The sequence below is a fragment of the Diabrotica virgifera genome, chromosome 9 (assembly GCF_917563875.1).
Source record: "Diabrotica virgifera virgifera chromosome 9, PGI_DIABVI_V3a".
Taxonomy (NCBI): domain Eukaryota; kingdom Metazoa; phylum Arthropoda; class Insecta; order Coleoptera; family Chrysomelidae; genus Diabrotica; species Diabrotica virgifera.
Window position 1 is genome coordinate 127,111,860 of NC_065451.1, and position 72,089 is coordinate 127,183,948.

Sequence of the window (72,089 nt, forward strand, 5' to 3'; positions counted from 1 at the left end):
TCACATCTACTAGTTTTTGGGAGAGTTTCTATATTATCAAAATTAGATGTTATAGTAACACACTTATTTTTGTTCAATTTTACAAGAATTATTTCTCTGTTTACGTCAGACCGAAAATCATATGTACCATGAGCTTCCTTAGTAATGGTCTTTGTATCGTGTATAGGACACTTCGATAATCGTGCTCCCCCAAGATTCTTGTTGCTCGGTATACATTTTTGTAAATGAATTAACAAATCTATTTAGCAATTTTTTGCTAGCATAAGGTCCAGTTCTCATGATAAGCGCTTAATGCGCTATTAGAGCTACATACATTTTACTTGAGACTGTTCACATGCCAATGCACGTATAATGCCCGGTTGCACCAACAGATCTTAAGCTTAAGTCGAGAATATCATAAGAATTAATATAAAATAATTATAATATATTACAATAAGAATACCATAATATAATAATAGATATAATTGATAATAAGGTAAGAATCTAAAATTATTGTTCAACGTAAGTGATACTCAAGGAGGCCCTATCTATAAGTAGAGCTTAGCTAAGCTAGAGCTTAAGATCTGTTGGTGCAACCAGGCATTAATGACTTAAAACATGTGTCAGCATGTGAACGGTCTCACGTAAAATGTTATGTAGTTGTAATTGCACGTTATCAAAACGCGAGATAAGCGCCTGTCATGTGAACGGGCTCTAAAAGTCAAAATTATAACAATATCCTCTACTTTCCACATATCAATTGCTTTAATGACTTATGTCCATAATATTTCACAATCATTTCATCAATCAACAATAGGGCTTTTTAATGCTTCTGATTTGTTTCGGGAACTTGTTATTATGTTCTATAATATTAATATAAGTGTGGCATATTGTGACATCGCTAAGCACCAGTGTCCTATTATTTATTGGACAGTAAAATAAAAGTTATACTGATCATTCAATATTGGTTATAATAAACCTTACTCAATAATAGCAACTTATTAAAAGATTTAAAAAATGCAAATATGAAACTTATCATTACCTGTATAAATCTAGACAAGGTCAAAAAATTTGTCCAATGTTTATATTTTTTATTGAATGGGTGTTAGTAATATAACCAAAGTTTATAATTCAGTTTACTACTGCCTAAAATATACAGGGTAAATTTTATTTAAATTTAAACACATTTTTGTGTTCTTTAAATAGGTTGCTGGCATATAATGAGTTAAATTATGTTAAAAAATTATTTAATTATAATAAAAATTTTTGTTGACATATATATTACATTTAGATATATTTTTTAGATGCCGAATATTTCGAGCAGTATTATCAGGAGCATCACAATTCGATAGAAACTGTATCTCTAGTTGATGCTGTTGATGCTCCTGATGAAAATTCTCCATTTTCGTGGACCAGTAGAGCGACGCAGCTATTGCTTTCCTCATACCAAGATCTAAAAGCATCATTCCGCAACCCCAAAATTAAAAAAAAATGTATGGAAGGAAATGGAGGAGCTGTTCCACTCGTATGTGTACAATGTGGATGAAGGCATATTGGATAAAAAATTTCGAAACCTCAAAGCTCATTACAGTACAATAAAAGACAACCGCAAGACGACTAAAACAGGACACGGTACTGTTAGTTGGGAGTATTTCGAAGATATGGAGGCCATATTTGTAGATGACAACACCATAAATACGGATGAGGTTTTATCATCTGTGAATATGGACATGCCAAAGGAAATTCAGGAGTTAGGCGAACTTCTTAATGCTCCCAACATGATAAATCCTTTAGAGCCTCAAGCCAGTACTAGTGGGGGTGGGGTACTAGTTCAGGCAAAATCGCCCCTCGATAAAAAAAGGGGGGAAGGGTGCAATCCCTCTACCAATACCGACAAAATATGAAGGAACTGAAAGAACCCCAAAATTAAAAAAAAAATGGAACGAAATGGCGGAGCTGTTCCACTCGTATGGGTACAATGTGGATGAAGGCATATTGGATAAAAAATTTCGAAACCTCAAAGCTCATTACAGCACAATAAAAACAATCGCAAAAAGACTAAAACAGGAAAAAGAACTGTTAGTTGCGAGTATTTCGAAGATATGGAGGCCATATTTGTAGATGACAACACCATAAATACGGATGAGGTTTTATCATCTGTGAATGTAAACATGCCAAAGGAAATTCAGCAGTTAAGCGAACTTCTGAATGCTCCCAACATGATAAATCCTTTAGAGCCTCAAGCCAGTACTAGTGGGGGTGGGGTACTAGTTCAGGCAAAATCGCCCCTCGATAAAAAAAAGGTGGAAAGGTGCAATATCTCTACCAATACCGACAAAATATGAAGGAACTGGAAGAACCCCAAAATTAAAAAAAATGTATGGAAGGAAATGGCGGAGCTGTTCCACTCGTATGGGTACAATGTAGATGAAGGCATATTGGATAAAAAAATTCGAAACCTCAAAGCTCATTACAGCAAAATAAAAGACAATCGCAAAAAGACTAAAACAGGACAAGGTACTGTTAGTTGGGAGTATTTTGAAGATATGGAGGCCATATTTGTAGATGACAACACCATAAATACGGTTGAGGTTTTATCATCTGTGAATATGGACATGCCAAAGGAAATTCAGGAGTTAGGCGAACTTCTTAATGCTCCCAACATGTATCGTCGCCATTTGGAATGCCCGCCATTTTTGTAAAAGGTAAAATCTGAGATGACGTCATATCTAATTTTGAACCTATATATGTGTAGTATATGTGGTCCAAATTATATGCTTCTATCATCAAATGCACAATTCTTATAATATTTGCACGAATCTGCCGCACTAATACAACAGATAAGTATTTCACAGAAAAAAACAAGTAACACTACGGAAACTTTTCACCCGTGTTGAGCTGCCCCCCCCCCACTTGCAAAAATTAAAAAACAAATAGCCCTGATTTATGAGCTATTTATGAGCTCTCATATTCCGCAAACTAAAAATTTTGAGCTCGTTCCACTGAGCAGGAATTTAATACCCTAGTGGGGGGGGCTGAGTCAGCCCCCCCCACTAGTTAAAAATAGGAACATTGAATCGGTTTTTGCGGCAGAATTACGAGCTATTTATGAGCTCTTGAAATTATATAGTTTAGATTTTTGAGCTCATCCCCTTCACCCCCAAACAACCCTTTAATTGATTTAACTTAAGAGAAAGATGCTGAGAAAACTTAAAATATATCGTATTGCGAATATAATTCCTATAGCTTATATACTCTAAGAATAAACTATTAAATCAAGAGCATTTCGATTATTGAGCTACAACCCCTTCGCCAGAAAACCACCCTATCTTCCCGGCTTAAGAGAAAGTTGTATTTAAAATGCGTTAAACTAATTATTTGGCGACTACATATCATTTAATAATTTATAAGCTTCCAAATTACGCGCATTTAGATCAGTAAATTGCAATTTATTTTGTATAGTGCAGTCACTGAAGGTAAAAATCAACGATTACCTTCAATTTCGGTGAACCTTCATCGATTTTCACGAAAATTGGTCAGTGGTTAGAGGATACGTCAAGAAACAAAGGTGACATGGTACCACCTTGCGCCTTTACCCTGAGGGTGGATACCGCCCCTTCTCGGGGGTGAAAATTATTTTATAAAAAATAAATGCACAAATCAATAAAAGAACAAATTAAAAGCAAAATTTATTATATAAAGCTAATAAAATAAGTCAATACTTTTTAAGTTATTAAAGATCAAAGATTTTAATTATTTGTGAAAAAAATGCATGTTTTGAAAAGGTTTTTTGTAAATCACTGAAAAACTTTAAGTTTTGACAAAAAAGTTAATAGTAGTTTAATTCGTATAGCTTATATTCTAAGAATAAACTCTTAAATCACGCGTCTTTCGATTATAGAGCTACAACCCCTTCGCAAGAAAACGACCCCATATTCCCGGCTTAAGAGAGAGTTGTTCTTAAAATAATTTAAATTAATTATTTGGCGACTACATATCGTTTAATAATTTATGAGCTTGCAAAATATACGCATCTCAATTATTGAATTGCCATTTTCTTTCTATAGTGCAGTCACTGAAGGTAAAAATCAACTAGTACCTTCCATTTCGGTAAATCTCCATTCATTTTCACGAAAATTGGTGAGCGGATTTTGATACTATCAACTTTTTCTGCATCTTATTTTTCATAGGTATTTCTAAGTACTTTGACAAGTATTTAGTACCTAAGTGTTATAAAATGCATCTCTTTCCCGTTATTTAAGCTTGAACCCTTAGATTTTAACAGTCGCGGAAAAAATATACATTTAATTACCAATAACTTACTTTAAATTAACATTAAAGGGTTTTTCAAGTAAGCAATTTATTATATTTTTTATTAGCTTCAATTTTAGTGATGAAAACTTTTTTGTAAAAATTTACAGTTTTTGAGTCATTTATGAAAAATCGCTCTAAAGCATGCATTTTCTTTCCAAAAATTAAAATATTTGATCTTTAATAACTCAAAAAGTATTGATTTATTTTAATCACATTATATAACAAATTTTGCTTACAATTTGTCCCTCTCTCGATTTGTGGGGTTATTTTTAATAAAGTAATTTTCACTCCCGAGAAGGGGTGACATATACCCCAGGCTAAAACCCCAAGTTGTTATTGTCAATTCGTGAAAATAAATTGAGATTTACCGAAATCGAAGGTACTATTTGATTTTTACCTTCAGTGACTGCACTATAGAAAGAAAATGGCAATTCAATAATTGAGATGCGTATATTTTGCAAGCTCATAAATTATTAAACGATATGTAGTCGCCAAATAATTAATTTAAATTATTTTAAGAACAACTCTCTCTTAAGCCGGGAATATGGGGTCGTTTTCTTGCGAAGGGGTTGTAGCTCTATAATCGAAAGACGCGTGATTTAAGAGTTTATTCTTAGAATATAAGCTATACGAATTAAACTACTATTAACTTTTTTGTAAAAACTTTAAGTTTTTCAGTGATTTACAAAAAACCTTTTCAAAACATGCATTTTTTTCACAAATAATTAAAATCTTTGATCTTTAATAACTTAAAAAGTATTGACTTATTTTATTAACTTTATATAATAAATTTTGCTTTTAATTTGTTCTTTTATTGATTTGTGCATTTATTTTTTATAAAATAATTTTCACCCCCGAGAAGGGGCGGTATCCACCCTCAGGGTAAAGGCGCAAGGTGGTACCATGTCACCTTTGTTTCTTGACGTATCCTCTAACTACTGACCAATTTTCGTGAAAATCGATGAAGGTTCACCGAAATTGAAGGTAATCGTTGATTTTTACCTTCAGTGACTGCACTATACAAAATAAATTGCAATCTACTGATCTAAATGCGCGTAATTTGGAAGCTTATAAATTATTAAATGATATGTAGTCGCCAAATAATTAGTTTAATGCATTTTAAATACAACTTTCTATTAAGCCGGGAAGATAGGGTGGTTTTCTTGCAAAGGGGTTGTAGCTCAATAATCGAAATGCTCTTGATTTAATAGGTTATTCTTAGAGTATATAAGCTATATGAATTATATCCGCAATACGATATATTTTAAGTTTTCTCAGCATCTTTCTCTTAAGTTAAATCAATTAAAGGGTTGTTTGGGGGTGAAGGGGATGAGCTCAAAAATCGAAACTATATAATTTCAAGAGCTCATAAATAGCTCGTAATTCTGCCGCAAAAACCGATTCAATATTCCTATTTTTAAGTAGTGGGGGAAGGGGCTGACTCAGCCCCCCCCCCCCCATTAGGGTATTAAATTCCTGCTCAGTGGAACGAGCTCAAAATTTTTAGTTTGCGGAATATGAGAGCTCATAAATAGCTCATAAATCAGGGCTATTTGTTTTTTAATTTTTGCAAGTGGGGGGCCAGCTCAACACGGGTAAACTTTTCTGTCAAATTATGTCAATCTTTGATACTGCTTGGCATTTGAAATATATTGTTTTCATCTCTTATTCACATGAAAAGTGCTTTAGATTTACTTATAGAATCTTTTTATCGATACATTCCAATTTCTAATTTTATAATATTCATAAATTTACTTTTTTCCGGTCGCTATGGCCGAGACGGCAAGCAACGTGTTAGAAAAGTGGAACGACGCCCGATGATAAGTATTTCGCAGAGATCAGAAAAAAAACCTCATTGAATAGCATAAACTATCCATTTTTCTGACCGATGTTTCTCTAGTTTAGACATCATTTCACTTTATTTGTCATTATTAAATGTTGATACGTCCACAATAAATTAGAAAAAATCATTTAGGCAAACATCAAAAATTCGTAGGATAAGTATTATATAATTACAATTAGCGTCTCTTCGCAAAGACAATAACGTCGACTTTGCTAAGTAACAAAACTCAACATACACAATACACATTACACTATAATCTGATTGCGACTGGCTGAATAATTAATATCTATGTGATAAAAAAAATCGGAGATCCAAAAATTTTTGTCCAAGTGATTTGACATGGAATGTACCGTATACATCTATTAATATGTTGTGCGCGCTAATAATTTCTAATAATCAATAACTTTTTAGGCATGAAAACAAACAATCGAAATTAAATCTGGTGGACTTGGCCGGGAGTGAGCGGCCAAGCAAGATCGGTGGCGCCACATCTAAAACTTTTATGTAAGGCGCAAACATCAATAAATCCCTTCTAGCACTCGGAAATGTAATAAGTAACCTGAAGGAGGGAAAATCACAGCATGCCCCTTATAGGGATAGTAAATTGACGAGGCTATTAAAGGGTATTTGTGTTTATCTTTCATTTATAAACCTTTAGCCCAGTAAATGAACGGGAAATACGGCGATACCGTGTAATTTTCAGGGGCAACTCCGAATTGCATGAAAATTTGGATATAGGTTCTACTTACCCTCCACTTCAAAGTTGAAATTGTGCCGTTGGTTGCTTTTACTTGGGGGGTGACAGTCACCCCTTCTCGGGGGTGAAAAAACATATATTCAAGATAAGACCGGAAATGGATAAATTGACTGATTTTAAGCAACTTTTGTTCTATAGAGTTGTTTATGTAAGTCAATACTTTTCGAGATATTTTCGATTGAAAATGTTTATTTTTCGACAAAAAAACTACGTTTTCAGACGGTTTTTCGCAAATAACTCAAAAAGTGAATACTTGATCGAAAAAAATATCCTTATCAAAAGTGTAGCTTATAAAAAACTGAACAAAAATGTGTATCAGTAAAGTCTATCAATCGAGTAAAAACAAAGTTGTAGCTCATGAAAAATACGTTCTTGTGCGTCTAATTCCAAATCGAATATTTCAAGGTGAAATCACCGAAAAATTAAGCAATTTCGGGAAAATCTTATTTAAAATTTTTTAAAGTGTTTATAAAAAGCTTTATTAGAATTGTTCATAAAAGTTTCTAGCATTAAACATAAGCGAGTTACGCTCAAAATAAAGTTGGCCCTCTTTTTTTTTGTAAAAAAAATCATGCAAATCTCCCCGTGTTTAGCTCCTCAAATGATATTAATCGCTACCGCTTTACAAACAATATACTTACTTATCTATTTTTTATATGATCTGCCAGTCTCGCCGGTTTAAAGTGCTTATTTTTGAAAGCGTTATAGTTAAAAAAGCTTGAACGGGTCACTAATCACGAGTGTATGCAAATTTTGAACAGCCATATCTTAACCAATTTTTGTCTTGCGGAAAAACAAAATGAAACTAGCATATTTATAATAACAAAACCTATATTTTTTTACTCTTTAAGATTTTTCTTATCACTAATACTTTTAAGTTATTTTGAAAAAAGAAATTTTTCAAAAATTTTTAGAAAATTTTGTTTTACTATAAAACCAAATTTATTCAAAACTAAGCACTTCAAGCCAATCAAACTTACAGATCATATAAACAATATACAAACAGTTAAAATAAATGGTAAAGCGGTAACGATTAATTTTATTTAGGGTGCTAAATAGAGGGAGGTTTTCACAATTTTTTTTACCAAAAAAAGGGGCCAACTTTTTTTCAGTGTAACTCGCTTATTTTTGGTGCTAGAAACTTTTGTAAAAAACAAATATAAATCTTTTGTTAGGTACTTTAAAAATGTTAATAAGCTTTTTCCGAAAAGTGCTTAATTTTTCGGTGATTTCGCGTTGACTTATTCGATTTGGAATTAGACGAATAAGAACGTATTTTTCATGAGCTACAACTTTGCTTTTTCTCAATTTATATACTTTACTGATACAACATTTTTTTTTTGTTTTTTTATAAGCTACACTTTTGCTTAGAATATTTTTTTCCATAAAATATTTACTTTTTGAGTTATTTGCGAAAAACGGTCTGAAAACGTAGTTTTTTTGTCGAAAAATCAACATTGTCAATTGCGAATAACGCGAAAAGTATTGACTTACGTAAAAAACTTTATAGAACTAAAGTTGCTTATAATCGGTCAATTTATCCATTTCCGGGCTTGTTTTAAACAAGCGTTTTTCACCCCCTGAGAAGAGGTGACTGTCACCTCCCAAGTAAAAGCAACCAATGGGACAAATTCAACGTTGAAGTGGAGGGTAAGTAGAACCTAAATCCAAATTTTCATGCAATTCGAAGTTGCCCCTGAAAATTACACTCCAAAACGGTCATTTATTGGCCTACTTATGAACTTATGATGATTTATCTATACTTTATTTCACGGTAAGTTGGATAATTTGTAAAATCGCGGATAAGATGGATAATCATAGACAAAATTTTGAATTGAGACGCCAAGAATTATCGCCAATCCTGGAGTGAATATTCAATGCAGAGAGCTATAGCAGCAGTTCGAAAAAAGGAAATGGGTTGGTTACTGGTATCAAAAACATTTGGTGTTCCACAAGCAACTCTACGGAGGCACGTATTGTACAATAATAAAACTTTCGTCCAATTCGAAAGGTCTTGGATGCTGGAAACCAACCTTTTCTTGTGATGTAGAAAGACAATTAGTGCTGCACTTGAAATTCCTTGAACCTCGTTTGTTTGGGTTGACGCGCGCATTGGTCCAAGAACTAGCTTTTCAGTTTGCCGAGAAAAACAACTTTGCTCATAAATTTAACCCACAAAAACAAAAGGCTGGACAAGAATGGATGGAAGGATTTCTAAGACGAAATAAAGATATATCTTTACGGAAACCTAAACCTAATTCAGCAGCCCGGGCTCAGGCGTTTAATCGGCCTCAAGTCCAAAAGTTTTTTCAGTTATATGAAAAACTTCTGGAGTCTGTAGACTAGAAACCACATAGAATATATAATGCTGATGAATCGGGCCTTTCTACTGTTCAAAAACCACAGAAAATTTTGGCTACTACTGGTAGAAAACAGGTTGGCGTTATAACTAGCGCAGAGCGTGCAATAAACACCACTATTGTTTGTTGCGTTAATGCTATTGAATATATAAGAATAAAAGGCATATATCGAGCGAGCACCTAGTTTTATTAATTCTGGCATAAGTATACTTTCGCTAACTTAACATCATCAGGGGCATCTGAAATAAGCCAAAAAACGCCATTGTAGCAAGAAGTAGGTGGAAAAACGTTGACAAAAAATCGAAGTTGATGTTAAACAAAAAATTACAATAACGTAGACTTACTTCGTCAAATTAGGAAGATGTCCCAGCAAAATGCAACATTGGCAAGAAAGAAATTTTTAAAATTTGCAACTAATAAAAATCATACAACACACACTGGACAAACAGATCAAAATTAATTAAAATTATGCCGGGTGGTGCATCTTCAAGTAAAAATGTAAGAACAATAAATGACAGTAATGACAGTTCCTTATTTTGGCGGTAGTGTTCAAGTAAGTGATAAGTGACAAATGACAACTGATGTGACTTTGACAAATATTGTGTACAGTCACTACATAGTGGGCTGCATATTACAAGAATTTAATGTCAATTGAACACTGAACCCAAGTAGAACGAAACAGTAGCACAATGTAAGCCAGAGAATGAAATTAGGAGTGATTAAAAATATAAATTTAATGATGGTTAGATTGTGTAATCCAGTTCACAAATTCAAACTTGTCATAAAAATAAATTTAGTTGTTAATTGGTGACAAATAATGTAGTTGACATGGAATGGATGTGAGAACTGGATAGAAGACATGTTATATGGTTGGTTGTATACTCTCAATGATTCCTATTAAGTATCAAATGTATTATACATATAAAGAAGGACATTAATCTATGAATTTGAGTTAAAGAATACTTAAAAATTAAAATTAGAAATTACTGAAATATGACATATTGTTGTACCACTGCTTAGTCAAACCTAAATTCAATGAGCAAAAAAAATCAAAGTGTCAGGCGTTATCTAATATCAAATGACAAACAGCGAGGGCTACGAAAATATGTTGTGTGAGTGAAATATTTAAATTTCAAAGAGGATAATATGAAGTTTATGCCAGCAGTAAATAAGTTACATGGTGCCGAAAACCAAATCAGAAACCAAACCGAATACGTTAAGAAAAACATATAAAAAGTGTAATGGAATTCAAAGCAGCAATAAACGCAATGCAAATGTCAGGTAACTTGTATGAAAACTGGAAATTCTTCATACAAAGATTTAAAAACTATGTACAAGCAACATAATTATACCCTATTCCACGAACATACGACTATTGTGGATTATCTTGACAACGAATATTTTACTGTGAAAATTATGAAGAACGAAAGTAAATTGCAAAATACATTGTTGTTTATTGGAACAACTATTACAGCCATTTACTTTCGCACTTCTTATGTTGCACACTAACATATTCGTTGTCGCGATAATCCGAGACAGACGTATATTCGTGGAATAGCCCATAACAAAGAAACCTGAAATAACCCAATTCGCACAACTATTACAGTTAATATGGGACAAAGGGTTCAAAATCTATAACACGTTCAAGTTCTCAACAGAAGAAAAAGACAAGTTAGAACTATTAATCAAAAAATTTGAAGCACACTTCAAACCCAGAAGCAATGTATCAAACGTAAGGTATTGCCTGTTTACCAGAAAACAAGGTGAGTCAGTAGACAAATTTATAACAGATATTATATTATAAACAAGGCAAAAAATTGTGAGCTAGAGAATTTGGAGGACAGTCTGATTAAGACTTGCATAATTTGTGAGGTAACAGATGAAACGATGAGACAGACTGTTAGAAGAAGATGAGATGAGCTTGGAAAAATCAATCAAAAAAGTATAGTTCAGAGAAATAAGGAAAAAAATATCCTGATGGTGACACAACCCCCTCCAGGCCGAAACCAAATTTCTTTAATAGTTATGGACATCTATAATGGAACCTATATGTTTCCTGCAGCAGATTTTGATTATATACATAGTTATAAACAAATAAAGATCAAAAAACGGTAAATTTTCGCTTTTTTCGTCTATTGCCAAAAAGTTAAGCATTTTAAACAAATTTGAGAGTAAGAAACTCATAAATCGTATAAAAAACTTCAATATGGCGTTCTCTGAATATGTATATCCTTATTGGTTGCTTAGAAAATTACAAAATAATTCATAAATTTTGAGTTTTTATAAATATTCATAACTTATATGTAAAAATTAACTTAGAACCTTCTTATTAAACGGAATGCTGAGACTTTTGGTGCTTAAAGACGGGTCTCCACCAAAGGAAAATTGGCAACTTTCGTGTTGTCAACATGCGTTGGTGACAAAAGTTTCCGAAATATGTTCATGTTGCCAACAAAAATTGCAAACAAATGTTGAAAACCTTGTTTCTCTTTTTGGCGGTAACATCAAAGGAATGCGCGTGTTGTCGACATTTTAACGGCTTTGTGGGGACGGTCGCTCAGTTGGAAACATAAGTTGTAAACAGAAACATGTCTGTAGTAATAACGTGGACAAATGAACTTATTGATACCTTAATTGATTTATATCACACCCAAAGTGTACTATTGAATCCAAAATACGTAAATTATAAAAATAAAAATAAGAAAAAGGATGCCTGGAAAACCATCAGTGATGTGATGGGGCTACACGAACTTGAAATACAAAGGAAAATAAAAAATTTGACGGCACAGTTTTTAAGAGAGAAGAAGAAATTAAAAGAAGAAAATAAATCGGGTTCAGCTACTTCTGATACCACAAAGTGGTTTGCGTACCAACGACTTCTATTTTTATCAGACAAAAATGAACCTAAGTTATGCCTTGAAAAGGGATTAAATGAAAAACATGTAAGTATGCAACAATATTGTATTTATTTTACGATTTATAAGCTATGAATAACTACGATTGAAACGAGGATCATAACGTATCATATTCTAGTAATTTAGCAGTTAGTAGAAAGTTAGTTAACTTCTAACTTAAAAAAAATAAAATAACTTCATAAAATTAATATTATTAATGCATTAATTAATTTTCTTGCTGTTTGTTTCGTTACTTTATATAATTTGTTAATAGTCATTTTGCCAAGGAATGTTCCCTTGTTCGGTCATAAAAAACTCTGCAAATTCTTGTCTCGCATCTTTCGCAGCACTACTTGATTTCCGAGCTCTCTTATCGAAACTATGGAATGGCATATTGTTTTGCATCTCGTTCCTCCAAGCTCCAGAAATAATATTACCACTGTCTTTGTCTTCAGAATCGAAAGTTCCAGGTGGAGTGTAGGTGGTCCTTGATTTTTTTTTTCTTAAATAATTATGTAAACAAATACAAGCAGTCACAATTGTCTCCGCTTTCGTTGGTTCAAGTAACATTATTTTTCTGAAAACTCGAAATCGTGCAGATAATATTCCGAACACATTCTCTGATACCCTTCGCGCTCTTGATAGTCTATAATTAAATATTCTTCCCTGTGATCCTTTTTCTTGGGTACCTGGATAAGGTTTCATCAAATTTGGTGACAATGGAAAAGCATCGTCACCCAGAAAAACATAAGGAACAGCCATGGCTCTACCAGGAAGCATTTCATTATTAGGTAGATTAAGTTTACATTCGGACAACATTCTTTTGAACTGGGTATTTTCGTAAACACCACCATCCGATATGCGTCCCTGGCAGCCAACATTCATATACAACACTTCGTAATTTGCATTAGCAACAATAAAAAGCACAATGCTAAAAAACGATTTGTAATTAAAGTAATCGCTTCCACTGTGTTCTGGTGATTGAATCATAATATGTTTTCCGTCCATAACTCCTGTACATTGTGGAAAATTCCATAGATTATTAAACTGTGTTGCCACTACTTTCCACTCTTCAGCAGTTCCAGGCATCTATAAAAAAAATATATTTTTAGGATTCTGGGTCGGAAGAAGTTGAGGCAGAAATCTCCCAAAATCAAAATCTGTTACCAAATGAGGGAAATACAAGTAATACAATAGTCCCACCATCATCGGATTCAGAACCACCGAATTCACAACCAGGTCCGTCGACAGCGCCTTGTATTGGGAAAAAAACTAAATGTTCAAAAAGGAAGGTTTCAACTGGTGACCAAAGGCAAGAGGAAGCTTACAACGTATTGAAAGAACTTCAAGCTAAGAAAAATCGCCATAAATACAGTGCCTTTGGGGAGCATGTTGCAATGAAAATGGAAGCTTTAAAATCAAGTTATGCTCAAAATGTGGTGGAGCATGAAATATCAAATATTTTGTTTCAAGCAAGTATCGGAAAATATGACTATCCTGCTACTGGACATTCTGGACAAATGACTCCAATTTCAACACATTCATCAAGTTCCAGTTTTCCCATACATCCACCTCTTTCATCACCAGATGACACATCATCACTCACATCACACTACAATCAACTACTATCACCACAATATGTATCATCCCCTTCACCACAATACATACCACAAGTGACAGAATCTCAAACAGTACCTGAACTACGCTCGCCACAATATGCATTACCATCTTCATCACAATACATCCCACAACAAACACAGGATATACCACTCACAGATTCACAAACAGAACAGGAAACAAGTTTGGCTGCATCTAGTATTCTGCTGGAAGCTATAAATACTGCTAATATATTAGACTAATAATGTGTACCCCATGATGTTTCATATGATTTGCATTAAAATAGTTTCTTAAATAAAAACTTTCTAAATGCGTTTTCAGTTATTTTTGGAAACGAATCGAACCTGACCCCAGGGAACAAAAATTGAATATTTTACCAAACTTACTCTGCTAAAGAAACCGTCAAAAATATTTATAATAATAGAATACACTTACTTTTATTTGATCGCCAAGAACTTCACATATTGCTATACATACTTCTGGTACAATTTTTGAAATCGCTTGCTTTGAAATCCTAAATAAATGCATTAATGAAGTGTAGGAATTTCCGGTAGCCAAAAATCTTAAAGTAATTAGTAGGCGTTCGGTAGGTGTGATGGCTTTTCTAAAATTAGTGTCATTTTTTGTAATTTTTGGTCCAACAAGATTGAGCAACCACTCAAAATCGGAATCAGTCATACGGAGAAAGTTTCTTATTTGTCCGTCTTCAATACGTCCTGCTAACAAATCATCTTTTCTCAAAGCATTTATTAACTCAATTCCTCCATGTGTGTTTCTTCCTATGAGGCTTGGTCGTACCCAATATTTATGTTTTCGTTTCTTTTTTTTTTACTCAAAATAATAAATGATGCAGCTGCTAAGATAATATCGTCATCAATCGACCCCATTTTGTCAACACAATAGTCTTGATGGAGACTGCCAGTTGCCAACTAACATGTTTCCTAAATTATTGTTGACAACTTTATGTTTAGATGTGGACAACGATAAAAAACAAAAGTTGGTGACTTCGGAAGAGTTGCAAACACAAAAGTTGCCAACTTTTCAGTGGATACGCGCCTTAATACCCTAAATTTCAAAGCAATCGGTCAAATAGTTTAAAAGTTATTTAATTTGTTTATCCAAAATTAATTTTTTTTTTGCAACACTATAAATCAGAAAATCATGAAGTTACAGTAATACTTTAGATAGTTTAAGAAAGAAGATCTACACTATTAATTTAATTAAAAAACAAGGACAAGACATAATTATAAATATTGCAAAATTATTTTGCAAGAACATGTGAATTAAAAAAGGGGGCTAACTTCGTCCCTAATTGTCCTAGAACAATTGTTTTTCTTTCTAAATGTATATAAAGATTCAGTCTTTCTAAATATGAAAAAATAATGTTTCTAAATCGACATGTTTTTGCAAAATAATTTTACACAGTTTAAAATTACTTTTTGTCATTTTTTTTTAATTAGGTTAATAGTATAAATGTTCCTCTTTCATAAACTGTCACACCAAACATTATAGCACCAAAAGAACTGAAACAAGTGGGAAAAGTAACAAGTGCAGAACGAGGTACATTAGTAACAATGTGTATAGTGATTTGTGCCAAAGGAAATTGCTGTCCTTATTTTATATTTCCTCGTCAAAATTATAAATCCCACATGTTAGATGGAGCACCTGTTGGATCTCAAGGGGCTGCATTCAAAACTGGTTGGATGACGACCGATAATTTTCTTAAACATTTAGTGGACGTTACACGATGTAGTAAAGAAAAAAATATATTACTAATTATGGACAATCATGAAACCCACTGTGATTATAAAATTTTGAAATACTCCAAAGACAATGGTATAGTATTACTAACAATACCACCTCACTGCAGCCATAAACTTCAGCACCTTGACGTGGGATGTCTAGGTCCATTCAATACTTTTTATAACAAAGAGACTGATAATTGGATGATCAATCATCCAGGTGTTCCTGTCACTATTGATGATGTTGCTGGTATTGTGGGTAAAATACTATCAAAAGCTGTTACCCCTACTAATATTCTATCGTCATTTAGAAAAACTGGAATACCTGTAGATTCTGAAGTTTTCAAAGAGGAGGATGTTACTATGTTACCTATGTTACAGATAGACCATTTGAAGCTAATATACAGACCGATGACAATAATGAAAAGCCACAAAATTATTCAGAGCCAGAACCTTCCACTAGTAATCAAGGTGTAAATAAAACAGATGAATTTTTTCGCCAGAGCAGGTTAAACCTTATCCAAACGCAGAGCAGAGAAAAAATATCAGGAAGGGCCGGCCTAAACTTAAATCCACAGTTCTTACTAGTTCGCCTTTTATGGATGAGAAAAAGAGAAGTGAGGAGAGAATTCAGAAAGAAAAAGAAAAACAATTAGAACACCATGTATATTAATCAATGATTATACTAAACACAGGTTCCTCTTTCTAATGGTATATAGATGTTCTACAACTAGGAGGCAGTTTTTGCGTAATTTACAATTTTCTTAAACGGTACATCGATTTTAAAAATATTTATAGTCACTCTCGATTTTTAAACCCATCATCTTGGCATAGTTGTTATAGAGTGTATGTAGTTGTAAATAAATATGTAGGTATATTTTTATTTGCTGATTTGTAAAATAAATTTTTTCGTTATTGAAAATAACTAAATACATAACGAAACATATAGAATCTTAATAAAAAAAATACATAAATAATACAAAATGAACCACAACTTAGTATAAGTAAAAAAAATTATCAGTTATGTAATACATGTTCAAAATGTTTATACAACAAGCGATTTTAAATGATTTGTTTACATTATTTAACATAGCTGGTGTTATAGACGCAAAAGCATTCGAAATTCTTAATTTCATAAAAATATCATCTGAAGTAGTAGAGTAGGAAGTGTAGCATTTACAATATTTTTAATATAACCCCATTTAAAAAAATTCATCTTGGTCAATCCTGGTGACCTAGGTGGCCAAATATAGGTATGGACCGAATCTATCTATCCATTTATTTCTAAATTTTGGAACTCTGGAAGCTGGAACTCTGTCGTCCAATTGGAGCCACATGTTTGTTCGCACGCTAAGTGGAAGGTTTTAAGATGGATCCAAAAAACTTGTTTTAAGAAATTTAAAAAAGTTGCTCCATTCAGATTTTCGTCAAAAAAATATGGGTAGATAACGTATTCGCTCAGAATACTGCCCCAAACATTAACACTTCATCGATGTTGGCGATCAACGGTAAAATGTTTGTTTACTGTATCATAATAAAATGAAAGCTGTCTATTAAATAGACGATTATTATGAAAAGTAGGTAGATTCGTCTGTACACAATACATTCTTTAAAAAAATCAGGATCTTCTCCAAATTCTAAAGTCTATAAACGAAAAGTTAAACGTTCCTGTTCTGTCTAATGCTGGTGTAGTTGAGTTTTATACGGATGATAGTGGTTTTTCTTATGTATTCTACATACACTCGTTTGACTGATTTCCAATTGACTCAAAATTTTTCACGTACATACTAGTATTTGGGTTTTTCGTAACAGAAAGCAGGATATCAAGTTCGTTGACGTCATCAAAAATAAATGGTTTATTTTTATTTAACTTTTCGTGCCTATGCAACATTACCAGTAGCACGGAATCTATCGAGAAATCTATCAAAAACGTCCTTTTTGGGTGTCTTCTATCAGGATACTACTAAGAGATAATTTTAAAAATATTCCCCAATGCAAAGTAGCATGTCTACTCTTTCATAGATAGCGTGATTATTCATTTTTAGGAACAATTAAATTTGAATGTAAAAGTCATTTTTAAGTAAAAAAAATTGAATATCATACACGGATGTTTATAGTTTTGATAATTACCAGACCGTAATGTTATAAACTGACAATGTCATACAATGACATTAATTAACTATATCTTTTGTTTTAAAATCGATTTACAGATTAAGAATTTAAATAATTGTAAATTACGCAAAAACTATGACACCTAGGTATAGGACATCCATATACCATTCGAAAGAGGTAAATTTTAGTATAATTATTTATTAATATACATAGTGTTCTATTTAAAATAAGCATCATATGGCACATTGAATACTCCAAAAATGAAACTGTAAATTTTGAACACCCTGTAGACAAATGTGTAATAATTAATCATGGAATACATTCAACCAATATCCAACTATTTAAATGTAAAAGTAATGTTTTTATAATTTCTTAAATACCTTGAGAATAAGCCTTCTTTTAAAACTTTACATTTTAAGAAAAGTCAACATAACTCAGAACACTCTGTACATAGGTATAGGGAAGCCTTATGAAACTATACCTTATTTTTTGCGGACAATTAAAAATGCAATAAAATACGTTCCATAAGAAAAATAGTTCGAAATAGTTCCATAAGAAAAAATATAACTTTGATACGCCGCCATTTATTGGGACACCCTGTATATTTCAAAATAATTTTAAAATATAGTGTTTGAATTTACTCAACTATTTGATCTGGCAACAACGCTCATACCCCTGTCCCCTTGTAACGCCAACACTTGACTTGTTTTGGCCAACTTTTGAACTTACGATAGCCCTGCACGCTAAAACCTCGCTATCTTACACCTTCAATCGTCGACCGAAGCGGTCGACTTTCAGAGCACACACGACGTCAAACTGTAAGTTGTACGTTTTCATCACCACAGAGCAAATAAATGGTTCAAAACATTATTAACATTGACATGTACCATTCGAATAATGTTTTGATAATAATACATTCATATTAAAATACTAGAAGTGTCTGACTCATTAAACAATAAATTTTAACCAGTACCCATAGAAATACAACCACTTTCGAAGGAATCACACATCATCTGAGAAAACATACAGTCGTTTTCTGTACCCTGGCGCAAGAAATACGCCACACTGTGGACGACTAGAAGCCCTTTCGTTCATTGGTCCTTCTCACCGATGCAAAAATCAGGGTTTATAATAATTAATAATAGCCCTGCACTGCCAATATTGTAAAATATCATAATCTACACCACGTGTCGTCTAGCCGGCGGCCCGCCGACAGCGATTCAAAACCAGTCGGCTTTTGAAACTTGAACCACTACCTTTTTTTTTTTTTTTTTAATGCTCCACTCGGAGTAACATTACAATCTGTTCACTATTGGAACAATGAGTAACTTAATTCTAACCTAACTACATTTTTTTAAGCTAAAGTCTTACTCATCAGTATTTCTTTAGGTTATATTAGCATATCGCCTATTTACACTACAATTAACGTGTACACTACCGCACGATGCGCACTACACTATCTCATATGGTTTAGTACCGCACTATGCGCACTACACTAGCTCATATGGTTTGATTCTTTTAAGACGTCTGGTCTGGTTCGTGTTGTCAAGTAGCTGGAGGGCCTCAACATTCACGTGACGATGGAGCCTATCTTCGTGGTTCCGGGCAAATCTAGATATAGTCTGTCTAACGGTGTCGATCCCCAGATCATTGTGGATGATACTGTTTCTAATATACCAGGGGGCATCTACGATGTTCCTTAGTACCTTGTTTTGGAAGCGTTGAATTATTTGTATATTACTTTCGCTGGCACACCCCCATAGTTGTATGCCATAGCTCCAGACAGGCTTGAGGATTTGATTGTAGAGTAGCAACTTATTATGGATTGATAATTTGGAGTCACGTCCAAGCAGCCAATACATTTTTTTATATCTGATTCCAAGCTCTTGTCTTTTCTTTTTAATATGTGCTTTCCACCTAAGTCTTGCATCAAGAGTGATACCCAGATATTTTGCAGTATTCTCATATGGAATCTGGATATAATTTATTCTGATTGGTATGTATTGCCTCCTTTTATTGGTAAAATCAATATGTATGGATTTGGTTTCATTCAACTTGATTCTCCATGCTTTAGTCCATTTATATATCTGATTTATGGAGTTCTGTAAGTTATGTACCGCTTCTTCATGATTATTTCCAACTGAGATAATTGCTGTGTCATCTGCAAATGTAGCAATAGTATCTTGACGTAGTTGAGGGATATCTCTGGTGTATAAAATGTACAGAACTGGTCCAAGGACACTTCCTTGTGGAACACCAGCTCTAATCTGTCTCAAATCAGAGTATGCTTCCTCCTGCTTTACTCTGAAGCATCTGTCTGATATGTATGATTCTAAGAGTTGGGCGAACTGTTCTGGTAGGTGATAGCGCAGTTTATGTATTAATCCTTTGTGCCACACCTTGTCGAATGCTTGGGCCACATCCAGGAAGACAGTGGTGCAAACTTTCTTTTCTTCCAGTGCCATTTCTATGATGTCAGTGATCCTATGCACTTGCTCAATAGTAGAATGGCTCTCTCTAAAACCAAATTGGTGGGATGGGATTAGCTGTCTCTCTTCAATTATTGGCTTTAGCCTTTTTAGGAGCATTTTTTCATAGAGTTTTGCTATCACCGGGATGAATGATATTGGTCTGTACGACGTTACTTGGTGAGGTTGTTTTCCAGGTTTAGTTATCATTATCACCTCTGCCACTTTCCACAACTTCGGAACATATTTAAGTCTATATGAAGCGTTGAAAAGGTGGGTTAGTTTTATAATGGTTTTTTTCGGCAGCTGCTTTAAAATCTCACCAGTAATAAGATCAAAGCCAGGCGCTTTTTTCGGATTCAAATTGTGCTTTATTTCTGTCTCTAATTCATTAGGAGTAACAGGGTTGATTTTTATGTTTTCATCCTTTAGTTCAATTGGTTCTTCAAGATCTTCTCCATCATGTGGTTTGAATGTATTTTCTAAATGATCTGCAAATATTGTAGCTTTTTGTTCATTGCTACGAGCCCAGGTACCATTGCTATTCCTAATAGGAGGATTTTGTATAATTGGTCTTTTAAACCGTTTAGCTGCTTTCCACAGAGAGTAGTCTGTCGTTTTATCAGCGCTTAGTTCACTGAGGTACTCCCCTATGGACTCTTGCTGTATGCGTTTGATTTCTCGCTTTAATTTTTGTGTGGCATTGTTTAAAACAGTTTTATCTGCAGGATTTCTAGTCATGTGCCAGTTTCGTCGTAGTTTTCTCTTTTCGGCTATCATATCCCTTATTTCTTTAGGATAATTGTTGCCTTTAGTTCTTTGGATAATAGTTGGTGAATTATCCCAAGCTGCTTGCTGGATCTTATTCGTAATTTTTTCTACAGCTTCATCTAATTCCTTGGGGGTTTTTAATGAGCCAGAGAGATCAGTTCTCCTTTCTAATTGTAATTGGAAACTAGTCCAGTCTGTACACTTATTTGTTAATCGTGGTGGATTTTCTTTCTGTATGAGAGTGTCACTGAGAGTAAGAAGAATTGGAGAATGATCCGAATTCATGTCCAATGCTTCTTCCACGTGTACAAAATTAGACGCAAGGCCTTTTATGATAAAAAAATCTATTAAATCAGGTATCTTGTTTGGGTCCGTTGGCCAATAGGTTGGGGTGCCTGTGCTCAGAACATCACACTTTAAGTGTTTGGTTGCTTTGAGTAGCTCTTTACCTTTATTTGTGGTTAATCTGGAACCCCAATGGACATGTTTTGCATTAAAATCGCCTCCTATAATGAACCTTTTACCGTAATTCATCAAGAAGTTGGTATAATTTTCTTCTTTTAATGCATGTCGAGGAGGACAGTACAACGCTACTATGATAACGTTATAATCTCTCATGGTTACGTTGACAGCTGTGGCTTGAATCTCTGCTGTTTGGTATCCAGTGTCTTGATAATGTCTAATGGTTTCTTTTATAATAACCGCACTACCCCCTTTTGCTGCATTATCTGGGTGTATCGTTTGGTATATTTTGTAGCCACGGAATCTGATATATGATTCTCTAGTAAAATGTGTTTCGGATATAAGGCACACATCTATTTTTTCAAGGTCAAAGACTATTTGCAATTCCTGTTGGTGGTTTTGGAGTCCATTGGCGTTCCATTGCATAATGCGCAGTTGCTTAGCCATTTTTGTTTTTTGGTATCGCTCCTTGGGCGCGTTTTTCTAAATTAAGGATTCTGTTATCCATTTGATTTAGTCTGTCTAGTATTTGCTGCAATAGTATTTCAGTAGCTGCAGATTCTTTTTGTGTCGATTTTTCATTACAATTATTTTTGTTTTTTGCAATCTCGCTATATGTTTTCTTTTGTGTTTTTTCTTCACGCTGTTGTTCTACCCGTGGAATGGCATTTCGTTGTGGATGCCGAGATGGGTTAGGTTTTTTGGTTTGCTTTTGTCGGAGTTTTTGTATCTCTTTTGCAACGACACATCCTCGATAATTAGCTGGATGTTCACCTCCGCAATGTACACATTTAGGTTTGTCATCCTTAGGTTTTTTACAATCTGCTGTTAGATGCTTGCTAGTGCATCTGACACATCTTGGTTCCTTAGCGCAGTATTTATGTGTATGACCATAAGCCTGGCACCGTTTACATTGTGGTACAAGTTTATTGGTTTTTAAAGAGACTACTTCCACCCTGCTACCCATGATGTCAGTAATTCCAAATATTTTATTAACATCTTCATCCTGCCTGAATGTTAGTAAAAACATATTTAAAGGTTCTTTGGTTCGGAATTTTAGCTTAGGAACAGCTTCCAAAAGTTTATATCCCCTTTTTCTTAAATCAGATACTATGCTTTCATACACGGATGTTTATAGTTTTGATAATTACCAGACCGTAATGTTATAAACTGACAATGTCATACAATGACATTAATTAACTATATCTTTTGTTTTAAAATCGATTTACAGATTAAGAATTTAAATAATTGTAAATTACGCAAAAACTATGACACCTAGGTATAGGACATCCATATACCATTCGAAAGAGGTAAATTTTAGTATAATTATTTATTAATATACATAGTGTTCTATTTAAAATAAGCATCATATGGCACATTGAATACTCCAAAAATGAAACTGTAAATTTTGAACACCCTGTAGACAAATGTGTAATAATTAATCATGGAATACATTTAACCAATATCCGACTATTTAAATGTAAAAGTAATGTTTTTATAATTTCTTAAATACCTTGAGAATAAGCCTTCTTTTAAAACTTTACATTTTAAGAAAAGTCAACATAACTCAGAACACTCTGTACATAGGTATAGGGAAGCCTTATGAAACTATACCTTATTTTTTGCGGACAATTAAAAATGCAATAAAATACAGGGTGTTCCATAAGAAAAAATATAACTTTGATACGCCGCCATTTATTGGGACACCCTGTATATTTCAAAATAATTTTAAAATATAGTGTTTGAATTTACTCAACCATTTGATCTGGCAACAACGCTCATACCCCTGTCCCCTTGTAACGCCAACACTTGACTTGTTTTGGCCAACTTTTGAACTTACGATAGCCCTGCACGCTAAAACCTCGCTATCTTACACCTTCAATCGTCGACCGAAGCGGTCGACTTTCAGAGCACACACGACTTCAAACTGTAAGTTGTACGTTTTCATCACCACAGAGCAAATAAATGGTTCAAAACATTGTTAACATTGACATGTACCATTCGAATAATGTTTTGATAATAATACATTCATATTAAAATACTAGAAGTGTCTGACTCATTAAACAATAAATTTTAACCAGTACCCATAGAAATACAACCACTTTCGAAGGAATCACACATCATCTGAGAAAACATACAGTCGTTTTCTGTACCCTGGCGCAAGAAATACGCCACACTGTGGACGACTAGAAGCCCTTTCGTTCATTGGTCCTTCTCACCGATGCAAAAATCAGGGTTTATAATAATTAATAATAGCCCTTCACTGCCAATATTGTAAAATATCATAATCTACACCACGTGTCGTCTAGCCGGCGGCCCGCCGACAGCGATTCAAAACCAGTCGGCTTTTGAAACTTGAACCACTACCTGGCGAAGGATTTCGACATACAGGGAAAATAAAAAGACATTTATTTTGCGTAAATAAAAAACTTATAATAATTAATTTAAAACTTGACAATTCATTGTAACAAGTAGTTTTAAGGATTACACAAACATTTATTTGCTCTTTGAACTCTTTAATATTTTGAATTATAACCAAATTTTCTATGAACCCTTTTTATTCAAATTTTCTAACTTTTCACTTTGAATCAAATTATGAAATTTTACTGAATAAATATTTTAAACATTTTTTACACAATCGTAAATACTACACTTACTTCACAGTGCCTCCATGTACTTTTAACCATTTTTTATAAATACTACATGCATTAACACGTTGAAAAATTTACATTTACTTTATTCTATTGAACTTGTGGTTTTTATTTTCTCTTTCAGGACGATTATTTTGTTTTTGTTTTCTCTTTCAGGGCGCTTTTTTGTTTTTGTTTTCTCTTTCAGGTCGCTTATTTTTAATTTTTATTACGCAGTGATTTTAAAGTGTTTTTGATTTAACTTTCATATCATACTTGCTTATATTAATTACTGTACTTGATTGATAATGGAGGCACTGAAGAAGCAGCGAGCAACGGCAAAGTCAGGCTTAACGCGGGCGTATAATTGGTGTGATAAGTTTTTGGCATCACAATTAACCGTAACAGAAATGGAGCTGAGAGAACAAGCTATAATTAAAAACTTCGAACGCTACAACGAAATACAAGACGACATAGAGCAGACTAGTGCCGTTGCCGATGTTTCTGAAGATCGTGATGCTATGGAAGGCAATTATTTTAAATATTTATCTTTATTACGCGAAAAGTGCAGATCTATCGTAGAGTCAAATCTACCCACTATTGTCACTCAAACTCCCACTGTCACAATAACCACGCCTACTAATGTAAAATTGCCTCAACTATCTCTTCAAATCTTCTCAGGAAACTACGATGAATGGACATCTTTCCTCCACCTTTTCACCAGTCTGATAATTGACAACCCCTCTCTAACAAATATCCAACGGTTCATATACCTGAAATCTTCACTAAAAAATGAAGCTCTCGCCTTAATTGACTCCCTAGAACTAACCCACGATAACTTTAACATTGCTCTTGACCTCCTTGAAAAACGCTACTCCAACAGCTTAAGCATAATTAACGCTCACTTAAAATCCATTTTGGACTACCCCGCTATTACTAAGGCCAATGCTCAAAATCTCAGAGATTTCATAACCACAATAAGAAAACACATACAATCTTTGAAAAACTTAGACATTCCCGTAGATACTTGGGATATCATACTAGTTTACATCTTATCACGAAAAATTGACTACAACTCGTAAAAACAATACGGAGAAAAACGAACCTAATCTGAACTACCTACTTTAGACGAGTTTCTAGACATTCTAGAAGATAGATGGATTTTATTGGGCGACTTAAATGACTCACGTGACTATAAAACGGAAAAACTTATTCCGAAATTCTCTCGCGCTACCTCTCTTCACACAAATGCCACCTACAATAATCCCTCCACTTCTAAATGCATATATTGCAATGACTCCTCTCATAAAATATATTGTTGTCCAGCTTTCTCATCTCTCTCACACTCTGATAAATTAAATTTCACACACTCTCAGCGCATGTGCACGAACTGTTTAGGCACAGGACACGCTTACAACGAATGCGTCTCTAGAACCTGTTCCATCTGCTCTAAGAAACATCACACCATTTTGCACATACAAAAAACCCACAACACCAACTTCTCGCAACAATCTCAAAATTCAAGCCCATCTCAAGGCCAAGGAACTACCAATCCTCAGGGCAATCAACATAATTGGAGATACAATTCAACTCAAATACATTCTGATGCCAATTCCAGAAAACATAATAATTATCGTCATCAAAACTCAAACCATAACCGTCAAACTCCAGAACATTCAAACCCTAATTTAAACTCTTCTAATAAACTACACACAGAATACGACAACATGCCATCGTCTTCTGGCAATAACTCACACCCCGGGTCCGTTACAGCGGTATCTATAAATTCCACAGGCGAACCTACATTCTCAGCTAACCCTTGTAATGTTCTATTAGCAACAATTAAAGTAACCCTTCGATCAAAATCAGGTCATATGATAACGGCTAAGGCGCTTCTCGATAATGCCAGTCAAAGTAGCTTCATATCAAGGAAACTCGAAAAAATTAGCTGTAAAACTTACCAACAACCACTTCAAGTTTCTGGAATTGCCCAGAGCTCAATTATGTCCAACGTAATGGCAGATCTTACAATCTTCTCGACTAATAATACAAGAAATAAGCTTAATATGTCTTGTTACGTACTTGATAGAATAACTACCCCACTGCCGCAGACGCACATACCCTTAGAATTACTCGAAATACCACACAACATTTTTTAGCCGACAATGACTTCTTCTACAAACTGTTCTTCTACTTCTTCTGACAACTTCAAATATTGACATGTTGATAGGAGCTGACAAATATTACGAATTTATTACAGATGGCATCGTAAGATTAGAAAAAAATCTCCCTGTACTCCAAAACACCCTTTTCGGTTGTATTGTCGCAGGTAGTGTACCTTATAATCATCCACAAAATAAAAGTATCCCTATTTACTCAAACTTCCAACATTATCTCCGAAAACACTTCTTCGCTTAACTCACTTCTTCCCAAATTCTGGGAAATGGAAGAATTACCCACTAAAAAACTTCTCACCCCTACTGAAGAAATTGCAGAACTTGACTTCAAGAAAAACCTTAAAATTTTAGAAAACGGACGATTCTAAGTCGATCTCCCCCTTAAATGCCCCTCAGAGCATACCAAACTAGGTGACTCTTTCCTTATCGCTAAAAAACGATTCGAAGGCTTGGAAAGGAAATTTTAATTAAATAACTCATTATTTATTGAATACAAAAGGTTTATCGATGAATACATTACACTTTATCACGCACGATATATTCCACTCACACTATATAATAATTTATCTGAACACAAATACTTTTTGCCCCATCATTGCGTTATAAAAGAGAACAGCACTAGCACTCGATTACGCGTCGTTTTTTATGGATCTTGCAAATCTTCCTCTGGAACCTCTTTAAATGACATCATGCTTCCAGGTCCACAAGTACAACCTGATCTATTTGACATTCTTTGCCGCTTTAGAATACCCCAACTTGTTTGTACCGCTGATATTCAAAAAATGTACCGTCAAATAAATATCAACCCAAATCAAACCTTTTTGCAAAATATATTGTGGAGAGATAATCCCTCTAAACCCCTTGAGTGCATTGAACTTACTAGCGTGACATACGGCCTCAGATCTTCAAGTTTCTTAGCTACTCGGGCAATAAAGGAGCTTGCATCCAATAATATACAAAAGTACCCCCTTGCTTGTGAAGTCCTACTTACACAAACTTACGTAGACGACATCCTCTGCGGTGCCGAAACTGACTTAGAAACCACCTATCACGAATTAAATACCGTTCTAGGCAGTGCCTGCATTTCAACTCGCAAATGGGTTTCCAATTCTAAAAGGTTTACTGAAAAATATTGCAATAATGATCAACCCACTTCATATGATATACAAATCGAAAATGCCTCTAATAAGGTTTTAGGACTGTCATGGAACCCTTCTCCAGATACACTCTCAATTTCAGTACCTGAACTCCCAACTGACACTCACGTTACAAAAAGAACTGCTCTATCCACTTTAGCCAAAATGTATGACCCCTTGGGGTTAATAACTCCAGTGATTCTACATGGAAAGTTATTCATTAAGAAACTTTTCCTCGAAAGAATGGATTGGGATGATATCTTGCCTCCCTCCTTAGAAAAGGAATGGAAAATTTTTGTAAATAATATACCTCACTTAAAATCATTAAAAATCCCACGCTGTCTATTTCTCAATAAGAAAATCACAAACATACAAATTCATGGATTTGCTGACAGCAGCGAAAAGGCTTATGCAGCATGCATTTATTTTCGTACATTATACTCTGACAACACAGTTTCCTGCATACTGGTTACCGGAAAATCTAGGGTAAGCCCTATCCGGACAACTACCCTACCTAGACTCGAACTCTGTGCTATGCTACTCCTCGCAAAACTCACCAAACGAATCATATCAATGGGTGCGTTCGGACGACCACAGCGGCTGGCTGTCAGCAGAAATCGGCTGAGTGGTTGTATCCAGCAGATTCGATCCAGCGGAGCACACGCGTCTGAACGCATTTGTCTCGAAATGTCATCTCTCATATAATGTTTGGTAACCTCAATATTTACATGCTTGTTTGTTGTTTGTATCTTTCCTTGTGTAAGGTTTGTATTATTGTGCATCGAGTGTGTATCCAAGTATTATAATATATACGAAACAAAATCTATTCAAGTAGTATGGCCAACATTAGGAGAATACTTTTGTTACAGTTGTTGGAGAATCGAGTGAATAGGAATGCAATAGGTGCAGCTGTAGAGATGTTAGCTGCGCCTGTTGATATTGTGGAAAACGAAAGGGTAATCCCTGTTCGCAACGAAGGGTATTACGAAGAGGTGATACCGAATTATACACCTGACGATTTTCAAAGCCATTTTAGAATGACCAGAGGAACATTTCAGGTAATTATATTCCCTAATTTTTAGTGAACCTGTAACTTTTCTAAAGATCCTGTAAAATTCAAATATTAAATCTTATAATTATCAATAAAAAAGACGATAAAAGCCTAATAAAAAAATCTTTTCTTTAGAGTCTACTTAACATTCTGCAAATGAGGCGTGGTGAAGTTGATGGCGAAATAGTAGTCTTTGAAAAGAAGGTCCTATTTACTATATGGATGCTGTCGAAACCTGAGAGTTTTATTGCAGCTGGAGACAGATTTAATTTGGCCAAAAGCACTAGCCATGAAGTGTTTGTTAGTGTTGTTAACCTGCTTGTAAGTGTGAGAATGGAATACATTCAATGGCCAGATCATGACGAGAGGCAGCGAATTAGCAGGGTTTTAAAAGCGAAGTCAGGTAAAAATCTTAGTGAAAATTTTACTGCAATTCTTAACACATTCACGAACACAACTGCATATGCAGACACTTACTCCATAAAAAAATGTGTATACATGTGAAGCATATTCGTGAATGTTAAGTAAAGTACAATCTACAGTTTTAATGCATTTCCATTTCTATCATTTTTAGGTATTCCTGGAATTGTAGGTGCCATTGATGGGTGTCACATTGCTATTAAAGCTCCACCTAGGAATGCAAATGACTATTACAATAGGAATAATTATCATTCTGTGATACTGCAAGCAGTATGTAATGATAAAAAGCAATTCACAGATGTATTTGTTGGTGTTCCAGGCAGAGTACACGATGCCAGAGTGTTTAGAAATAGTCATTTGCATACTTTACTCACTGATGACAATCCACCCATTGATGAGAATCAACATATTTGAGGAGATTCTGCATACCCATTACTTTCTTGGCTCTTGAAGCCCTATCGAGATAACGGCCATTTAAGTAATGTGCAAACAAGATTCAATACCCGACTGAGCTCTGTTAGGAGTCTCATAGAACAAGCATTTGGCCTTCTTAAGACTAAATTTCGTAGGCTAAAGTACCTAGAAATGACACGTATAGATTTGGTGCCAAAAGTCATTACTGCTGCGTGTGTGTTACACAACTATATAATATTCTCTGAAGGTGCTCTTCAATTTGAGGATGAGGAGGAATTTGTCGTGGATCCCGAAGAAAATGAGGATGAAGAGGACAATCCTGAAAATATTGCAATTGATAAACGAAATTATATTGCAGCTTTGCTGCAATAATAATTTGTTATTAAAATTTGGGACATGTTGTACAAGTATGCAATGAGAACATAACTTTATTTATTTATATGTCTACTAGTATAAAAGTATCGCCATACTTTTTTGTTTATTTTTTGTATGATGTATAAGAATGTTTAAAGTACAAGGATAGACTTATACAAAATTACATTTATTGTTATGAGAAGCTATAATTTTTAAATTTATTTCAAAAAGCAATCAAATATTTTTTTAATTTACTTACTTACTTACTTAGTCCTAAGCCTTTCTACCTTTAGGTGTAAGGCTGGTGGAGTTGAGTTTGGCATTGTAGTCTCCATGCTTTCCGATCTTGCGCTAGGTTTCTTGCACTTTCCAATGTCAATCCCTTCTTCTCGACTTCTTTCCTGATTTCATCTACCCACATAACTCTTGGTCTCCCTCTTTTGTTTTTCCCCTGCACTCTCGTTTCGAACACTCGTTTTGTTAGCCTCTCGTTCGACATTCTACACACGTGCCCGAACCATCTAAGTTGTCCTTCTACTATTTTTTCATTGATTGGTTCTAGTTTTAGGTTTTGTCTAATTGTTTCGTTTCGTATTTTGTCTGTCCTTTTTCTGTTTGCTATTTTCCTCAGGAACCTCATTTCCATAGCATTGACTCTGGATTTTTGTCTCCCCGTCAATGTCCATGTCTCGCTGCTATACATGATTGTTGGTCTAACTACTGATTATTTTTTTTTTTTTTTTTTTAATTTAAATGCAGCTAAATACTGTATTTTTTTATGACAATTAGATAGACTTTTACGAAATAATATTTTCTGTTGTGATACTTCAAGGTTCTCTTGTTTATTCATCTTTTTTATTTATCAGTTTATCTTCTTTTTTATAAACATTTTTTTACTATTTACTTTTCAAAACTTCAATGTTTTGGTGTTTCACAACTATTTTGTAAATGCAACTTTATGTAACGTGATGTATGAGATAATTGAGGATATGGCAATAATATTTTCTGTTGTGATACTTCAAGGATACATGTTTATTCATCTTTTTTATTTATCAGTTTATCTTCTTTTTTATAAAAAATTTTTTACTATTTACTTTTCAAAACTTCAATGTTTTGGTGTTTCACAACTATTTTGTAAATGCAACTTTATGTAACGTGATGTATGAAATAATTGAGGATATGGCATCTGTGTCATATGTTAAGCTTACATCCAATGCCAAAATAATGTACAGCTGGCTCCAAAAAAAAACTGATACGACTCTTAAAGGGAATTTTGTAGAAAATTGGGCAGCGTATTTTGAAGGATAAATACTTATTATTTACATACTGTCACAGTCACTGCCAAGTCTTAAAATTTGTCAGATTACTTATTCTGTTCAACCTGAAAAAATGACTCCACATGCTAGCAAAGAACTAAAAGTAAGAATTGTAACGAAATTAGAACGTGGTTGGTCACTATCTGCTGAAGCGAACCATTTTAACGTAAGCAGAACAACAGTTTTTAATATTAATAAAAGATGGAGAGAACAAAAAACTCTCGAAAGAAAGCAAGGTTCTGGAAGACCAAAAATATCTACCTCTCTGTCTATCTATCTAATCAGCCCTAAACATCCATCCTTGGATATAGGCCTCCTCTTCCTTCTTCCATGCCTCTCTATCTTGGGCAATTTGCATCCATTTTGACCCAGTGTGTTTCTTCAGGTCATCTGACCATCGCATCTGTGGCCTTCCCCTTTTTCGTTTGTGGTTCCATGGTCTCCAATGTATTACCATCTTAGTCCATCTTTCATCCTTCTGCCGTAGGGTGTGTCCGGCGAACTTCCATTTAAGCTTTGCTACTTGGGTAGAGACGTCTTTCACTTTTGTTTTGTTACGGATCCATTCGTTTCTTTTCCTGTCTGATAATTTAATGTTCAGCATTTGTCTTTCCATGGCTCTTTCTGTCTGCTATTTTTTTCCATATTCTCTTTTGTAAACGTCCATGTCTGAGAGCCATATATTAAAACAGGGAGTATACATTGATTGAAGACTTTTGTTTTTAGGTATTGCGGGTATTTTCTGTTCTTTAGAATATAAGACAGTTTTCCGAATGATGCCCAGGCCAACCTTATTCTTCTCTTTATTTCTTCGGTCTGATTTTCTTTATTTAATCTAGTGATTTGTCCTAGATATATATATTATTTTACTTGTTCTATTCTTGTTTGTGCCACTGTAATTACTAGTTCTTCTTGTTGATTGGTCATGGTTTTTGTTTTACTGTAATTCATCTTCAGTCCTATCTTTGTCGATTCTCTATCTAGTTCTTCCATCATTCTTTGTAATTCTTCACTTCTTTCTGCTATTAATACAATATCATCAGCATATCGTAAGTGATTCAGATATTGTCCGTTTATGTTTATACCCAAACCATCCCAGTGCAGTTGTTTGAACACATCTTCTAGCGCTTGGTTGAATAGCTTGGGCGAGATGGTATCTCCTTGTCTTACTCCTCGCTTTATTTTAATAGGCTCCGTTTGTTTCATTAGCTTGATAGTTGTTGTTGCCTTATCATATATATTTGTAATTAAGTCGGTATATCTGTAGTCTATTCTGCTGTTTTGTAGGGAATTCTTTACTGCCCAGTGTTCCACACTATCAAATGCTTTTTCGAAGTCAATAAATGCCATGTATAGCGGGATATGATATACGTTAGCTTTTTCGATTAATATCTTCATCGTGAAAAGGTGGTCACTTGTACTGAAGCTTTTTCTAAATCCGGCTTGTTCTCTTGCCTGGTATCCATCTAATTTAGTTGTTAATCTGTTTGTTAATATCTTGGTTAATAGTTTGTACATCACATTTAGTAAAGTTATGGGTCTGTAATTCTTTAGATCCTTTTTATCTCCTTTCTTAAATAGTAACAATGTTACTGCTTCGTTCCAAGTGTTGGGTATTTGTTTTGTCATTAATATTTTATTCATAAGTGTGTACAAAACTTCTCTAGTTGTTTTCCCACCATTTTTTAGCGTTTCTACAGTTATCCCGTCTTTTCCTGGCGATTTATTATTCTTCATCTCCTTGAGTGCTCTTTTTATCTCATTCTTACTGATTTCTGGTTGTAAGTCGGAATTGACATTTTTTATTTTTATTTGTAATTGCTTAAGGATTTCTTGTGTTGGTTTCTGTTTTGTATTGTAGAGGTTTTTATAATATTCTTGTGTTATTTGTATAATTTCTTCTATATTATTGGTCTCTATGCCTTCTTTGTTCTTTATACTATTAATCTGTATGCTTCCAAGCTGTGGTTTTAAGCACTTCATATTTTTATTTTGTTCAATGGCTTTTTCTATTTTTTCTTCCTGTACTCTCCTTTGACTTTCCTTGATGTTCCTTCTGATAGCTTTGTTTACCTCTTTGTAATCTACTGTGTTTCTCTTATCTTGTTCTATAAATATTTTTCTTTTGCTCATGAGGTTTTTTGTTTCCTCATGAGGTTTTTTGTTTCCTGGGATATATAGTTTTCCTTTTTTTATTCTTGTTTGTGCTACCTCTTTTCCCGCCTTTGCTAATGTATCGGTTAATAGCTGATTTATTTCATCGATATTTTTGTTTTCAAAATCTCTAGTGGCCGGTATACTTTCCCTTATTTTTTGTTTATATTCCTCTTTTGCTTTCTTAAGTTTTCCCATATCTAGTTTCGATCTATTTTCCATTTTCTTTTTTGTTTCGAATTGGCTATTAATGCTGAGTTTGGCTCTGACAAGTCTATGATCACTACCGGTTGAGAAACGATTCAGCACTGTAACATCTTTGATGATGGCTTTTTGTTGTAAGGATGTAATCTATTTCGTTTTTAGTATTGCCGTTGGGACTTATCCATGTCCATTTTCTTTGCGGTTTTTTGTTAAAAAAACGAGTTCATAGCAAAAAGTTGTCTTTCCTCCAAGTAGTTCATTAATGTATGTCCTCTATTATTTCTTTCGCCGTATCCATATTGTCCTATTCTGTGTTCGTCTTCGTCTATTCTTACCCCTAATTTGGCATTGAAGTCTCCAATTATTAGCGTCAATTTAGTTTTCTTTTCTTCCACAGCGAGTGTTATTTCTTCGTAGAAGTTTTCAATATCTTCATCTTTATATGTGCTTGTTGGTGCGTATACCTGTATAATTTTCAACGACGTTCTTTTTAATTTAAGCATAATGTAGGCTACTCTGTCTGATATACCCTTGGTGGATTGTATGTATCATGGTAAAAATATCTACCTCTCTGTAATCTTTTATAATTCAAATAAATGTTATGTTATAAAATTTATATTTAATATGTCCATTACATGCAAAAAATATTACATTTCCAAAATTTGATATATTTTCAACAAAAACTTTTCGTTTATAAATTCGCAAAATCTGTTCGTTCGTGCGTTGCCGCTCCTGCAATATTTAGAGGCCACCTAGCGATAGATGCCTATGTAGTTTTGTCTTCTGAATCCAAATCTGAAAAAGGCATTTCGCTATCTCTAACCGTCTTTGAGATATCTGACCTTAAAGTCGTCATTGTGACATCACAGGCCTTTAAATATTTATTTTCTTCCGATAGAGAAACGTCAACTCAACTTTGTTTGTATTTGACGCAACTAAACGTTTTGAAATGTCAAATAAATAAATTTTATTTATGTACTATGTTAATATGAAGCATATAAATGCAAAACCAGACATTTGACATTTTTTCAAAAAATGAGGTATAATATATTGATTTCATATTCAAAAATTTCTATGAATCCGATTTTCTGACTCCTAAGTCCATAAACAGACATATGAATGGCTTTATTGACAGTTTAAACTGAGCCTTAGATGCAAAACCAGACATTTGTGTACACCCGTTATATACAAAAACAGACATTTGTATTTAAACCAATCTGCATGCGACTTATTAGTCACGTGACGGCGTGTTTGCACTGTTTGATATTAAATTGATAATTTCGTTTGGTTAATTACAATTAATTTTAAAAAAATTCATTAGAACCATTATTTAAAAAAAAATTTTTTATTTTATTACGACTGTTTTTTGTTAGTATTGCACACGAGGCTATCAATATTATAATACAAAATCAGTTGAGGTCCATTTAAGTGCATAAGCAGACATTTGCAAGTCTCACGTGCAAAACAAGACATGTCTAATTTTTAAATCAAAATATCTTTTTACTAAATTATGTCTTATTCAGTAGAAACTATCATCTCCAATTACGGATACCAACATCATTTTCGTTTATAACTTTTTTATTATTAATTGACGAAAAGTTATTCTTTAGTTAATCTAAAATCTAAGATGCAATCATCATATATCGTTTTATCAATTTTATTCGAGGTATGTCAAAAAATATGAATTTCGCTCGAGAGTAAAGTACCTTTATAGTTCATAATATTTAAATTAGGATATAATTGCATATTAAAACATAGCGTTTAATACTAAACAACTTTTCATAATAGAAATTTTCCCTATTATGCATTTAAATACGTAAATAAACAAAGTTTTCATTATGATAATGCCCGCATTTTCAGCTTGTTATTTATTATGTCACAATAGCAATTTGTGTTGCTTCTTTTGAGATTTATTCTTATTTTGTAATATCTCTGCTATGTTTCACTGTTTTATTGGTCTGCTTTTTCTATTTTCCCTATTCGCGGTGTGCAAGTACTTGGAAGGGATACGTGAAACGATCGTTCGCTAATAGCAGAGAAATATTGCAACTTTCTTAAATAATTCATATTGTCAAGTTGACGTACATTTCATATCTAATGTCATTGAAGAAGAAAAATTATATGTTGCTCCACAATACTGATATGATATGCAACTATTATATAAAGGTAAATTTAATTAATTGTATTTTGCTTGCAGTACTGTATTTTAATAACTAATTATATTTACTACATACAATTGTTTACGTTTAAATAACATAACCTGAATCTTATTTTTTTGGGCTATGGCCTTGACAATTATCCAATAACCAGGACTTATATAATTAAAAGTGCTAATAAAGTTGCAGAGCGTACAAATAGGTGTCGCTTTGCCGAACTTGCACGGTCCCAATTGGTTTAGCTGTCCATGCTCTTCACTTGCCTGTTATATTCCATCTGTGTAATATGACTGAACCATGCTAATTGTTTCTTCTTTATGATGTCACTGTGGAAACTTTTCTCTCAAATTATAACCAATCTTTGATACTGCCTGACAAATCAAATAACTTTTTCATCTCTGATTTAGATCTAGTCAGGTCAAATATCTGCTTACTTTTCTAATTTGTAGCAAATACTAAAGTAATGATTATGTCTTTCATAGAACAAAAAAAAATATCACTGTGGAAACTTTTCTCTCAAATTATAACCAAGGTTTGATACTGCCTGACAGATGGAATAACTTTTTCATCTCCGATTTAGACGACAAAGTGTGTCGTTGATACAGTTCCCATTTCCTACACCAAACCAAACCATCATTTGAACATCAAAATATAAGTATTTTGCAGAGATCAGAAACAATAAGCTACTCTCTACGTAAACCTCATTAGATAAGCATAAAAGATCCATTTTTTTTTTCGGCGGATATCAAAAGTAAATAACTGGAGACTTTCTTATAGGTCAAATGTCTGCTTACTTTTCTAATTTGTAGCAAGTACTAACGTAATGATTATGTCTTTCACAGAAAAAAAAACAATGAGCATCACTATGGAACCTTTTCTGGACTAACGTAAATGTCTTTCACAGAAAAAACAATGAGCACCACTATGGAAACTTTTCTGTACTAAAGTAATTGTCTTTCACAGAAAAAACCAATGAGCATCACTGTGGAAACTTTGCTGTACCAACGTTATTATGTCTTTCACAGAAAAAAACAATGTGCATCACTGTGGAAACTTTTCTCTCAAATTATAACCAATCTTTGATACTGCCTGACAAATCAAATAACTTTTTCATCTCTGATTTAGACGACAAAGTGCGTTGTTGATACAGTTCCTATTTCTTGTACACCAAACCAAACCACCATTTGAACACCAAATTATAAGTATTTCGCAGAGATCAGAAACAATAAGCCACTCTCTACGTAAACCTCAGTAGATAAACATAAAATATCCATTTTTTTCGGCAGATATCAAAAGTAAATCAACTCGAGACTTTCTTATAGGTCAAATGTCTGCTTCTTACTTTTCTAATTTGTAGCAAATGCTGACGTAATGATTATGTCTTTCATAGAAAAAAAAAAACAATGAGCATCACTACGGAAACTTCTGTACTAAAGTAATTATGTCTTTCAGAGAAAAAAAAATGAGCATCACTGTGGAAACTTTCTCTCAAAGTATAACCAATCTTTGATACTGCCTGGCAAATCAAATAACTTGTTCATCTCCGATTTAGATCTAGTCAGGTCAAATATCTGCTTCTTCATTTTCTAATTTGTAGCATCACTATGGAAACTTTTCTGTACTAAAGTAATTATGTCTTTCAGAGAAAAAAAAAACAATGAGCATCACTGTGGAAACTTTCTCTCAAAGTATAACCAATCTTTGATACTGCCTGGGAAATCAAATAACTTGTTCATCTCTGATTTAGATCTAGTCAGGTCAAATATCTGCTTCTTCATTTTCTAATGTGTAGCATCACTATGGAAACTTTTCTGTACTAAAGTAATTATGTCTCTCACAGAAAAAAAAACAATGAGCATCACTGTGGAAACTTTCTCTCAAAGTATAACCAATCTTTGATACTGCGTGACAAATCAAATAACTTTTTCATCTCTGATTTAGATCTAGTCAGGTCAAATATCTGCTTCTTCATTTTCTAATTTGTAGCAAATACTAACGTAATTATTGTCTTTCACAGAAAAAAAAAGACAATGAACATCACTATGGAAACTTCTCTGTACTAAAGTAATTGACTTTCACAGAAAAAACCAATGGACATCACTGTGGAAACTTTGCTGTACTAACGTAATTATGTCTTTCACAGAAAAAAAAACAATGGGCGTCACTGGAAACTTTTCTCTCAAATTATAACCAATCTTTGATACTGCCTGACATATCAAATAACTTTTTCATCTCTGATTTAGATCTAGTCAGGTCAAATATCTGCTTCTTACTTTTCTAATTTGTAGCAAATAGTAAAGTAATGATTATGTATTTCATAGAACAAAAACAATGAGCATCACTGTGGAAACTTTTCTCTCAAATTATAACCAAGGTTTGATACTGCCTGACAGATGGAATAACTTTTTCATCTCCGATTTAGGCGGCAAAGTGTGTTGTTGATATAGTTCCCATTTCCTACACCAAACCAAACCATCATTTGAACATCAAATTATAAGTATTTTGCAGAGATCAGAAACAACAAGCTACTCTCTACGTAAACCTCATTAGATAAGCATAAAAGATCCATTTCTTCGGCGGATATCAAAAGTAAATCACTGGAGACTTTCTTATAGGTCAAATGTCTGCTTACTGTTCTAATTTGTAGCAAATACTAACATAATGATTATGTCTTTCACAGAAAAAAAAACAATGAGCATCACTATGGAACCTTTTCTGTACTAACGTAAATATGTCTTTCACAGAAAAAACAATGAGCATCACTATGAAAACTTTTCTGTACTAAAGTAATTGTCTTTCACAGAAAAAACAATGAGCATCACTGTGGAAACTTTGCTGTACCAACGTAATTATGTCTTTCACAGAAAAAAACAATATGCATCACTGTGGAAACTTTTCTCTCAAATTATAACCAATCTTTGATACTGCCTGACAAATCAAATAACTTTTTCATCTCTGATTTAGACGACAAAGTGCGTTGTTGATACAGTTCCTATTTCTTGTACACCAAACCAAACCACCATTTGAACACCAAATTATAAGTATTTCGCAGAGATCAGAAACAATAAGCCACTCTCTACGTAGAGCTCAGTAGATAAACATAAAATATCCATTTTTTTCGGCGGATATCAAAAGTAAATCAACTAGAGACTTTCTTATAGGTCAAATGTCTGCTTCTTACTTTTCTAATTTGTAGTAAATGCTGACGTAATGATTATGTCTTTCATAGAAAAAAAAAACAATGAGCATCACTATGGAAACTTCTGTACTAAAGTAATTGTCTTTCAGAGAAAAAAAAACAATGAGCATCACTGTGGAAACTTTCTCTCAAAGTATAACCAATCTTTGATACGGCGTGACAAATCAAATAACTTTTTCATCTCTGATTTAGATCTTAGTCAGGTCAAATATCTGCTTCTTCATTTTCTAATTTGTAGCAAATACTAACGTAATGATTGTCTTTCACAGAAAAAAAAGACAATGAACATCACTATGGAAACTTTTCTGTACTAAAGTAATCGACTTTCACAGAAAAAACCAATGGACATCACTGTGGAAACTTTGCTGTACTAACGTAATTATGTCTTTCACAGAAAAAAAAACAATGAGCGTCACTGGAAACTTTTCTCTCAAATTATAACCAATCTTTGATACTGCCTGACAAATCAAATAACTTTTTCATCTCCGATTTAGATCTAGTCAGGTCAAATATCTGCTTCTTACTTTTCTAATTTGTAGCAATTACTAAAGTAATGATTATGTATTTCATAGAACAAAAAACAATGAGCATCACTGTGGAAACTTTTCTCTCAAATTATAACCAAGGTTTGATACTGCCTGACAGATGGAATAACTTTTTCATCTCCGATTTAGGCGGCAAAGTGTGCTGTTGATATAGTTCCCATTTCCTACACCAAACCAAACCATCATTTGAACATCAAACTATAAGTATTTTGCAGAGATCAGAAACAACAAGCTACTCTCTACGTAAACCTCATTAGATAAGCATAAAAGATCCATTTTTTTTTTTCGGCGGATATCAAAAGTAAATAACTGGAGACTTTCTTATAGGTCAAATGTCTGCTTACTTTTCTAATTTGTAGCAAATACTAACATAATGATTATGTCTTTCACAGAAAAAAAAACAATGAGCATCACTATGGAACCTTTTCTGTACTAACGTAAATATGTGTTTCACAGAAAAAACAATGAGCATCACTGTGGAAACTTTTCTGTCAAATTATAACCAATCTTTGATACTGCCTAACAAATCAAATAACTTTTTCATCTCTGATTTAGACGACAATGTGCTTTGTTGATACAGTTACAATTTCTTGTGTTACAATAATCATAAATCGACTTTTCAAATTTGAAGTCAATACTAACGTAATGATTATTATAAATAAACTTGTCAGATATATAATACTTCAACTGTCTTTTTCTGTTAGTAATGGCTTTGGTTAAGACCAATTACCCAGACTTTGTTGGATTTGGGAAGTGAACATCCAAGCAAATATATATATTAATGTTGGTGAGTTAGTTTTACTTGCACTGTTTGTTATTGAACTAGTCAACTAGTCAAGTATTTCTATATAAACAAAACGGTGACTCTTCAGAGTACCACAGCAAACTCTTCTGCAGATCTTAGTTCGAAAGATATTTCCCTATGGACTGTCCAAGTGCCTCGCCACATCTTTATTATATATACTTTGTTTGTTTCTGGTTAGTAATTTTACAATTTATGTGTTGATAAGGTACATAAATTATGTTAATATTTTCTGAAAAAAATAATGTAAAATAATAATTTAGATCTATAGGAAAATTGGATATAAGAAAACACTATCTCAAATAACATTTAATATTAACAAGACAAACAGTTATTTGTTTTAATCCTGCTATCCTGCATATTATTTCTATGAATCCATAAAGAAGATTTAAAATTGTATCTTCAGCAGAAAAGCTTTTGTGGTAACCAAACTCCATGTCTGCGTTCCTTAATAACCAAAAATCCATTTATATGTATTCAAACACTGTGATTTGACCATGGTTGCTGCTTTTAACCTGAAAAAAAAAAAATTTAATGAGAGTAAATCAGAATCTATTATATGTTTGAAATATTAACAAAATCGAAGGTCAGTATAAACTTGTTAAATTTAATGTTGATTTATCAGCAGATTTGCGCAATTCATTTTGTAAGCCTTTTTAAAATATTTCGTATCTTTAATGACCTTTAAACGTTGCCATTTGTGAAAGTAGTGACAAATGTGTGGATTAAGAGTAACATGAGCCATACTAATATCATGCCGATGACACTGTCACATTCACTTCAACTCTACAAAGTACGACAAGCATACTGGAACGGCGGAACGAAAAGTGTACTATATTATGTAGTACAAAGTGAACTTAAGAGCCAACAGTAGGGCGTCATCAACATAACTTCGAGAAATAGTAGCACACCTTTTTTCGAAAGTTCTGCGAAACTTTGGCAATAGTTCGTCGGGATTATTTGACATCATGGTACAATAAATTCCGTCAGGTATGGCACGTAATGTTCCAAAATCGGTTGCTTTCGCGCATGACGTAGTAAAGATCCTTCTTTACGCAGTATTTGAATGTAGTTTTATAGGAAAGACTATTTAATTTTAATTTTTTAAAAATGAATAACCATTTTCAATTTCGTTGCAAACCGAAAACACAGCCGAACCATATTCTAGTCCAATCAGAGAGTGCTGCAAGCACCCCTACCGGTTTCGAAACTTATTAGTCTCTCATCAGGAGGCACATATGCTGCTCTCCCTGATCCAACCAAAACAAACCCTAGCGTGCAGTCCCGGATTGCAACGAACGAAATGGCATAGATGCCCTAGCGGCAACTGCTAGCAAAAAGACTAAGTTTTCATTCTAATGGCATATAAGTCTTTTTGCTAGCTGTTGCCGCTAGGGCATCTATGCCATTTCGTTCGTTGCAATCCGGGACTGCACGCTGGGGTTTGTTTTGGTTGGATCAGGGAGAGCAGCATATGTGCCTCCTGATGAGAGACTAATAAGTTTCGAAACCGGTAGGGGTGCTTGCAACACTCTCTGATTGGACTAGAATATGGTTCGGCTGTGTTTTCGGTTTGCAACGAAATTGAAAATGGTTATTAATTTTTGATTTACATTTACTCTGTGTGGAGTATGAAGGGGACCATTCTCGTTGGAACTTTACCGCGCTGAGCAGATGGGACGTGAATTGTAAATTGTAGAATTCCCTCATCTTCCTTAGTCTCAGCATCCGTATGGCTTGCAAATTGTAGAAGCCTCGGAGGTGTAACCAGAGAAGGTTCTCATTGTTTTCATTCTGGTGGGATGTAGAAGCATTATGTTGTTTTATATGCCATTAGAATGAAAACTTAGTCTTTTTTTAAATTTTTTAATATAATGGGACTAATTTAATTATAGTGATTATAAAGAAATGAAGTTGTATTATAATATTTAATAATAAAAAATATTTTTCATACAGAACAAGTAAAAACTTCGTTTGTACAATGGTATAGAAAGTTTATTGAAAAAATTTTTATGCCATTGTACAAACCATTGTTATACCATTGTACAAACGAAGTTTTTACTTGTTCTGTATGATTTTTAATTATGGTATACAGCCAGCTACTGGGATTTTCCCATTGATTTTGAAAAAATATTTTGTAGCTAATTTAATTTTGTTGATTTTCGGGTAGTTATTTTGGCGAGGTTTTGAAACTGATATTTTAGAAAGTTGTTATTTTGTTAACATAGATATCCATTATAAAACATTTTTTAATTATTATTTGTTTATTATACATACAGGTTGATCAAAAGTGATACTCCAGAGTTCGATATTTCAGTTGTTTAAAGATACAAAAAAATGGAATCTCCACATAAAAATGGGTCGAGTATGGCAACAAATTTTAAAATTATCTTCAAATATACAGGGTATCCCACTTCTTAATTTGTTAATGATCACTTTGTAATTTAGGTACTCAAAATTTTTAGCTATATAATGAACTAAACACAAAATCGAAATAAATAATTATGAAGTAAACTTTATTTAGATCAGATGAGCTAGCTGGCCATCGAATATGAGCACAGCGAGGTCACGCAATATTAAACAATGTTTTATATGAAATCTTTTATAATTTTCACACGTAAAATTATCTTGGTTTTGTTTAAAAATACATTAGTAGCAAAATTAAAAACTAGATAGATAGATTTATTCATGTAACTTTCTACATTATTACATTCGTAAACATATAATAACTTATAAAAATAAATAAAAATTAATATAGTAAAATTTCCATTCATTATTCAACTAACATTCCTCTAACAATCATAGAGAAGTACAACTCAATTCTTGTCGTTTACAAGAAGTAGTTATCTTTATTGTCACTATTGCAACCTTAGAATATAAAATAAACAATATATTCTAAGCTATTTTATATTCTAAGATTGCAACAAGTAACTGCACAGCGCATTTTGTAATAGATACAAACACAAAACAAACAAATACACGAAAGCAAATAAAAGTAGACACTAACAAGTAAATGTTGTTAAAGTAGTCTATACAAACTATAATACATATATTATAGTATCCAAAAAACGGAAAAATCGCTGAAAACGATTTAATTATAAGAGTTTTGCAAAATAATCCACTATATAATAGTAACTATCATTACAAATAATGGCTCGCAGGGATCTTTGCTACGTCACGTGCTTGACCTCAGCTGTCAAATGTCATGCGCAAAATTGTACCGTGAAACTTTATTGTACCATGATTTGACATAGCTTGAATATTGTGAAATTAACTCATAGACGCGCTAAATGGAAGTAATAGAAAACAATTTTATTATTAGTAAATAAATATTTATAAAAATAATCCAAAATAGGTGAAAAATTTATTAAAAACGTGTGTTTTGTTTGTTTTTATTTAAATTTAAAATTTAACTTTTAAACTATTGATGATATCTCTAGACTAAAAAATCCTCCTAAAACTTTATATACTCGAATTAAAATTTGAAATATTTGTTACGTAAAATATACTTACCTATAAGTAAAGTCGTCGCTGGGCCATCGAGGTGTAAACATCGTTAAAGCGCTCCGAAAAACCGGTGATTAAGAATTCTAATTATCTTATCAACAACAATAAAAAAATCCATTAGCAATAAGTGAGAAAAACAAAACAATATGTTCCCTTCGGGGAATCTTATTGGGTTCAGAAATGGACAACCAGTTTATCAACAACAAAACATACAGAGTGATCCAATAAATCTACAAATAACACAAGCAACCAATAACCAACTACAGTGGCAGCCAACAATGATGAACCAACCAGAAAATGCAATGAACATGAATATGACAACTATGCAACAACAGTATCATACAACTCCTATACAGACAGCAAATACAAACTATTACTCTCAACCAGTTCAGCAGCAAATGCCGACATCAAGTAAAAATAGTGCAAATATCGAAGACAGAGAAACTCACTATATGACATCAACCAGCGAAGATGAAGAAGAAAATCAGACAAACAGTAAAAACGCTTGGCAAGTCATGGGAAGCAATAAAAGGAAGAAAATACATAACAACAAACCAAATCCAAGCGAAATTGAAACAGGTAACCGATTCCAACCGCTGTCGAAAGAAACAGAAGAAAATACTGGAAACGCAGAAACCAACAAAATACCAAAACCTCCACCAATATTTGTGTCGATACATATCAAAAACGCCTAAGTCACGAATAAACGTTTTTGAGATAATGAGGTTTTTCTGTGCGTATGATTTGAAACGTGCGTGTAACTTAGGTTGGATTGATAAAATCTATCAACTTCTGCGCATAATTTCTTTAAGAAGCCGAGGACTTAGGTAGTATTGATATACACGAAAAGAATCGAAATTTCTTACTGAATTCAAGAAATAAATAATATGTTAAATGAGCAATACTGGACTTGGGCGAGTTTGATATCTATCGACACATTTGTACACGGGGTACAGGATTTCAACGAGATGACAAAGCAATTAGAGGAAATAGCGAAAAAAGAAGAATACCAGACAAAAAGTTTAATAAACAACGTTGTCAAAATAAATTGTGAAACACCAGAAATATACCGAAAATTGGTTAAGGAGTTCAAGGAAAAAAATATATACCATCACACATACCAACTAAAAGAAGAACGAGCCTACAGAATCGTGATCAGATACTTACATCACTCAACCAATACTGATGACATAAAAAGTGAACTATCTCAGTTAGGGCACAAAGTGAGAAACATCGTTAATGTAAAACAACAAAAAACCAAAGAACCACTTAATCTCTTCTTTGTAGATTTAGAACCCGCGCAAAACAATGAAGATAATATAACAGGCCTACATAACAGAGTAGTACTCATAGAACCTCGACGAACTCAAAAAAACAGTATAATACAGTGCATGAGATGCCAACAATATGGACATTCCAAATCATATTGTAATAAACCATTCGTCTGTGTAAAATGCGGAGGCTCACACAATACCACCACGTGCAAAAAGTCAAAGGAGACGCCAGCCATATGTGCGTTATGCAATGGAGGCCACCCAGCCAATTATAAGGGATGTGATCACTATAAGAAACTTACCAAAGGAAGCAACAAAAACAATGGAGAACATCAAAACCCATCAGCAATCTACACAAATGATATATACACAAGAAACACACAACAACTATCCAAACCACTGCCCCAGGGCTTGAGCTACGCTGAAGTAACTAAACACAACCAAACCGAAGATACAACCACTGTGTTAAACAAGTTTTTGGAAGAATTCAAGAATCTATTCAACCAACTAATCCAACAAATTAGCATGGTCCTCAACATGCTTACCATGCTTATGAACAAAATTAAATAAATGGCTAAGTTTCTTCGAATAGCCCAATGGAATGCCAACGGCCTTCCAAGCCATACAGAAGAAGTGAAAATATTTCTAGACATAAATAAAATTGACATATTTTTAATTAGTGAAACGCACTTTACGAACAGAACTTATTTTAACATACCTAAATATAAACTATATCATACTGAGCATCCTGACGGCACAGCCCACGGAGGTACAGCAATACTCATCAAAGAAAATACTAAACATCATGAACTACTGAAGTACAAAGAACACATCCAAGCAACGACAGTAAGTGTTGAAGCACTTCCATATAATGTCAACGTAACAGCTGTGTACTGCCCTCCTCGCCATAATCTAAAACGAGAACACTATGAAGAATTTTTCCAAACTTTAGGACCAAAATTCATTGCTGGGGGAGATTACAACAGCAAGCATACCTTGTGGGGGTCACGACTTATAACAACAAAAGGCAAAGAACTGGCACATGGTATACAAAATAAGAATTACTCATTTGTCTCAAAGGGAACACCAACATACTGGCCGACCTATCCCAACAAAAAACCAGATTTATTCGACTTCTTCATAACAAACGGTATTGGTATAACTTATACAGATATAACACCAAGCTATGACCTAACTACTGACCATAGCCCAATAATAGCAACGGTAAGTACAACAGTTATCACTAAAAAACCAAAACTCCACCTGCACAACAATAAAACAAACTGGGACACTTACCGACAAATAATTCACGAAACTATCGAAATAACAACGAGGCTGAAAAAACCGGAAGAAATAGAAGAGGACTATAACAAATTTATAAACATACTACAGTATGCAGCTAAATCAGCTACCCCACAAAGTAGTCCCAACAGAAACATAAGTAATATACCTTTAGAAATAAAAAAACTGGTAGCTGAAAAAAGAAAGGCCAGATCTGCATGGCAACGAACACACACTCCAGACAGCAGAACAAGATACAATCGCATCAGCAACAAATTAAAATCAAAGCTGCAAGAAGTCAAAAATGAGTCATTTACGAATTACATCACCAATCTATCAAGACAAGACAACTCTATATGGAAGCCCATAAAAAGTAAGAGAAAGCCAATAACAGCATTACCTCCAATACGTAAAAATTCAACACCACCAGGACCATGGGCAAAAAGTGATAAAGACAAGGCTGACCTATTTGCCGAGTATTTAGCAGAAGTTTTTACTCCACTAAATGACGACCAAGTACCAGAAGCGAACCAAATATTAGAAGAACCACTACAGATACAGGACCGAATAAAACTATTTACTCAAAAAAAAATTAGAGACGTAATTGCCACCCTAAACCCAAAGAAGGCACCAGGCGAAGATCTGATAACCGCAAAAATGTTAAAAGAAATACCCAAAAAGGGCATAGTTAAACTACTGCACATATTCAATGCAATACTTAGATGTGACTACTGGCCCAAAGCACTCAAAATTGGACAAATAATTATGATACCAAAGCCTGGCAAAAACCCTCTAGATGTCTCATCATATAGGCCTATCAGCTTATTACCAACAATCTCCAAGTTGCTTGAAAGACTTATCCTAAACAGAATAAATGCAGAAATAAATCCACAAAATTGGATCCCAGATCATCAGTTCGGATTTCGACAAAGCCATTCAACGATACAACAATGCCATCGCATAGTCAACGCCATCAACCAGTCACTTGAAAATCAGCAGTACTGCACAGCAGCCTTTATAGACATCAGTCAGGCTTTTGACAAAGTCTGGCATCCAGGCTTGTTATGCAAAATAAAAAGAATTCTCCCAGCAAGTTACTACAACCTACTGAAAGCCTACCTACACGAACGGCAGTTTAAAGTAAAAGTTAATGAAGAAGTCTCGGAATACAAGCCTACTCACTCTGGCGTACCACAAGGGAGCATACTAGGGCCATTATTGTACATACTATATACATATGACTTGCCTACAAATGATAAAACAACCATCGGGACATTTGCAGACGACACTGCTATTTTTGCCAAGCATGACGATCCTATTGCAGCAACACAAAATCTCCAAGAGCATCTAAACTCACTTGAAATATGGCTGAAGAAGTGGAAGTTTAAGGTAAACGAAACAAAATCATCCCATATAACATTCACTCTCTGGACTGGAACCTGCCCACCAGTAACCATCAATCAAATAAAAATACCACAAAGTAATCAAGTCAAATATCTAGGGCTACACTTTGACAATAAACTCAACTGGAAACACCATATAACAAAGAAAAGAATGCAACCTGACCTAAAAACCAAAGAACTTTACTGGCTCATTGGAAGAAAATCCCACCTTTCAATTGAAAACAAATTGCTAATATATAAAGCAGTGATAAAGCCAATCTGGACTTACGGCATTGAACTGTGGGGCTGTGCTAGCAAATCCAATACTGTGATTATCCAGAGAGCGCAATCCAAGATACTTTGAGCAATAGTTAATGCACCATGGTATGTATCAAACCAAACTACACACAGATCTAAAAATTCCATATGTAACCGAAGTCATCCGAGAAAACAACAGAAAACACCACAACAAACTAGAAGACCATCCTAATCCACTACTTCATCCACTACTGCAACCTGTCCACAATAGAAGACTCAGAAGAAGCTGGCCCTCCGACCTAAGAGGTAACTGAGGAAACATCGCTGGATGTTTACCTCTCCACGTCACCACATTTACAATAATTTAATTTAATGTAAGACCAACAAATTGACTTATAGATGTTTGTTTTATATCTGATTGTCAACAAAGGGAGATAATAAAAAAAACCTATAAGTAAAACAACTCACAATTAACAATAATTATTGTTTCAAATAGTCCAACAACTCCTGTTCTATTACACAAAAATATAATAAATTAATTATAAATAAACACTAACGAATTCTTAAAAGAATAAACTACTGCACTGAGCAGATATATATACAGATAACAGAACAGATAAGAGAATCGTGCTATTATACTTAGAAATCTGACGCAGGTTTGTCAAAATGACAGTGACTATTTCTGTATGTTGCCTAATCAGTTACTCGTTAAAATATGTTCGATTTCTTGTTAGAGATAAAAAATTTTAGTAGTTCCAATGTGACACATAATCTAGGCATGGGATAAAAAAGTTTATTTGAAGAAAGTGATTTTTTTTGTTCTTCTTAATGGCGGTACAGGCTCGCTTTTTAATATTGTATTTAATTATAGAGCAATTTCCACATTCTAACATATTTCTCAAATTGGGCTCTGTACCGCCATTCTTTACTATATTACGAATATGTGTGCCAAATATGTCGACAAAATATTCAAAATTAAAGCCGCAATCTTGGACCCTGTTTTGAGCTTTTTGATGACGCGCTACTGTATCCTCTTAAAGAAAACAAAATTCATTCATTCATTCAACAAAACAACGAGACCTTCCATATTAATGATATCCAGATAAAAAAGGTAGATAAACACAAATATCAAGGAACGTTGGTTAGTCAAAACGCAGAGCAAACACAAGAGATTAAAAGCTGTATAGAAACAGCAAGGACGAAAAAAAAAATTGTGAAAATGGAAAATCTATTATGACCTAAGAAAGGATCTAAGGATAATGTTGTTGCGCTGTTAAGTTTTTACAACTTTGCTCTACGGATCTGAGGCCTGGAGATTGAAGCAATTATGCTGGCCACTCACTTACGGATAACGAAGAGGATATGGCATGCAGGCCAAGACTGAAGGCCGTTATCGAAAACCGACACACACTAGAATCAGTTCGTTATCTGACGACCTTTTTCTTCAGGTAAAGATCTGTAGGGAATCGTAACTCTTGCCACACACAGTGCAATTATCGACGAGAAAGCATGTCCCTCTGACGAAAAAAAACGTGTGCGTTAATAATTGTGCTAGAAAGCCCGAAGAAAAAGAAAAGAGCGTACTGGGTTAAAGATTGGCTCATGAAAAGAAACAGGGACATCTTTATCTCACATGGCATTTATGGCAGAATTAAAACTTTCCTGTACGGAAGATTATAAAAGATATTTAAAAATGGATGAAACATGTTTTAAAAAGCTATTAAAACTAGTGACACCTTTAATAAAGAAACAAAACACTAGAATGAGAAGTGCCATTAGTGCGGAAGAGAGACTAACTGCAACATTAAGGTTTTTACCTTTCTCTCTTAAATCCCGATTCGCATAACATTTATCTTTAACCTTCCATAGGCAAGGATGTGATTGATAAATATCAATAAATTGACGTAAAAACTCAGGATTCTTTGCGTTCTTGTTTGCCATTTTCTCTTTAAAAAATCCGATTTGCCGATCGATGCCAGTTAAGTTAACGATCTGCAGTCCAGATGTCACACACTTGCAGTTTTGTGAAGCGATCGCGCCAAGGTCTGAATGACAACTGCGTGTGGGTGGTAGTTTTGACCTTCGGTTAAGGGCTTGTCAGGCGCCAGGCCTCTTCGTTATCCGTGAGTGGCCAGCATTAGAGATTAAGAAATTTGAAGCTTTTGAGGGTTGGTGTTATCAAAGAATGCTACAAATATTATGGGTAGACAAAATTAGCAATATTGATGTCCTTAAGAGACGGAAGCTTGAATATTTTGGTCATATAGTAAGAGGTCCTCATTATAGTCTGCTGCATTTGATTATAGAGGGCAAAATAAAAGTTAAAAAAGATGTAGTAAGGAGACGAAGACGAACCTCCTGGTTACGAAATCTAAGGGAATGGTTTAGTCTGAGCTCTAACCAACTATTTAGAGCTGCTGTAAGTAAAATAAGAATTGCCATGTTGATATCCAACCTTTGATAGAAGATGGAACCTTAAGAAGAAGAGTCATTTTCAACATCGTTGTCTTTCTTGGTCCAATATTAAGCCGTAGAGTTTTATATTAAGGTTAGTTCCCTACCAGTAGAATAAAAATATTAAGGATAAAAAATGTATAAACATTCTCAATTTCTTTGCAACATGAAAATGCAGCAGATGCATAATACTATGGTCAAATCCGAGAGTGCAGGAAGAGTCTATACCGATTTCGGGGGTTGTTTTCCCCCTCATCAGTAGTCCCATATCCTCCTCTCTCAGATTCTTCCACGTACCACACTTTGGGCCTTTCCCAAACATCGGGATATGGGACTACTGATGAGGGGGAAACAACACCCGAAACCGGTATAGACTCTTCCTGCACTCTCAGATTTGACCATAGTATTATGCAGCTGCTGCATTTTCGTGTTGCAAAGAAATTGAGAATGTTTATACATTTTTAATTCATTTACTCTTTTGTTTGAGTATTAACCCTCCGTTAGTCGCTATCGGTGTCACACACCGACGACAAAATTATTCATTCGGGATTTACAAAATAACTGGTTTTTTTCTATCGTCACTTTCTGTACCTCTTCCTATCAACTAACCTCGTGTTAGTATACATTCTTACCTACTTGGGTACCGTTGTGCGAGTTTTATAGCTATTTTCGGTGCAAGACTCCGTAGCGACTAACGGTGTGGTTATTACTTTATTGGCATAACTTGCAGTTCAGGTAAAGATTTAGCATCTTATTATTGCATTTTATCCGTAAGTTTTGGTCAAATCTTATTTATAGATGCCCTTTGAAGCCGAACAAAAACGTTTGTTTGAATTATGGGAAATGGTTCCTAGCCAATATTTTTATATTACAAATAACAATATGTATATTGTTATACTAGGGTTTTTCATTTTATATCTGTTTTTCAGTAAAAAATTTTCAAAAATATTTTTCAATCATTCCTATACACAATATAAAATATTTGTATGAATTTTATAGCAATAACTATTTTTTTTAAATTGTCGGTCTCTGACACCGTAGCGACTCTTGATGCTCCGTTTATTCTAGCGACTAACGGAGGGTTAAGGAATCTTTCTTGTTGGAGCTTTTACCACGGTGAGCAGATGAGTTGTGAATTATTTAAAATTCTCTCATCTTAATTTCCTCGGCATTCTGTCTGATTTATAAATTTTGAAAATCTCAGGAGGTGTAACCAAAGAAAGTATTCCACCTGTGGTCAATCTGGTGGTATGGAGACGATATTTATTGTCGTTTTCTGTGCTACTTCGATTGATAACTTACTTTATATTAAGGATATTTACTATTTGGTAATGGGAAGTAACGACAGTGCTAAACTATTTGGATACCTAAAAGCTCAACAAAGGAAAGGCAGGCCAGTAGTTAAAATTGACAATAGATCATGGGAAACACACTTCACAGAACTATGTATAAAGATACAAAGGAAGCCCTGACGAGGAAGAATGCGCAATGTAAGACATGAGAGATAATGAAATAGGGATACCAACATATGATGAATATTTAGGCATCATTGAAAAAATGAAACGGAAAAGAACACCCGGCCCAGTTGAAATTCCTAACGAGCTAATTAAAATCGGTGGGGAAGTTATTAACAAGCATCTATAACCTAACAGTTAGAATATGGGAAGCAGAAGAAAAGCCCAAGGATTGGAAAGAAGGCAGAATTATACCAATATTTAAGAAAGGAGAAGTAACAGACTGTAACAACTATAGAGGTATATCTCTACTGAGTACAACATATTTTATAAAATTCTAACAGCACTCATCAGACAAAAACTTACTCAAAGAAGAGGTCAGAAAAACCAGAGAAAAAATTGGGGACTACCAGCAAGGATTCAGAGAAGATCCACTACAGATGCGATCCACATAATTACACAAACAATCGAAGAATGCAATAAACACAACATAGAACTCCACATGCTCTTCGTAAACTTCAGACAAGCGTGTGACTGTATTGGAAGAAATAAATTATTTATTGAAATGAAAAATCAAGATATACCAGCAAATTTAATCAGATTAACAAAAATAACTATGGATGGATCTCGAGCTCAAGTAACGACAGAAGAAGGTAGCACAAAATCAACTGCAATAGAAACAATAGTGCGACAGGGCGATTACTTGTTCAACATAGCAGTAGAAGGAACAATTAAGGCCAGCGGAATTAAAGCAACTATAGCCCACTCCTCAACACAAATAGTTGCATATGCAGATGATATAGTTGATATTATGGGAAGATACAAGGAAATATTAAAAGGAGCAGTAACAATCCTGGCAAAGGAAGCACGGAAAAGAGGTCTAAAAATTAACGAAGGAAAAACACAAAATATCAACTCTGCTCTAGAAGATAACAGGACGAGAGAAATCAAGACAGAAAACTACACTTTTGGAAGAGTTCAACATATTAAATATTTGAGATTAATAATTGTAAAAGGCAAAAATAAGAGAAGTGAAGAAGTAATGGAGGGTCTACTAGCAGGCAACAAAACATACTGGAGATATCATAGGCTAATGAAGGACAACTTGTAACAAAAATAAGAAAACTTCTGTTGGAGTGAAAGTAAAAAGAAAGATATACTCCAACAGAAGTAAGGAAAAAAAAGAAGAAGGTAACTAGTTGGGGCCTCTTATGAAAATAAAAATGAAGGGGCTTCAGCGGTTGAGCCGAAGTAGGAAAAATAAAAAATACTACTTTGCAGTAGTACTGAAGAAAGGGGAATTAGAAGGGATAATAAGTAGACGTGGGAAGAGACAGAGGCAAACTGAATAGAGTTGGCTAGCTATAGATGCAAGAGAGCAACTTGACACTCAAGGATGGATACGGCTCGTTTGCATGCCTGTCGAAGAACAGTAGCTCTATGTAGATAGTAATAATGACTAAAATATGAAATAATAAAATAAGAATAATGTACTGAAGAGGAATGAAGATGAATAATTTCTAAAGACGAACAAGATAAATAAATCTAACAAATCATGGGCACCATGAAAATGATCTTCGATCATTCTCCCAGGTATCTTATACTGCTGTCAGATATTAAATATATCAAACCTGTAATAATGAACATAAAGGAATAATAAAAATAAATGATATACAAAATAAATAAACATATTTATTAAAAATAACTACCAGATTTTTAACAATCTCTGAGTTAAGCAAGTTCATATTATGCTGTGACTCTAAAATGACATAAGTTATACAAGAAGATATATATATTTTAAAGATAACAACAATAATGTTATCTGTTACAAACTTAAATATAAGTACCTCTTACTAACATATAGGGTACAAAATTACATAAGTCTTCTACCAAATGGTTATAGTACGCCTGCTACGTACAACTAAAGGAAACCGACGAAGATGAAAATAATACAAATAAATAGGCCCAAGCCTCACTAAGAGAAAATACAATACTGAATAAAGCAAAATTAAATATACAAATGAATAAACGTTATAGAAGTGAAGTTAAGGAAAATACCGACAAAATGACCTAAATTAACCGAGCAAATGCAATGAAATAAAGTAACGACGAAGTAACCGAACAAACGAAATAAAGCGAATAAATACAATATTTGGGAAACAAGCAAGTAATGTTACAAAATAAATTTACCCGAATTACATAAACCAATATCAAAGCAATAATAAAGTATTAAAAACCTAATTTTCTCTAGGCTTATTCCTGTGCACAAGAAGTTACCGTAGATACAAAGTTTGGGAACCAAATAATCTAATATACAAATACATATGTCAAAAAAAACAGAGGTAACCTAAATCTGGAAAAAAAACATAGTGTATTTAACAGATAGTCTGAAATATAAAAAAAACCAATAGTTACTAAAACTCCTCACTAAATGTTCCCAAACGAGGTTGCGGTTGCATCCTAGAAAATGAGCATCACTATGATGCACCTCCATGCCCCCCGTAGGCCCAGGTGGCAGGACGAAAAGGAGCTGGAATGTCCCCCAGAAAGCTTGTTCCCAAAACATACTCCCAGTTTGACTTGGCGGTAGCTGCAATAAGGTCAAGGTGGCTTCCCCAGGTAGTCAAGGTGGGTACGACATCACATGAGGGTTAGTTTTCTTCCAAATGGCTAAAAACATATACTTCGTTTGATTTCTCATATAAACCGGTAAACAAAAGTAAAGAGAAGAAGAAATAATCGAGGAAAACTTTTTAGAAGCAATAACATAAAAAAAAACAACCATTAAAAATGGAACAAAAACTAATCTCAGGTAACCTTGAACTATTTTGAGTTTGAAAACATGAACAAATAATGGCATTGCATTTGAAATAGGAATATAAAATATGACTTATCTGAAATAACATGAGATTAAGATAGTAATAGCCATCTACATACATTTTATATACCTTAATGAAATGGTATTGAACCAGACAAAGATAGTTACATGACAATTTATAGATATATTGGACATGAAAATTTATAGATATATTGGATGTTCAATCGGTTTAAAACGTACAGAGAAATGGTAATTATTTCCAATATTAATTTGAGGACTTCAAAAATGTTTGGTTATGTAAAACCAAAAACCCCATTAATATAAAGATCGATATAAAGATAATATAAAGATCGAAATAATCTACATCCTTCACCTAAGGGACTGGCTAAGAACATTTAACAATGAACCAACTATTTCATATATTCAAGGTTAACTAAAAAACATTAGTAGAAAAAACGATTTACCGGTTAATTTTTTATTCCTCTTCCACTGATGGTACTCCCATCCTTACTCCAGGAAACCCGTACTCCAGGAAACAAGTGGTGGTAACTTTTTACTATACTTCCAAACTTAGTTGAAATAAAAATTAATTTCGAAGAAATTAACCGCCATTTACGGTACTAACCACCAACACCAACCTGTCAACCTCGCAGCCACCGGCCAAGTGCCTCTCATTCCTCCCACAGTCAGCGAGGAAAACGTCAAACTCTCACGGAACACGAATTAAACGACAAGGAACGGTTCAACAACTATGTTCCGTACAGTGTGACGTCACATGAGAAGTCCTTTACGATAAATTAAAGAATTTAAATGGGAGGTCAAGAGAAAATAATTATTTTTTTAAAAATAATTACAGCGCTAAAAATGATAATATAACGGGTGGACCGTTACAATCCCCTCCTACTCGGGAAAAAAAAATTTTTTAACCAAAAAAATTTTTTTTTTAAACTTCAAAATATTAACAACTAAATTTACAATAGTCTAACAATCCACGTTGATTCGCAAGATTACTTCTAAATATAAACTAATGGTCAAGGAAAAATAAATCAATACATGACTCAAACTCATACTAAAATGTTACTATGTTACTCTCTGCTACCAAATATTAACATATATTGCTCAAAAGTCAAAACAAAACTAAATATTGTACTTAAGTTCATAATAATAACTGAGTGTCGAATTGGGCACTAAAACCAAAATTGAACTATCCATGGACATCAGATTTATAAAGGGTATATCCAAGAACGGAACAACCAGGAAAAGGTGTGAGCCAATTCGAACCATATCAAAAGTAAATGTACCAAAGTGAATAAAAAAAAATCAGTAACTAAAATAGGTAAAGAATTGAACACTTTATCCAAAACTGAACTAACAATGGACACCAGATTCATAATAGTATATCCAGAGAAGAACAATCAGGAAGATTTATGGAACAATTCTCACTAATGTCAAATAATACCAATAATAAACATACCAAAGGAATCCAAAACTCAATAACCAAAATAAATGTGGAATCGGACACTTAATCCAAAGTCGAACTATCAGTGGACACCAGATTCATAAAAGGCATATCCAAAGAAGAACGACCAGGCAAATTTATGGACCAATTCACACCAATACTAAACCACATAACAGATCAGGTCTACGTACACCCACATCCGGTAATACGAACCTATCCAACTAAATACACAAAATAAATGAAGAATCGGACACTTATCCAGAATCGGACTATCAATGGACACCAGATTTATATAGGAGTATATCCAAAGAAGAACGATCAGGCAAATTTATGGACCAATTCTTACTAATACTAAATAAACTAAATTATTGGATCCAATGGTAACTAATACTGAACAAAATAAATAAATTAGGTCTACATACACCCTCATCCGGTAATATGAACCTATCCAAACTAAGTAATCAAAATAAGTCACAATAAAAAAATTACTAACAGACTAAGTAACAGAGATGTAACCAAACTAAATCAAAGGTAAGATAAATACCTAAAGTGTATTGACTAAAGTATTCTAGAAAATACATAACTTAATTCATGCTGGTATTCGCGAACTATAGCATGTTGCTACAACAGATGTATGAGAATAACCAGACTCAGATAAGGTACTAATAATGTAAGAATAAGTAAGAAAGAAAAAGAATAAATGATGAACTCATAAGTTTTATGACACTATGATAAGTGATAGGAAAAAAAATATGTGATAGGTGATAGGAAAAAAAATTGACGAGAACGGGCAACCAATTTTAATTAAAACTGCAGATTCATGCGCTCTCACATACGTGGAATTATTCAGGAAATGTTCAAAAATCTAAATAACAAAACTAATGCCTAAGGAAAGAAGTGGGAATATACTCAAATGAACAACTCATCTGTCTAAACACTCCAAATACTGACTTAACGAACCTACTATGTATAGGGATGGCCTAAGCATTGATTTATAAACAAGTGCGCAAGATATTTATCCATGTTTACTCATCAACTCAAAGTACAAACATACTATGAAGTAAAAGGCCTAATATGAACTAAATACTTCCCTATTAAATTGTAAAAAAAACTGGAATACTTCGACTAATTACAGAAGAATGGTTAGGACATGCGACCATCATTTCCTAACAAGAAATATTATAATGGTAAAACGTCGGCTTACTCTGCCATGAATGACATAGATTACGAAGTCAGTCAAACAGCAGTGATCAGTTGCTGAGAAACAACTTCGAACCCACGCATTCACAAATCAGAGTATTGACAGACTAATCATAAGCAGAAATATGAAAGACTCAAGAATTCATACATACTTACATCAACATTCCAAACTAATTCCAGAATCATAGTGTGTAGGATAGAAGGATATAAATTATTAAGTGTTTAAGATATTGGAGACAAATGTTAATAGAGTAACCCAATAACAAATTAAAAACCACATCTTTCGAATATGGCAAATTCAATAACAGTATATCAAAAATAATAAAAAAATTAGTAAGTAATCAAATATTCAACATAATATAACGCATAACCTGAGATATGGTAGTGTAACATAGTTCCATCATAATATCCATATTAAACAAGAGTACTTGTATGAGCTTTCCTATCCAACTATATAAATACATAATAAGTTAACAACCCTACTAACTTAGGGGTTAGGTGTGCAAAACTAAACAAAAATACAAGTGAAGTTCTGATTAATTGTATAATCCTACTGACAGGATTAGCAATTAATAACATTGACTCATAATAATAATTACAATGCACCATGCCTAATACCAAAAAAAAAGTTAAACTCATACATAAAGTACTACATAATAATTAAATTAATAAGTAATAAATTAAAAGTCATCAACAACAAAGCCAAAGATGAAATCAAGCAATGTATGTAGGTACCTGCATTATCAGATGACAAAAAAAAATATCAGACTAAAATTTCTAACCATACTAAAGATTGAGCTAAGCTAAAGACAAACAGAAGAAGAGATTAGCTTGAACGACACTGTTAAGGTAATCTTCTTCTGAAGATTGTTCTATAACTTAATAGAAAAGTAGTATCAATGTTTCCTAACTAATAAAGAATTTATATTTGAATCTCAACCTAAAGTATCTGATTCATATAAGCATTATATTATGGTACCCACACTGATATAATATTATTACCAAAATTTAACAAAACTGGAATATGAGATGGATAGTGGAACTACTTAACTATACAATTTATCATTGTAATGTTTAACACTACCAATTAAAGAAAAATAATTTGGATGACCATCTGTAATCATCCGAACCATGCGAATTCAACGTATCATGTATAGAAGCTAATGTTCTGGACTGATATTGCTTTGTGGTGTGTGCCTGTCTTACCAAACAATCCAAATATCAAAAATAACAAATATAAAATATAATCTAAAGTTTGTAAGACAATATACATATGGAGAAAATATTAGCGACACACCAACAAATCAAAATGCCAGCAAAATATATAAATAATCAAATCAATAAAGTAAATAAAATACCTAAATACTGAAAATAATTTCTAGTTAGGTGTAAAATATAACCACACTAGAAAAAAAAATATATGCATATAGTCAATAATTAATTGTACGTGCAAACATACTACCATTGGTAGAAGGACTAAAAATCCATAATAAAAGAACATATGTCAGATATGTATACTCAGTCTAAATACACAAATAAGTTTCCAATAAAAATACAAAATTCAAACTAAAATATGAGCTGTACCACTATAACTAAAAATGAGGTATCGAAATAAACTAATCAAAACCAAAAGCAGTATAAGTCTACCTGTTTAGTATAATAAAATTTTAAAGACCAAAAATAAATCAGAAGTAACATGTATACAAAGATATCAAAAAGTTAATAATACAAAAATTCCAATAAAATAAAAATGAACTAAAAGAACTACTGTCTTAAAACCATAAACGGTTGGCACCACGCATTGGGCAGCCAGTGTAACAAAAAGAACTTCTGTTGGAGTGATATACTCCAACAGAAGTAATGAAAAAGAATAGTCCAAGAAGCGCCCACGTTGGGCGCCAGTGTAACATAAATAGGAAAACTTCTGTTGGAGTGAAAGTAAAAAGAAAGATATACTCCAACAGAAGTAAGGAAAAAAAAGAAGAAAAGAAAAGACTAAGGTAACTAGTTGGGGCCTCTTATGAAAATAAAAATGAAGGGGCTTCAGCGGTTGAGCCGAAGTAGGAAAAATAAAAAATACTACTTTGCAGTAGTACTGAAGAAAGGGGAATTAGAAGGGATAATAAGTAGACGTGGGAAGAGACAGAGGCAAACTGAATAGAGTTGGCTAGCTATAGATGCAAGAGAGCAACTTGACACTCAAGGATGGATACGGCTCGTTTGCATGCCTGTCGAAGAACAGTAGCTCTATGTAGATAGTAATAATGACTAAAATATGAAATAATAAAATAAGAATAATGTACTGAAGAGGAATGAAGATGAATAATTTCTAAAGACGAACAAGATAAATAAATCTAACAAATCATGGGCACCATGAAAATGATCTTCGATCATTCTCCCAGGTATCTTATACTGCTGTCAGATATTAAATATATCAAACCTGTAATAATGAACATAAAGGAAAAATAAAAATAAATGATATACAAAATAAATAAACATATTTATTAAAAATAACTACCAGATTTTTAACAATCTCTGAGTTAAGCAAGTTCATATTATGCTGTGACTCTAAAATGACATAAGTTATACAAGAAGATATATATATTTTAAAGATAACAACAATAATGTTATCTGTTACAAACTTAAATATAAGTACCTCTTACTAACATATAGGGTACAAAATTACATAAGTCTTCTACCAAATGGTTATAGTACGCCTGCTACGTACAACTAAAGGAAACCGACGAAGATGAAAATAATACAAATAAATAGGCCCAAGCCTCACTAAGAGAAATACAATACTGAATAAAGCAAAATTAAATATACAAATGAATAAACGTTATAGAAGTGAAGTTAAGGAAAATACCGACAAAATGACCTAAATTAACCGAGCAAATGCAATGAAATAAAGTAACGACGAAGTAACCGAACAAACGAAATAAAGCGAATAAATACAATATTTGGGAAACAAGCAAGTAATGTTACAAAATAAATTTACCCGAATTACATAAACCAATATCAAAGCAATAATAAAGTATTAAAAACCTAATTTTCTCTAGGCTTATTCCTGTGCACAAGAAGTTACCGTAGATACAAAGTTTGGGAACCAAATAATCTAATATACAAATACATATGTCAAAAAAAACAGAGGTAACCTAAATCTGGAAAAAAAACATAGTGTATTTAACAGATAGTCTGAAATATAAAAAAAACCAATAGTTACTAAAACTCCTCACTAAATGTTCCCAAACGAGGTTGCGGTTGCATCCTAGAAAATGAGCATCACTATGATGCACCTCCATGCCCCCCGTAGGCCCAGGTGGCAGGACGAAAAGGAGCTGGAATGTCCCCCAGAAAGCTTGTTCCCAAAACATACTCCCAGTTTGACTTGGCGGTAGCTGCAATAAGGTCAAGGTGGCTTCCCCAGGTAGTCAAGGTGGGTACGACATCACATGAGGGTTAGTTTTCTTCCAAATGGCTAAAAACATATACTTCGTTTGATTTCTCATATAAACCGGTAAACAAAAGTAAAGAGAAGAAGAAATAATCGAGGAAAACTTTTTAGAAGCAATAACATAAAAAAAAACAACCATTAAAAATGGAACAAAAACTAATCTCAGGTAACCTTGAACTATTTTGAGTTTGAAAACATGAACAAATAATGGCATTGCATTTGAAATAGGAATATAAAATATGACTTATCTGAAATAACATGAGATTAAGATAGTAATAGCCATCTACATACATTTTATATACCTTAATGAAATGGTATTGAACCAGACAAAGATAGTTACATGACAATTTATAGATATATTGGACATGAAAATTTATAGATATATTGGATGTTCAATCGGTTTAAAACGTACAGAGAAATGGTAATTATTTCCAATATTAATTTGAGGACTTCAAAAATGTTTGGTTATGTAAAACCAAAAACCCCATTAATATAAAGATCGATATAAAGATAATATAAAGATCGAAATAATCTACATCCTTCACCTAAGGGACTGGCTAAGAACATTTAACAATGAACCAACTATTTCATATATTCAAGGTTAACTAAAAAACATTAGTAGAAAAAACGATTTACCGGTTAATTTTTTATTCCTCTTCCACTGATGGTACTCCCATCCTTACTCCAGGAAACCCGTACTCCAGGAAACAAGTGGTGGTAACTTTTTACTATACTTCCAAACTTAGTTGAAATAAAAATTAATTTCGAAGAAATTAACCGCCATTTACGGTACTAACCACCAACACCAACCTGTCAACCTCGCAGCCACCGGCCAAGTGCCTCTCATTCCTCCCACAGTCAGCGAGGAAAACGTCAAACTCTCACGGAACACGAATTAAACGACAAGGAACGGTTCAACAACTATGTTCCGTACAGTGTGACGTCACATGAGAAGTCCTTTACGATAAATTAAAGAATTTAAATGGGAGGTCAAGAGAAAATAATTATTTTTTTAAAAATAATTACAGCGCTAAAAATGATAATATAACGGGTGGACCGTTACAAACTTATACAGAACAAGAAATACAAAACTGAATATACAGGGTTGCAATCCGACCAGTAGTTACGTACTCAGCTGAGACAATGTGTTTCACAGAAAAAGATGAAGAAAAATTGATATTATTCGAAAGGGAAATCCTCAGACGGATTTTGGGCCCGATAAGAATGGACAAAGGAGAAATAAGAAGAATGAACCATGAACTAAGAGACATGAAGAAGGGGAAGACATATATATAGTGACTGTACACCCCGATATGGGGCTAAGTCGCGTAAGCTTTCTAGATCCTATTTCTTAGGAGGATCAGTCCCTTTTGCTTATGTTATCTTCTTAACGATTTCTCTCCATTTTTTCCTATCTCTAGTTTTTCCCCGCCATTCTCTGACTCCTGCGTTTTTTTAAGTCTTCTTCTTGCAACCACTTTGATCTTGGTCTTCCTCTTTTCTTTCTTCCTCCTGGATTCCATTCTATCATAGCATATGTCAATGCTTCATCTCCTGCCCGCTAGATGTGACCTAACCATCTAACTCTGCATTGCTTTATTTTGGTCACGATATCTTCTTTTAGTACTTTCTTAATCTCTGGTCCCAGTATGGTTCTCATGATATTTCTCTCCACTATTCTTAAGTTTTCTTCATCTTTTTTAGTCATCGTCATTGTTTCTGCTGCGTATAATAATATTGGTCTAATTATGGTGTTATATATTCTGATCTTGGTTTTAATAGGCAGTATTTTGTTTTTAAGTAGTGTCTTATTTGCAAAATAAGCTTTATTCGCTGCCAATATTTTTTCTTTTATTTCTGGTATTCTTTCACCCGTTTTGCTTATTGTCACTCCTAGGTATTTGAAATGTTCTACATCTTCAAACTCTGAATTTCCTATTTTGGTTTTTCCTTTTATTGCTGGTTTCCCTAGTCTTAATATTTTCGTCTTTTCTTCATTTAATCTGAGTCCCATTGTCTCCCCTTTCTCTTTTATTTCTTCTAGCATTTCTTTCATTATGTTTCTATTTTTTGCAATAATAACAATGTCGTCTGCATATGCGATTATTTGTCCACCTGTTGTTCTTAGGTTTCCTTTGTTTATATTTCGTAGTACATATTCTAAAGCTAGATTAAACAGTGTCGTGGATAAGGCATTCCCTTGTTTCACTCCTTTATTTATAATGAATTCATCTGTCTCGCCTCTTTGCGTCTTTATGCTAATTTTGGTAGTTCTCATTGTCATATTTATTAATTTTCTGAGTTTATGTGGGATTTTTAATTTTTCCAGGGCAATCATTAGTTGTTTTCTCTTAACCCATCAAGGACGGAGTTTTAAATTTTTTTTAAATTAGAATAACTTTAAACAAATTATTAAGTAAATTATTAGTAATGCTTAAAACAACAAGAAATAATTATGTTTGGTATCTATTTTTCTCAAAATAGTATGTTGCCATATGGCAACGCTAGTCTCCTGTAGGATCAAAAAATAAGCACATGCTAGAAAACATGAATTGTTTTTAATTAGTTAAAAAAGTGAATATTAAATTAAAATCGTGTGTGAAAATGAACGTTGCTACTTATACATACTCCAACTTTCCATTTAGTACACATTTTGCACATGATGGATTTGCAGTTTTCAGCTGCACATCTCTTTTTTATTCTATCAGGGGTGTTTGTTAAGAAATGTCTTATATTGTCAAAACGCACGTCACCGGAAACTCTGGCGACCCCCTTGGTTTGCCGGATTCTGTACCCATGACAAATGTTTTCACAATATCTCGCTTGAGCTAAAGCTGCGTCATAGTAAGCCTTTTTTCTTTTTAAATTCCAACTGCTTTGCGCTTAACAATCAATTGGCCAAGTAAAAAAGCACCATCATCGTTTTTTTACGGATTTCTATACGATATCTGGATATGTTTTGGTTCATAAGATCAGTGCCTCCCATTGCAGAATTATATTTCGCAATAAATTGAGGTTTGTCTATGTGTACGTTCTTTTTATCGACCTGGGAATAGCGTTTTACTTCATTCACAAGTGAAACCCCATATGAGGTTGATGCGACGGTCACTATGGTGTTATCAGCCCACCTTTGAGTTACACCTTCCACAACCCAAGTAGGTTGTGGAAAATGTTTGCTTGTTGCTTCAATATCGCCACGAACTCAAATGACTTTTGTCAAATCAACTTTTAAATATTCTTCATCCCCAACACTTTCAAAATCTATTTTCTCAAATGGACCATCTTTGCTCCCCAGTCACTCTTCTTCTGTGTTATTCTTGTTAGAAAGAACAACCTCGGCCTGTGAGCGAAGTTGATCTTTTGACAAATTATCGACCACCGTCCATTACCATTTTCCTCGCCTGAGTCTTCAGCTGCCAGCTCACCCTCTGTAGGCTCAATGTAGATTTCGACCACTTCTATGTCATCATCGTACGTAATTTCTAATGCCTCTTCAAGTGTTAAGCCGTTTCTAAAAAAAAAACAGTATATTATAAAAGTCGGTAATAGCGCGTCCTAGCGTTGCCGTATGGCAACACTCATATTTGGGATATAATATAACAAATAAAAACTAAAAGAATTGGTCTCACAATATTGAGTATTTTAAACACGTTATTTTGACTTTATATTTTATTAATATCAAACACGTATACGAATTTTTAGTATTATTATTTTACTTACGCAAATCTGACGTCCATCTTGAAGTAACAATTTCACAAACGCTCTCACAAACAACTGATTTGACAAATTAATTTTCGTTTCAGTGACACCCTAAATTAGACAAACAATCTAATAACGTTAACATAATAACTAGTAGCAAATTCTGTGTTTTTCGGTCTCAACTTTTCGTGTAAGAATTAATATTTTAAACAGTGTTTTGCGTTGCCATATGGCAACGCCAGTCCTTGATGGGTTAATCGAATCAAATGCCTGTTTGAAATTGATGAATAGCATTTCTAATTGCAGTTTGTATTCATTTGCTTTTTCCATTATTTGTTTTATTGTGTGTATAGCATCTATTGTTGATCTTCCTTCTGTGAATCCACATTGGTACTGTCCCACTCTCTTCTTCGTGATCTTTGACAATCTTTTTCTTATTATCGAAGTCAATATTTTATATGTTGTGCTTAGTAGTGTTATTCCTCTATAATTTTCACAAATTTGTTGGTCTCCCTTTTTATGTATTGTTATTACCTAGTACCCTAGTAGTAGGGGAAGACATAGTTAGATTTATTAAAGCGCAGATACTGAAATGGCTAGGACACATAGAGAGAAGGAAAAACGACCTACTGATTCAGAAGATCACCAGATTGAAACTGATCACTGAGAGAGATGGGAGGGCCAGGTCATGAGATATATCAAAATTCTGAAAGTGAGAAACTGGAGGGAACTATGCACATATCGAAATGGGTGAAAGAAAATTGTAACGAAAGTTAAGTCACACAACAAACTTTGACAACACACAAGTGGAATGAACAACAATAAACGAATCACAGAGCTCTAAGTAAGAGAGGCAAACATTCGATTCAGAATGAACAGCCTTGATGATGATGATGATGATGATGATGAATAGGAATCGACCAGAATTTTAATTTGACACTTAGGTTTCTACCTATTTCATTATAATAATAGTAGTAAATAAGAACAAATAAATCAAATCGCAGGACATAATATCAGCCCTACAGAAAGTGAAGGATAGGAAACCTAGGCCGGGACAGAATCCCAAATGAATTGCTAAAATATGGATGAGAGGACCTAACAGAACAATTATTGACACCATTAATTCAGAAAATCCTCTACCAACATGGAATCTCAGATGAACTAACAAAACGTGTTCCAAGCAAATGTGTCAACTTTACCGTTGTTTATTGACACATTCATTCCTTTTGATGCAAGTAAACACTTTACTAGGTGCAAACTACAGTAGACTATAACGAGAACTGAATTACCTCGTAATAAGCGGATCTCGTTATATCAGACAACAATAATATTGAAATGTTTTGATGCCTCTTACGTAGTTTATTAGGTATCGATGGTCAACCTGAACAGTGAACAATGAGACTTCGCCATCATAAATTGCAAATTTCCTACAATATTCATATCGGTCGATAAACAGGCAGAAGTTTGTTACAGGCGGCCGAGTTTATTACAGTGGCCCCGATAATAACACAGATGTTGGGCATTTCTATCTACAGGCAGTTAGGGTATTTATATATGGCCATTACTGCGCTAAAAACAGGTAAACAGCTTTAATTTTGAATATTTTGTTGAGATATTTGGCACACATATTCGTAATATAGTAAAAATGTACGTGGAAATCACTATAATTAAATAAAATATTACAAAAACGAGCATGTACTGCCATTAGGAAGAACAAAAAAATACACTTTCTTCAAACAAACTTTTTTATCCCATGCCTAGATTTTGTGTCACATTGGAACTACTAAAATTAATTATCTGTAACAAGAAATCGAAAATATTATAACTAATAACTGATTAGGCAACATACGTAAATGCCGCCGTCATTTTGTCAAACTTAGGTCGGTTTTCTAAGTGTAATAGCACGATTCCCTTATCTGTTCTGTTATCTGTATCGATATCTATTCAGTGCAGTAGTGTATTATTTTAAGAATTCGTTAATGTTTATTTATAATTTATTTATTATATTTTTGTGTAATAGAACAGGAGTTGTTGGACTATTTGAAAATATAGATTATTATTAACCTTCAACTACACGCGCTGGCGTATTTTGTATACAAGATATAGGAATTCTGCTTCAAATATATTTAAAAATTTAATTTTTGACCTTATTTATCTATCTAACCTATCACTGGAAGGTGATGTACAATTGGTTTTAGTTTCGTTATAATCCGAGTTCTAAGATTGTCGTTACCAGTTTATTATTTGTTGTTTCCGGTGGTCTACATCAGGGGTCACCAATTAGCGGACCGCGGTCCGCATCCGGACCGTGAGCTAGTTTTATGCGGACCGTCAGTAAATTCAGAATATACCTAGTGTTTGGCAATTTTGAAAATAAGTTTGGCCATGAAATTGTGTACTATGTTTGGCTCAACTTATGTGTGCGAAGCCGCTTTATCCAGAATGAACTTTATTAAAAATCGGTAGAGATCTCACTTAACAGATGAATATCTCAACTCCCTAATGAGACTCAGTTGCACTAAACTCACTTCAAACTTCAGACAGGTTGTACATAAAAAAATGTCATTTTTCTCTCTGATATTTTAATTTTGTAAAGAGTTTTCCCCCTTATTGTTATACTTACTAATCATTTATTTTGAAATTAAGTAAGCTGTAATAAAATTGTCATGTGCATTTTTTTATATTCATTTCCTCTCTACTATATGTTAAGTAGGAGTACTTTTCAGATGTGCATTTAATTAAAATAATTTTCAGATTTAATAAGTTTGCAACAAACACCTTGAACTTAATTTGCACATTGAAACTAATGTAGAAAAGATAATATGTTAATTAGCATTTTGTACTATGATTATTTATTTTAAATTCCTCAGTTTCCTTTCTACAAAATTGAAGATGTCTAAAAACTTCATTAGCATTCAAAATATAAATTCCTAATTTTTAAAATATTCTCAGTTACACAATTTACAATACTGCTGTTTTCAAAATATACTGATATAACATCAAAACAATACACAATGAAATTATATTTTATTTATTGTACCAGGAAAACTTGCAGAAAAATACAGAGTGTTTGGTAAAGAATGGGCCATAGCTTAACCTCAGGTTCCTGAGGTTAAAATAGGCCGATTTAAGCTAACTTACCTTAGTACAAAGTTTATAATAACCGAGATACAGGGTGTCAAAATTAAACTTTTTTTTATTTATTATTGAATATTTCCTGCCAGGTATGAGATAACAACATGAAATTTGGTATGTGGGGTTTTTTGGGTCGAGAAAACTAAATACTCTACCAAAAATTATGTATTGCCCATTTATTACGTTCAATTTTTTTTATTCCTCACTCTGTATAATTTTGACATTAAAATTTGTATTCTCCTATTAGTTTTACTTAAAAAAGGTATACTTCTTTCATCTCCCTAAACTCAACCGTTTTCGAGATAAACGCATTTTAAAGCGCATAAATATGCGCATAAATAAGCACATATTCATCTGTTAATTACACCCGAAAAATAACTTAAAACCATAAAATTATCCAAAAATGTATCGCAAATTTCTTCAAATGGAATTTGCGATGCAATGACAAAGGACATCGCACACATCTTATGGAAAATATAATGTCAATTAAATTCAATAAAATTTATACCAATAGATTCGTTTTAAATTAACGATCAAATCTTATCATTGCGCCAACTCTCTATTTTCAAAAATAAGAGCAGAAATTGATATAAATAAATCTGAAATCAAATGGGTAGGTACATAAGTTAGAGAGAAAAAATATTTTAAAATATCCAGATTTTCGGTACTCCATAAATCAGCGGATTAGTTTCACTAATCCGCTTAGGCCCAACGGGATTTAAGCTGTTATGAATAGCACTCAGAGCAATAATGATTGTAAACTAACATTTTATGGACTCCAAAAATGTGATTTCGATAAACTTTAATTGCAATTTGCGCCGTAATTAATCATAATTAAGAGTTGGCGCAATGATAAGAATTGATCGTTATATTAAAACGAATCTAATCGTATAAATTTTATTGAATTTGAGTGACATTATATTTTCCATACGATGTGTGCGATGTCCTTTGAGAACTGGCACAATTATTATGGTTTTAAGTTATTTTTCGGGTGGAACTACAATGATATTATGCTGAAAATGATGGTGTATCGCAGATTTAAAATGCGTTTATCTCGAAAACGGTTGAGTTTAGGGAGATGAAAGAAGTATACCTTTTTTAAGTAAAACTAAATAGGAGAATAAAAATTTTAATGTCAAAATTATACAGAGGGATAAAAAAATATTGAACGTAATAAATGCCCTCTGGGCAATACATAATTTTTGGTAGGGAATTTAGTTTTCTCGACCCAAAAAACCCCCACATACCAAATTTAATGTTGTTATCTCCTACCTGGCAGGAAATATTCAATAATAAATAAAAAAAAAAGTTTAACTTTGACACCCTGTATCTCGGTTATTATAAACTTTGTACTAAAGTAGGTTAGCTTAAATCAGCCTATTTTAACCTTAGGAACCTGAGGTTAAGCTATGGCCCATTCTTTACCAAACACCCTGTATACAGTAACCAATAAACAATCAGATATTATTAGTTTTCCTTTCCATATTAATCCATGTGTGAGGCCACTTTCGTATGAAAAATGTTTCTTACTCGATTTCTTTGCGAATTCCTGTTCAAAAATGTCCCCTTTAAACAAATCACAAGGGTGCCGGGCGAAACAATTTTTTAAGCAAATTCAAAATTACTTTTTTGCCTCCAAAAATGTACTTTTAGGTTTCTTGGGTAATTATAAACAATAAAGGTCTCTTGTCATATTTCTCTGAAAAGTTGACAGTTTTCGAGTTACAAGCGATAATAACTTTAGTAGTGGCCTTTAAAAGGAGCCGTATTAAAGGTAGATTACATTCAAACTAAGCGAGATATGCTGCAAAAAAATTGATGAGTAATGTATTTTAAGAAGAAATGAGAAATATATTTAACCCCTCATCCATCAGAATTTAAATACATCGTTTTCCTTCTAAAATACTTTTTATTATAGTGATATTTCTATGTTCAAAAAGTTGGACTGGTTTAAAATGAAGGATTTTTGAAAAAGGTAAGATCAAATTATAGAGCGCATTTTTAAATTTCCTTAAAAATCTTCTTTTTTTCCATGTAACTCGAAATGATAATGAGATACGAAAAAAAGATATGATACAAAAATGTAGTTTTTTTAGATAAAAATTTCGTTTTTGTTTTTCATTACTGTATCTATTATCATTTTCAAGTTACATGGAGAAAAAGGAAGATTTTTAAGAAAATTTCAAAATGCGCTCTATAATTTGATCTTATTTTTTTCAAAAACCATTCATTTTAAACTCGTCCAACTTTTTGAACATAGAAATAACACTATAATAAAAGGTATTGTAGACGGAAAATGATGCATTTACATTCTGGTGGATGGGGGTTAAAATTACTTCTCATTTTTTCTTAAAATACATTAGTTATCAATTTTGTTCGCAAGATATCTCCCTTAGTTTAAATGTAATTTACCTTTAATATTGCTCATTATAAAGGTTTTTTCAAACACTACAAAAAGTATTGGAAGCATTATACACATAAAATCGACCGTATTTCTGTTACTTCAGGTTGAATACACCAATTTGTGCATGTAACAAAAAACAAATTTTTCACCTACCATATCTCTTTTTGTATTATAACTAGAAGATTTATGAAGGCAAGTGTGTCTTTGTTTTTTTATAATCTACAAAAATGTTTTATACAGTTTTTTTAGTTAGATGCATATTTTTTAAGTTATTGGAAAAAACCGTTCGAAAAGGTGTTGTTTCAATGAAAATGGCCAATTTTCAACCACGAATAACTCAAAAAGTATTGAGTTTTCAAGAAAACTTATAGAACAGTTTTTGCTTAGAATTAGGTTCTCTAGCGAATTCCGTGGTTATCTTACCAAAAAATTTTCCACCAATGAGAAGGGGTGGAAACCACCCCCAAGATAAAAGCACACATGGGCATAGGTAGACTTTGAATTAGTAGATAAGTAGAGGCTAGACCCAAAATTTCATTAAAATCCATGCAGTAGGATAGAATTCGGAGGTAATATCCTATTCTTGCTCCCATTGACTGGCGTATTAAGGTTAAAACTGATATACTCTGGAGGGTTCCGAGACGAAAGACGAGTGTAGTTCAATGGTGGCGTGTACATTTTTAAAATAAGGGAAATGATTGCGAGGACTAATTTGTAAGGAACCCTTTATATTAGACTTCTTTAAACATACTGATGTTGGGATAATGATCTTATACCAATTGCTTTACAGGAAATAATAATGATAGACCCGGCAGCCTAATGTAAACTGCAATAATTGTAAGAAACAAATTTGCCATAATAACAATGTTATTAGGTACATACTTACAAAATTATAACGTCGGAGGACGAAGGATCTCATAGGTACTTTCCAAATGTAAGTTCGGTACTTCAGAACTCCAATAGTTGCATCAAAAGTATACTACCCTACGGAGCAGAAACATACAATTATTATAAAAACTTACAATACAATTAAAAAACTGCAAACTTTTGTAAATAAATCTTTAAGAAAAATCCTGAAAATATACTGGCCCCACAGGATAAGTAATACAGAACTATGGGGAAAAACAAAGCAAACTATCATATCTAGCATAGTCAAGGAAAAAAAATGGAAATGGTGGACACACACTTTGAGGAAACATTAAGGTAACATAGCAAAACAAGCACTTTAATACCAAACAGACTTGAAAAGAAAGAAAGGAAGACCAGACAACAGCTGGAAAAGAACAGCAACAAGAGAACACGAAAAAATTGGACTAAGATGGGATGAAGTCAAAATCAGACCAAAAAATTTATCCCAAGTTTATCGAGGGAATAAAAACAAAAGAAGATGCGCTGTCCCGGCCGAATATTTACAGATGCTCCTATACTATACTACTGCACCAGAGTGCTGAAATCGGTTAGCCTTTGATATACACTATTATGCTACAAACATTCACTGATTTCGGCACCTATTAAATTATAAGACATCTATTAAATTTTAGTGTCTAAGTTTTGTTATTGTATATTTATATTTCAATTTATTAATTGAAAAACAGGAATAGAACTGTCTTTTCTTTTCTGAAAAATGTCTTTGGCAGAGCAAATTAGCCAAGTAGCTACATTTTATTGCTTTACTTTTATTTTTTTATATATACAGAAATGTTGAGAGAGAGAGAGAGAGAGAGAGAGAAAAAAAATTTATTGTTTCTAAAAATGAGTTTACATTTATAAAACACAACGTGGTATAGTACAAACACAGTACAAGATACATTAAAATACTAACTATAAAACTTCCATAATAAAAAAATAAAAAAGCCATTAATTAGCGCAACTGTCCTCAAAAAATTCCTCGATACTATAGTAACACTTAGATAATAAAAACTTCTTGTTGAGATCTTTAATAGAAATATCTAAACTGCAATAAACCTAGGATACTTAAGAATGTGTTTTTTGACCCTAACCCGAGAAACGAATAAAACAAGAATTATAAAAAAAACGCCATTGAATAAAAAAGAAATAAATATTTTTTATTTTTATTTATTTATAGGTACAGATACATAATGACTCGTATACAGTGCGTCCATAAAGTATCGCATACATTCATTATTAGCTAAATAAACAAACATTTATTTGAAATTACCGAAGCAGGTCGACTTTTGATTTTAATGCATGATTTTTTGGCTGCCTTAATGACACAATATGGAGAAATAAAAATATCTGAAAAGAAATGAAACGCAGAATTTACAAAACAGTCATCAGACCAATAATGACATACGTGGCAGAAACACGACCTGATACAGAAAGGACAAAAAGAATGCTAGAAACAGCAGAGATGAAAACACTTAGAAAAATCGATGGTATATAAGACACTATGGGATAGAGCTAAAAGTGCAG

General features: G+C 33.4%; 1 protein-coding gene across 1 annotated transcript; it reads right to left on the bottom strand.

Moving 5' to 3' along the window:
• Positions 1-12,276: 12,276 nt before the first annotated feature.
• Positions 12,277-24,006, bottom strand: LOC126891336 (uncharacterized). The gene is made up of 3 exons (XM_050660514.1): positions 23,977-24,006; positions 14,200-14,583; positions 12,277-13,236 (listed from the first exon to the last, which is right to left on the bottom strand). The coding sequence occupies exons 1-3, from the start codon at positions 24,004-24,006 to the stop codon at positions 12,415-12,417; spliced, it is 1,236 nt and encodes a 411-aa protein (XP_050516471.1). The 3' UTR covers positions 12,277-12,414.
• Between the last annotated feature and the right edge of the window lie 48,083 nt (positions 24,007-72,089).

Bases quoted from the DNA above. Each gene is read 5' to 3' on its own strand.
- LOC126891336 (XM_050660514.1), bottom strand. From the start codon at position 24,006: ATGGTTAAAAGTACATGGAGGCACTGTGAA. The intron at 14,584-23,976 runs GTAAGTGTAGTA...TAAAAAAAAAAG, and splicing joins GTACATGGAGGCACTGTGAA to AAACGAAAACATAAATATTG. The intron at 13,237-14,199 runs GTAAGTGTATTC...TTTTTTTTATAG, and splicing joins TTCTTGGCGATCAAATAAAA to ATGCCTGGAACTGCTGAAGA.